The sequence below is a fragment of the Camelina sativa genome, chromosome 1 (assembly GCF_030686135.1).
Source record: "Camelina sativa cultivar CO46 ecotype springtype chromosome 1, ASM3068613v1".
NCBI classification, from domain to species: Eukaryota; Viridiplantae; Streptophyta; class Magnoliopsida; order Brassicales; family Brassicaceae; genus Camelina; species Camelina sativa.
The window spans coordinates 23352546-23424634 of NC_141880.1; the positions used below are offsets into that span (position 1 = coordinate 23352546).

A 72089-nucleotide genomic window follows, 5' to 3' on the forward strand; every position below is an offset into this window, starting at 1 on the left:
GCTGCTCTTGGCCGCGTGTGGCTCCTGTCTTCACTCTGGCTGTATATACGTTCACTCAAACAGGTATAACTCTTTACACGCACATCTGATTGACCTGAAATCACCTCCATTGCAAATCTTACTCAATTTCCAATAACGTAGATGAAGAACGCTGGAGCTAAATCCCAAGGAAAGGTCTTCATACGAGTCGATCTTTTAGGGACTGGAAACTGGTTCCGAATCATCAATCATCTTGTGTGCATCCAAATGTGTGTCTTCCATTATATTGCTAATTATTGACTTATTTGGCTCCAAAGCACACTTTCCTTGTACATCTCTACTCCATCATCTGAGATAACAAACTTGATGCAAAATGCAACCTAAAGAACCTAAATCCTCATGAATATGCACAAAACAATGAAGAATGAAGCTCTAAAATTACATAAAAACACAAGATATCACTCGCCGAATCCATTGAAGCCTTTGAAGACCACCATCTCTCTTTCTACTCTTTCTAGTTACTTCATACTATCTTTGCTTTGGGATTAAGTTACTTTTGTGACAAATAGAGAAGTTTACTTTGAACCCCCTTTTGTTTATTGATTCGTTTTTGATGCTGTTCTATATAATATCAATGTCGTTTCTTTGCATCATGAGCGAGTAGTTTACTTTGTTGGGTTCTATGGGGTGATTCAAGGGGAATTCATAGGTTCGCTTCAATTAGGTTGTTAGATCTTATTTTTGGTTTTATAATAGAGTTCTTTTTGGACATCTTTATCGTAATGCCTATGCTTGGATTGATCACCAAGTACTGATCTAGAGAACGGGAGCGCTAACCGCGTTATCCTACTTCTCCGAACTAGTGTTATACCGAAGCCTTGCTCGTAACCTGCGTAAGTTGAGTTGCAAAGTTTGGTGAATGTATCGAACTTGTTTAACTAGCTGGTTGACATGCGACGTTGCCTGCGAAAGTTGAGTAACGGAGTGTGAAGACTTTAGACTTTCATTCTATGAGAATAGCTTGTAGTTCATTAGTGTTTCGTAGTTGAGAACCTAAACCGAAAATTAGTATTTACTTGGTAGATGTTACACTTAATATTGCTTAGAACCATGAAAACCCTAAGATGACTCCCAGAACGCCCAACGCCTTAGTCTTATAGTTTTAAACCGTTTTATTTATTTGCAATAGTTATTAGGAAAATCAAAACACCAATCTCTTCTTTAGTTTTAGCCATAGTTCTTTCCCTTATAATTCAATTTGTGTTTGCTATTCCTCTCTATGGGATCGATCCTAAAATACTACAATTGATTAACTGTGCACTTTCAGTCGTCGTGTAGTATTTTCAGGTAAAAGATTTGGAGTGAAATTCTACACACATCAAAGCTTTTTGGCGCCGTTGCCGGGGAGTAACTAGCTGCCCATTGAATTTGATAAGAACTCTCTTCTATGATACTTTGAAATTTTGCTTTTGAATTTTTCAATTTTAGTTTTAATTTTCTTGTTTTTAGATAACCTCTATTTTCCCTTTTAGTTTCTATTTTTGGATTTTGTAGTGCATGACAAGGAGTCAACCCTCTGGAACCGTATCTCCAATTCAAGACATTGATCGACTAGAACGTGAAATTAGGAAACTTTGAAGACAACAACTCATGGCCGAAGAAAGGAACCAGGACCAAGGTTTCCTTAACCTCGACCAACCGCTGATAGCTCCTGCCCTCAACGAGCAAGGAGAACCGATTCTTGCACAAGGTGGTAACCCCAACCTTGTAGCCGCTGATCCGCAACTCGACCCAGAAGTTGGCCGAGACAACCTACAAGCTCCTCGTGATGCTAATCCTCTAGGCGTGGGAGACAACCTCGATGTTCCTCCTCACCAGCCTGCTCTCGTCGTTAATCCACCACTTCCTCAAGTTGGCGGAAGACAACCTGCTTATGTTCACCCTCTAAGACGTGCCGCACCCAACCGTACCATAGACGATTATGATGCTCCTGACCAATTCGTTCAAGATCGCGCTGCTATCCGTATCACTCATCCTCCACAACGTGATTACGAGATTAAACCTCAAATTATTGGTTTGGTGAAACAAAATCAGTTCCATGGCCTTACTACCGAACATCCGATGGACCACATTGATCTTTTTGAAGAAATCTGCTCAACAACAAGAACCAATGGAATTCTCGAAGACTACTTGAAGTGTAAGCTTTTTCCTTTCTCTCTAGCTGACAAGACTCATAGATGGTTAAAGTCTCAACCTCCTGGATCAATCACTAGCTGGGAAGGATGCAAGCAGCCTTTCTTAGCCACTTCTACACCAAGTCTAGATCCAACTCTCTTCGCAACAAGCTGCAAAGTTTCCAACAAGGACCGGTCGAAAATTTTTATGAAGCATGGGAATGTTTCAAGGACTATGAACGTGACTGCCCCCATCATGGTTTTGCTCAAGGTAACTTCTTAAGTACCTTCTATAGAGGATTACACCCTAAGTATCAACTTTCACTCGACACGGCCAGCAATGGAGATTTAACTACGAAGACCGTTCAAGAAGGACGAGCTCTCATCGACAACCTTGCCGCAAGTAGTAGCAACACTTGCACCGATTTTGATAGAACCATCCGTTCTAGCAATTCCGACTTTATGGAGATTGCCGACCTCAAGAACATGATGAACCAACTTCTAAGGAACCAACAACGTGGAGTAAACTCTTGTGAGACTATTGACAATGGAAACATGGAGCCTTTCCAAGAAGATTCTTATGAACAAGAAGAAGAAGTCAACTATGTTGGTGCTCAAGGATACTACCAAAACCGTGGGTACAACAACAACTTCAACAAGAAATTTAGAAATACTTCTAACCTTTCTTATAGGAACCCAAATGTGGAGAATTCCCAATATCAGAACTATCCTCTGCAAGCTAACCACTTTTAAGGAAATAACTTCGATGGAAACAACAACTTCCAGCCAAGAGACCAATTCAACAACAACAAGCCGCCTTTCCAATCCGGACCAGCCCAGGCACCTACCACTCAAGATGATGCTAATACCGACACAAAGATGCAAGAACTCCTTGTTGCTTTTCAAAAACAATCAAGAGATATCAACTCAAGGATGGATAACATCGATACTGAACTGAATGGGAAGTTTGAAAGCATTTCTATCCATGTGAAGAAGCTTGAAACTCAAGTTTCTCAAACTGCTAATGTCGTTCCACGCCAAGTTGGTGTACTTCCGGGTAAACCCAAAGAGAATCCTAAAGGATATTGCAATGCTATCTCAGCCGTACCAGCCCTCACCCACCATGAAGCCAAGCCTATGGTACCACTCTTTGACTCTTATGAAGATGTTATTCGTATGACATGTCCATTTGATGAAGAAACCGCAAGCCACTACCTCTTAAGGAGACTACCTAAAGCTGAAGACCCTGGACGTTTTGTTTGCTCATGCTCCATAACAGGCATTGAATTCTCTAACTCTCTTTGTGATTCTGGTGCTAATGTTAATGTTATGTCAAGAAGTGTAGCCGATACACTAGGATTGAGAGACATATCGCCATCCAACCTCAGTCTAGTCTTTGGAGACTCATCACAAAAAGTTCCCGACAAATTTGTTCGAGACCTAGAACTTGTAGTAGGAGACTGCATAGTTCCTACCAATTTTCACATCCTGGATATGGAAGACAAGACCTACAACTTGTAGTAGGAGACTGTTGGAGCTATCATCGACCACAAGTCAAAGAGGACAACCTTTGCTAACATCAACAAGAAGAAGTCATATCCGACTATCTCCAAACCGAAACCGTGGCCAACCTACTCATTACATGAAGAGTCGATGGATCCTAACATCGACAAGATGAAGCAATTTGACCAAGGAGCAACCACAATTGCCAAAAACCTGCTACCTAAGCCACCTAAACTGCCTAAGCCACCACAAATTTTCAAGATCAAGATCATAGTTCCTCCTGAGCTAAGCAACGAAAGCAAGGAACATATCCAAGAGATGATAAGGCAAACTAAAGAAGTTCTTCTTCATGCTAAAGTTTTTGAAACTTCTGCAAATTGACAACTTGTTATTCAAGCTGGAGCAGACTATCAAGATATCAAAGGATCCGAAGGAGCATTGATTCCTGAAGCTAACTCTTCTCAAGCCTAACTTGGCCGCCACCGTCGAGCCAACGACGTTAAACAAGTGCGCTTCTTGGGAGGCAACCCAAGCTAGTAAGTATTCATTTTTAGGATTTATTTTCTTTTACTTTTAATATTTTTTGCGTTTTAGTTTCAGGTTTATAATAAAAAACACAAAAAAAAATAGAAAATAGAAAAGCCAAAAAGAAGGAAGAAGAAAGTCTATGGATTGTCTACATACACCATGACTAGTGGCAAGTACCACCTACTGACCGGCCATGTTCAACCTGACCAAAGAATGCTGAAGGCGACGGATCATCACCATCCTTGAGTGATCGATGCCAAGAGTCCCCACTTGCCGTACCACTTGTAGCTGATGCCATGTCCTGCACCGTGTACCGCGTACCATTCTTACGTACCGCATACCACGCCCCACCGTACCTGCTGCTTATGTCTGCGACCATTCATCCTTGTGCCGCGAGACAACTCCAAACCATCACCATCTTCACCACCTACCATCACCATTCTTAGGTATGTTTTTAGCATTTTATTTTCTCATTATTATTGATGGTTTTAGGTTTTTGTTTCAAGGAGGATGCATTTAGAGATATATCAAATAGAATTCGATTGAACTTAGCCTAGTTCAAACTCGATATCAAGCAACCAAAGGAAGTTACATACGGTTAGTCACCACATTTTCATTCCACAGCCGACCTCTAAGACAATTTTTGGGCAACCATAAAATTTCTAAGAGTTGACACAACATCATTCCATCAAGGTGACATTGTTCTTAAACCCTACACTTTTCCTTATGATTTTTAATCCTCATCTCTTTCTTTTTTCCCACCGAGGATGGTGTGATTTATGTCTGGGGGGAAGGATGTTCCATCCTATACTAATGCTACTTTCTATTTTGTTGACTTGAAACCTTTTCCACTCTGTACATCAATAATCTTGACATTTTATCGAGTCACATTTTTTTTATTGAGTCAAAACTAGTAGGGGATTATGATCTTATTCTAACGGTTTATTTGATTTGGATTAACACTCTTATGACTCTTGATTATGCTTGACAACAGAACCAAAGTTTGGAAAGACTGTGAGCCGACTCAGCAATCTCCCAAGTCCCTATTCGATGGATATTCAGATGATCTAACGTTGTCTATAACTTTTATAGGACCTAAACCGGACTTAATTTTCAAGCCCTAGGAATTGGTATACATAGGACTAGATCTCTACATTCAAGCCACACAAGACATTGCACTTCTTAAGGCCACACAAGACATTGCACTTCTTCAAGAATAAAAAGCTAAGAAGGAAATGTTTCTGGAGACTATCCTTAAATAGTTAGGGCTCCTCTATGTGGAAACAAATCCTAAAGCTAAGGAACTTAGCAAAACCTTTCCTCTCTTGCATAATCGGTAACGGTAAAAATCCTGCTCCTTCTGGTTTGACAATTGGACTCCGTTTGGAGAACTATTCAAGTTTTTAGGGCCAAAAGAACACCAAAGAATGGGTCTCCCACTAGAATCCTCCGTGGCCAAGGCCAGAACCAACTCTGGATGGATATTCAGAGGTGCCCGTAACGACAATGCGGAGCTCCTCCTAACCCATCTCACTGAAATAGAAATTAACGAAGATGAAGAAGATACTTTTTTATGGGCCAGACCGAATGGAGATCCTCAGGATCGGTTTAGCTTCTCGAACACTTGGAACCTCTGCTCTCCTACCCTTCAGGAGATTTCGTGGCACAACCAGTTTGGTTCCTTGGATCTATCCCAAAATACTCGTTTATTATGTGGCTTTCCTAACTTGATAAATTGCCTACTCTAACAAGGTTAAGAAACTGGGGGATGGTGGAGGACGATACTTGTATCCTTTGCGAGATTTAACACGAGACAAGAGACCATTTCTTTCTAATATGCCCTTACAGTTATGAACTTTGGAGATGGTGTCGCGCAAAGATGAAGATCTCGTTTTTAGGTTTCAAACCTGGGACAGGTTCCTATTGTGGCTGCAGACTCCCTCAACTGAAGAAAAAATGACCACCCTCAAGCTCCTCGTCGCTCAAGCTTTGGTGTACATCCTAAGGCATGAACGGAATGCCCGCATCTTCACCAACACCCGCACCCTGGTCGAAGGTTTGTTCCACTCTCTGGACAGACGGATTTGAAACACATGCCTAGCTAGGAACCATATTCCAAAGCTCCAAGGTTTGCTTGCGTTGTGGTTTCGAAGTTACTCTCTTTAAATTCCTATTTGTTTTTCTTGTACCAGGTCTGTTCACCCCGGAGACCGTTGCTGCTTAGGCACCTTGCACTCTAAACTATGTTATGTTCGGAAGTAAGTATATCAAACAGAAAATTTTATCAAAAAAAATATACAAATCCCTGACCATTATATATATGTGTATCTCTCTCCCTCAAAATATATCATATAAAAACTAAAACTTTCTAATTCTTTTCTATTTGCTCTTTCTTTGCCATCTAAATCTTTTTTTTTCTGTGTTTAACAATGGAGTTTGATCTTTCACCGAGGTTACCTAAGAAGGTGTACGGAGGAGATGGTGGTTCGTACTTTGCATGGTGCCCTGAAGAGTTGCCAATGCTCCGAGATGGTAACATTGATGCCGCTAAGCTCGCTCTCTAGAAGTATGGCTTGGCTCTTCCTCGTTACTCTGATTCCCCCAAGGTCGCTTATGTTCTTCAAGGTTCGTGTCACACGATCTTCCTTTTGATCACTTCACTCTAGCTATTTTATCCATAAAATTATTTAGTCAGATCTGATATATCATAAATCAGTTTCTTAAAAGTATGATTTGACTACCTTAAGTTATAAAGTATGTGCTAATGTTTTACGTTTCAACTAGAGATATTCCGTGCTTTAAGTACGGATCAACATTTAAACAAAAATCTAATGTAATCATAAAAATTATTGTTATATAGTTTTCAAAGTTATTTTGTTTGAGATAATATTTATTTTAATTGTTCCGTATATTTATTAGTCTTTTCGAATTTTAGAATATGATATGTATACATTTTACCATATTTAACCATAGTTTATTCACATCTTTTACATGTTTTATTAGCTTATTTTGTCACTTTCATATAGTTTAAGGACTGTTTGTGCATTAGAGTAGGATTTGCATTGCATTTGCATTGTTTCATGTTTAAACAGGTGAATTGGACTCAAGAAGCATGGAAATAGCATCTCAGATGAGAGGAGTGCAATCAATGAAGCGGATAGGAGTTGAATCAAGGAGGAGTCCAACAAAGCATGAAGCATTTGACCCTCTACTCGACCATACACTCGACCGTCTGTAGCTGAAGCACTCGACCATATGACTCTTGTGGACTCGACTGTGTGGTACTCAGAACTTGACCGGTGGGAAGCAGAAGAAACCCACTCGACCGATTTTGGTCGAGTATATCGAGCCGCCTTCCTATTTTGTCTGATAGCCAAATCAGGGCTTCCTTCCCTCACTATTTATATGCTTTGTACCCCATGGCCGCCCAATATACTCTTTTAGGCAGAAAAGTCTCTGTAGCCACCAAAAAACCTAGTTCTTACCCCTTAAGGGTTTTTAGCATTTATTTACTGTTTTGCATCTTTTATTTACTACTTTTCTCATATTTCAATACTTTGTTTGTTCCATTACTTTCAGTGTATTCAGAATCTGAGTTTGTTTCTTTATATTAAGTTGTTGTTCATCATCTCATCTTGCTTATCATGTTTGTTTCATCATTTTATGGGTTTATGTTCATTATGATCATGATCTGTTTGTGTGAGTAGTGAGCTAGGATTCTGGAGATGGATTAGGATGATTTAGGGCTGTGGTTATTAGACTAGTTAAGCTTGTTTGATTATATAGCTCGTCTCGGTTAGGTGAACTCTATACTATTCTTATATCTGAGAGGGTAAGGGTAGATCTTAAGCTTCTTTGCATCGCACCAATGTTAGGGTTGTTAGATAAAGCTAATACTGGAGATTACTGTGCTTGTCCCAAGAGATTGGTTGCACAAGGTGGTTTCTGACAAATAACGGTCTGGTTCTTAATGCCTGTTCAGTATGGTTTCACCGATGAGAGTTGGGTTAGGATATTATTGTAACTTGATCACTTCTGTCATGAAAGTGGATTAGTGAGATATTAAGATCATTGTCTAGGTATAGCTCAAGTTTGTTTGAGGTTTGTTAACTAGTCTAGATAGTCACAATCCAAAAACAATTCCATGAATCCATCTGTAGAAGCCTACTTTGTTATTTGATTGTCTATTATTGCATTTAGTCTTGTTTAGTTGCATTTTGTTCTGTTTAAGTTCTTAAATTACTTATGTTCTTCGGAGAAACCCACTTGACCAGTCACACGGTCGAGTGCTTGATCGAGCACCTTTGGGTTGTTCAATTACTTTTGCTTTATTTTACTTCTTATCCTGTTATTTACTGTTATACTTTACTGCTTTTTTTGTCTCCATATTAACTTGTTCGTTGACTCTTTTTAGCCAAGGCAATGGGAAGACTGAACATGTCCGTTCCTGATGCGTCTGCCCGCTATCGTCGAATGTCTGAAACAAATTCATTGCCTCGTCCAGATAACCGATTGAACGCTTGTCTAGAGGTCCATATCGTCGATGCTGGCTCGTCTCGTAACGCTCCTCCTTCTCAAGGTCGTCATTCGGTTGAGATTCGCGTGGCAAAACAGCTCGCCAAGTAGAAGGTGCCCGTTGAGACGCTCCCCTCTAAACAGAAGGTCAATGAGACTTCTAGTCGTCAAGTCGAGGTGACCAAAAGTCCTCAGAAGAGGAAGGAGGGTACTGGTCAAGAACGGCCTGATCCTTTGAAGAAGCCGAAGACGACGAATTACCGTTGGGAGTTCTCTTACACCTTTGCTGCTCAGTCCTTCCCAAACGACTCCCAATCTTGTGCCGAGCTGTTTTGTAAGATCCATTTTGGCTCTGGTTGCTTGCTTCCCGTTGAATGGATGAAAGAAGAAGATGCGGTCACCGACATTGCCCAAACTGTCTTTGAGATTCGTTTATCCCATCTCCAGCTTATCCCCTTTTATTTCTTTTGGCTAACTTTTGTGTGTTTCACAACTTATTGCGCACACAAAATGTATGACTTTGCGCTACGAGCATCGTATTCGTGACTTGGAGGATTCCCGCTCGAATCCTCTGAACCCTTCAGAAAGGATTGAGCGTCTCGAAGCTCAGCTGGGGGAGGCCGTTCGTTCCAATCAAAGGCTGAGTGATGAGGTTTCGAAAATTGAGCACCACCGTCGTCGTTACTTTTTATCTTGCTTTTTTTTGGACTCTGTGTTTTTATTGGATCTTTTAATCTTTTGTTATCATATATTTTAACTTTATGACCGGTGTCAATCATTCAGTGGGTGTGGCTTTCGAGATCCATTGATTGGTCGCTATGCCTCGGGAAATCATGCGTTTTTCAGTATTAAATCAACCTTTCAAGCTACTTTGCTTCTCGTCGCATTACTCTCCTCTCCTTTTATTTTTTTAAGTTTTTCTTTCAAACAGGTGTGGTCATCGATATGCCTGTGACAGCGAGGTCGGCGTGGTTGAGGATAGCTCGGGAGCGGTTGACCGCAAGGAACATTCATTCTCCCGAAAGCCAAGTTGTGGAGATCGTCTCCATTGATGACGTAATTCGCGTGGAGATTGAGTCATACAATACTCGGATCCGGAAGCTGAGGGCCTACTTCATCGCCACCTGCCGCCAGTTCGAGCGTCACTTCCAATTCTGCCGTATTGACGGAACTGTAGAATACCTTGAGCATATGATTGCTTATGGGCTATTTGTTTCGAAGTGGAGGAGGGATCGGTTGCTAGAAGAGCGTTCGCGAGGCGTTCTTGGCCGAGGCGGAGATTCCCGATCTCGACGAGGGTGATCTTGAACCCCTTACAAGGAGACCCTTTGAAGATCACGCAGAGATCGCGATTCGTCAGGCTTGCATCGAAAAGTTGAGTCGTTACATTGATCAGTTGGAGAGTACGGACCACATGTTTTGTGAGAGCAGCCGCGTCGAAGGGATCTGCTCATATCTCGAGAGAATGGCCGCTAGGGGTGCGGAGGTTCCGATGAACATGCTTGAAGAGTTTCGAGGAGAGTGCCGGTTCTGGCGGGTGAAGCTCGACGAGTTGGAGTTCGACGAACCCTCCAATGCCAAACTGGGGTTAGAAGACTGAAATCGCCCTATGTGAAACGTTGTCTTGTTTTGTTTCTTTTTGTGCCGTATGGGAGTCGGCTCCCTTCGTAAACTATTGTCGAACTAGGGGTCGAGGCCTTTTTTAAATTTCAACGTACTTTTTTGTACCTTGTTATCAGAGTAATCGTCTCGACTAATTTCTTTCATCATTTAGGTACGATGTGTGGTGGTCGGCTTACCTTTTCCTTCTCGGAAATTTGCGATTTGCGACTTGGCATTAGAAGAGTCTACAACTTATAATTTTACTTTGTTGAATCGGAAGCATGGGTACAACGCAGGGTGGCCGGCTTCCCATTTTCCTCATAAGAGTTGCCTCTATGTCCCCTCCATCACTTTATAAGCACACAAAATCGCCTCTAAGCTCTCCACCCTCTCTCATTTGCATAAACATTTCAAATTCTTGTTAGAAATCTCTTTTAGAAGCTCAAGGCTCAGTTTTTTATATCTTGCTGGTTCACTAATCTATTGATTTTGAGCTTTGAGTTTATTCTTCCAAGTTACTAAGCTTGTAGCTGCAAATTTTCCTGAGTTTCAAAAGATGCCATATGTTCCAAGAGAAACAGGAGAAAGCACTCGACCAGGCACTCGACCATGCACACGGTCGAGTGGTCGGTCGAGTGGCTCGTCGAGTAGGAGAATGCGGCATAACCAACCTGAGGAAGAAGATTGGGTCATGAGTGAGGAGGAGGGCCAGTTGGTGTTCGATTTTTCTGAGCGTAGGAGGAACATTTCAAGAGGAAAGAGGCCAGCTCGGGAACCACCACAAGCTGAGGAGCCACATCAAGAAGAGAGTGATGAAGAGGAGGTAGAAGAAGATTCTGGGAAGTTTTCCACAACCCAACTCTATGAAGCCTTCATGAGCATGAAGTTCCAAGGGACAAGATATCCACACAAGGAGACTATGGTGGACCTTGGAGTAGCTGAGGATGTGGAGCTTCTTCTCAGCAAGTGCAACATAGCCAAAATCATGGAGATGCACATGGAAAATTACAAAGAGATGAGCTGTGAATTCTTAGCAACTATGCAAAAGCACATCTATCAAGACCAAATGGAGCAAGAAGAGGGGCCAGGATACATCACTTTCTCCATTAAGGGCATGAGTTATAAGATTTTTATTGCAAAGATTGCTGAACTTTTTGGATTTGACATGGGAGCTGGCAACCATATTTTCATCTCAAAAGAAGGACTGCAATCTGTATGGCAAACCATTAGAGAAGATAGGCCATATTCCTCCTCTAGCACCAAGAGTTCCAAGATTAGAAGCCCACTCCTAAGGTACTTCCACAAGGCTTTGGCAAATACTCTCTTTGCTAGAAAACAGATTGGCAATTTGAATGAGGGATAGCTGAAGATGATAGATGTACCACTTTACAGCATCATCACAACAGCAAGAGATGGGACCATCATTCTTGGGAATAATGTGGAAACAAACCTTGTTATGGTCCTCATTGACCAAATGACCTACTACAGAAGTTGGGTCAGCAAGCTACACAAGAGGGGCTCAACTGGAGTCCTAACCATTGGAGGCATCATTACACCAATCCTTAAAGCTGCAAATGTCCCACTTAGAGGTGAAAAGACCAAGTCAAGATGGATTGGCATCCCATATCTCACCTCCACTCTCATTCTTGCCAAGGAGAAGCATCATGGGAGGTAGCTGTTCAACTTTGACCATCCAATATTAGGCAAGGCTCAATTTGTGCTGCCAAACCAAGGAGCTACATCAATAAGTCAAGGGCTCAACATTGACTTTTGGCAAGCTGCTGAGCTACTGTTTGATGGATCAGCCCCTTGTGCTGAAGAACAAACTGGTGATGTTGATATGGATGATGGGGAAGAACAGTTCTACTTTGATGACTATGAGCCTCAACCAAGAGATAGCAGAGGAGTGAGAGAGACAAGCAAGAGGGTTACACTTCTCCAAAAGTGGAACAAGTGGCATGGTAAGACTAAGGAAAAGCTGAAGAAGAAGATGGTGAAGATGTCCAAGTCCATCAAAGGTATGAAGAGGGAAATTGCTGAATTGGAGAGTGAGAACACATCCCCAGCACCAGCTGAGCAATTGAGAAGGAGTAGCTCAACCAGGGTACTGCCTAGAGCTTGAAACACCTTGGAGCCTTCAAGATCATCGTTGTTTGAGCCATCACTGAGGAGAAGAGGTTCAGTTCGCACAGAACAGCCAAATTTGAGTCACTCGACCAGTGCACTCGAACCGACACTCAACTGAGTGCCTCCAATGCACTCGGCCGAGCACTTCTCCATGCCTCAATACGGTTTCCCAGCTCCTCAGGGTTATCCACCTTACCCTATGCCCAAGCTTATCCTCCCTACCCACCACAATACTTCATGGACCCTGCACTCATGCAGCAATATTTTTGGCAGCAAGGACAATACTTCCCAACTCGACCAAGCACTCGACCGAGTCACTCGACTGAGCACTCAATCGAGTGCATGTCTGGAGCCATAGTCGAGTACCTTCCATCTCCCTCAGCAAGTCAGAATCAAGCCCAAGGCTCAAGCTACACGTATGGCAGCATGACTGACACTATGAATAGCTTCTTCCACAACCCTTGAGGTACCAGTTTCACCTTATCCATTGTTTATACCATTTAGTTGCATGTTTGTTTGTTTTCAGTTCTTAAATTCTCTTTCAAATTTTTATTACACAAGGGACTGTGGAATTTAAGACAGCATTTAACATAGTTTGCTGTTTTCTTATTTTAATTCCACATTAATACTTGCATTTCATCTAAGGCATAGAAAAAACCAAAAAAATTGAAATTTTTTTTCACAAAAATCTTTTAAAAACAGAGTGTTCATGTAGTTTGCATTGCATATTAGGATCTTGTTAGCATGTTTCATATAGGACTGTTTCATAATCTGCATTAGGGATCAATGATGAGTTCATATTAGCCTTGTTAATACTGTTTGAATTCACTAAACTAGGATCAATGCCCAAGTTAATAGTACTTTGATGCTAGTTGAGTGGCTAGAAACATAAGATTGAACCAAGTATAGAATTCCTATATTGCATTCTGTCTAAACTGAAGCAAGTTGTGATTTGAAGTCATTTCCTATTTATAAGAACCTAATATTGATTTTTAAATATCAGTTTGTGCAATGTTTTAAACTCATGGAACTTTATACATATTTGGATCATCTTCCCATTTTTACCACTCTTGTTGATCCAAGTAGCAGATTTCATCATTGAATCAGTTTTCCCCACCCATAATCAACCTTTCTTTCAAGCCATGTTTATTCTTGAGTGTGTGAGGCCTATTTTGGGATTGAGCTTGGTAGAAAGTGTTAGGTTTGAACTGACAAGAATAAAACCTTGTGTAGTTCTAGTTTGCATTTTTCAAACTAGATAGGACTAGGTGGTTTAATTTCTGGGTTTGGGACTTGGTGTGTTTGAAAAAGAAAAGAAAAGAGTGAAAAGAGAAATAAAAGGGTAAAGTCCTTAGGAGGGAAGTGTTTTAAAGTTAATTCCAACTCTAAGTGAAAGAATGGGGTGTAGTAAAAGTTTCAAGTAAGGTTCTAGTCAAAGAAACGAAGAGTCTAGCAAAACGTTTATTGACTTGGGAAACAAGTAAGAAAGAGAACCTTAGCATTTAAGAAAGAAACCCCCATTCCACTAGAGAAATCAGTAAGAAACCTCTCATAGGACTGAAAAACAAAAGAGAAAAAGGGCAAAAGAGAAAAAATGAAGCCAAAGGGTAGAATTAGAACATTATGGGATTAGAATGTTAGGAACAAACACTTAGGGTACCTTTGGGTAGACAAGGTTCTGTTCTTGTATGTGTCTAAGTGATCTTACCATTGACGAGCTAATAATTCTGAATTCGTAGAAGTGCTTTGTCACGCTCTTCTTCGAGCTCGTCGAGTCGATCCATAAGCATGTTGTTATTGAGATTGGTGTCACTGAAGAGCATTGATCGTCAGAGGCTAGAACTGCCGACCTCGGCGGGCGTCGTTGCTTCCATCCCATAGGCTAGGGAGAACGGGGTTTGTCTTGTGGATTGTCGTGGGGTTGTTTGGTAGGACCAGAGCACCCCATCGAGTTTGTCGGCCCAAGCACCCTTTTGGCATCCATTCTTTTCTTTAGGCCATCAAGTATACTTTTATTCATCGCTTCGGCCTGCCCGTTTCCTTGTGGGTATCTTGGGGTTGACTTCCATAGTTTGATCCGCCACCTAACGCAGAAATCCTCGAACTGAAGGGAGATGAACTGTGAGCCGTTATCGGGACTATTTCGTATGGCAGCCCGTGTCGGCAGATGATAAATTTTCATACGAACAGCTGGACGTCCTTGGCTTTGATATTAGCGTAAGACTCGGCTTCCACCCAGTTCGTAAAGTAATTTGTCAGGACAAGAATGTAGCGCTTCTACCTCGACGTGGGTAGTGGGCCGATAATTTCCATCACAAAGCGCATGAATGGATACAAGGATATTTCGGCTCGGAGCAGCTTGGTTGGTTGGTGGATGATGAGTGCGTGACGCTGGCACTTCGGATACCATAGTTGGCCAGTAATGGCCGTGCTTCTTGATTCGTAGTGCCAAAGCTCGTCCTCCTGAATGTTTACCTCAAACTCCCTTGTGTGTTTCCATCATGACGCGTTCTGTATCGTCGTCGTGTTGACATATTAGTAAGGCGCCTGACGCGGTCCACCGGAGTAAATGCTCTTGCATCAAAGTGTAGTGGGCTACCCATGTGGTTCAACTCGCCAATCCGTCTTGTCGTCATTGTTTGGAGGCTCGAAGTCTTGCTTTCATTCGGCTGATGAAGTGTGAGGCAGGTCGCCGGTTGAGCTTCTTTAATACTTGGCGTATCGATGCTTTCAACTGGGATAACGCACCGGAGATCGAGGTCTGAAGTTGAGGCAAGTGCTGCCACAGCATCAGCTGGAGCATTATCGCCCCTAGGATTCTTGATCAATTTGAACTCATCAAAACGCTTAGAGAGGATTCTGACGACATCGAGGTAAGATGCCATTGGTTCGCTTTTAGCATCGTACTCGCCGCTAAACTGATTGGTGATGAGTTAAGAATCACAGGCTCGAATTCGCTTGATCCCTATTCCGTCAGCAAGCTTTAATCTGGCTATAAGTGCTTCGTACTCGATGACATTGTTTGTTGCCTGAAATAGTAGCCGAAATGATTACTCCAGAATTTCTCCAGTGGAGGATGTTAGACGGATCCCCACCCCGGAGCCGAGGTGCGAAGAGGCTCCATCATTGTGCAGGATCCCTCTCTCGTTGGAAGGATCAGTGTTGGTCAGTTCGGCGTTACCTAACAGTAGCTCGATCAGGAAATCTGCTAAAACCTGAGTCTTGGCGGCTGGGCGGGTGCGGTACTCGATGTCATATTCACTGAGCTCTATCGCCCATTTGGTCAGTCGTCCTTACTGGTTCGGACTGTGCAGGATGGTTCGCAGAGGATGGTTGGTCAGTACTGCAATGGTGTGCGACTGGAAGTACGGGCGAAGCTTTCTTGCCTAGGTGACAACCGCCAGGGTGACTGATATGTATATATTTTACCTTGTTTAACCACTGTTTATTTACATCTTTTACATGTTTTATTAGCTTAATTGGTCACTTTCATATAGTTTAAGGATTGTTTGTGCATTAGAGTAGGATTTGCATTGTATTTGCATTGGTTTTTGTTTAAACATGTGAATTGGACTCAAGAAGCATGGAAATAGCATCTGGGATGAGAAGACTGCAATCAATGGATCAGATAGGATATGAATCAAGGAGAAAACCAACAAAACATGAAGCACTCGACCACCTACTCGACCATGCACCCGACCGTCTGACTCTGAAGCACTTGACCATGTGCAACACGTGGACTCGACCGTGTGATACTCAGGACTCAACCGGTGGGAAGCAGAAGGATGACCACTCGACCACTTTTGGTCGAGTACATCGAGCCGCCTTGCTATTTTGTCTAGTAGCCAAATCAGAGCTTTCTTCCCTCACTATATATACTCTTTGTACCCCATGGCCGCCAATAACTCTCTCTTGAGCCAAAAAAAAGTCTCTATAGCCACCAAAAACCTAGTTTTTACCCCTTAAGGGTTTTTAGCATTTATTTACTGTTTTGCATCCTTTATTTACTGTTTCTCTCAGATTTCTATACTTTGTAAGTCTCCTAACTTTCTGGGTATTGAGAATCTGAGTTTGCTTCTTTATATTAAGTTGTTGTTCATCATCTCATCTATCTTATCATGCTAGTTTTATCATTTTCTTGTTTATGTTCATCAAGATCATGATTTGCTTGTCTGAGTAGTGAGTTAGGATTCTGGAGATGGATTAGGCTAGTTTAAGGTTGTGGTAGTCTGGAATGGTCAAGCTTGATTGTTTAAATATCTCTTCTGGGTTGGGTGTGCTCTAAGTTGTTCTTATATCTGAGAGGGTAAGAACATATCTTAAGCTTCCTAGCATCATACCAATGTCTAGGTTATTAGATAAAGCCAACACTGGAGATTATCATGCTTGTCCCAAGAGATTGGTTGCACAAGGTGGTTTTTGACAAGTAATGGTCTGGTTTTTAATGCATGTTCAGTATGGTTTCACCAATGAGAGTTGGGTTAGGATGTTACTGTAACTTGATCACCTCTGTCATGAGAGTGGATTAGTGAGTCATTAAGATCATTTTTTAAAGATAGCTCATGTTTGATTGAGGTTTGTTGACCAGTTTAGATAGGCACAGCCTGAGCACTAGCCGATGAATCCATCTCTGGAAGCCTTCTTTGTCATTTCATTGTTTACTTATCGCATATTATCCTGTTTCATTGCATTCGTTTCAGTTTAAGTTTGTCAAGATTGCATCTGTTCTTCGTAGAAACCCACTTGACCTAGTCACTCGACCAGTCACCCGGTCGAGTGCTTGATCGACTACCTTCGAGTTGTTCATTTATTTTATGTTCCATTTCAATTCTGCATCTTTACTGTTTTATCTACTGCTCTTACTTCTGTTGGTTTAATTTCCGCATTGCTTACATTTACTTGCATTTAGTTTCAGTTCCAAGCATTTTACTTTCTGCATTTACATTTGTTTCATCAAACTGTTTCACCAAAACCATTTTCATACTTGGCTTAACTTGGATTACTGTTCACACCCTGATTGCATGCACATCACACACTTTATGGATTGAGATCCTGTTCTCCTCGATCGTCTTTGACTAGTACTCCGCAGACAGCGAATGTTGATACGGCGATATAGAGGAATAAGGTTTCGCCGTGCTCCAGTTTAGCCAGGACCAGTGGAGTCGATAGGTATGCTTTCATCTTGGCAAATGCATCGTGATAGGCCTCATTCCACTCGAGTTTTCCTTTAGTCTTGAGGAGTTAATAGAAGGAGAGACACTTATTGGTCGTTCTCGAGATGAAGCGGTTCAGGGGCGGCTATCCGACCAGTTAGTTGTTGCACTTCCTTGGCATTTCTTGGTGTGGGTAAGTTGATTATTGCTTTTATCTGCTTCAGATTTGCCTCAATGCCTCGTCGAGTTACTAGGTAGCCAAGGAATTCACCGGACTTAACTGCGAAGGTACACTTCGCCGGGTTTAGTTTCATGCCATACTTGTTCAGGGTGACGAAACACTGTCAGAGATGGGTGATATGTTCGTTGGCTTTCCTCTACTTGATGAGCATGTCGTCAATGTACACCTCCATGGTTCAGCCGAGCTGCTCTGCGAACATCTTATTAACTAGCAGTTGGTAGGTCGCTCTGGCATTCTTCAATCCGAAGGGTATGACCTTATAACAATAGATCCCTCGATTGGTGATGAATGAAGTCTTTTCCCGATCGTCCTTATGCATTAGGATCTGATTGTACCCAGAGAAAGCGTCCATAAACGTTAGATGTTTGTTGCCGGCAGTAGCTTCGACGAGCTGGTCAATTCTCGGCAACGGGAAGCTGTCCTTTGGACAAGCTTAGTTCAGGTCGGTTGATACTTGGATTTTTGTGTGTCCTAGCAGGTTCAATTTACCTTATGTCTTGTATTACTTAAGGTGTCAATCCAAATGGGATGTTGTTAGCAATCAAGATGCAATCAAGAAATCAAAAGTCAAGCCAACTCAAGAGTGGTTTTATGTCTAAAGATCCTAGAGTGATCAGAATGCAAAATGGAAATGAGTCACATAACTAGAAACAAAAATGTATGACAAGAAGCAAACAAGAATAAGTGAAACCAAAAACGATTCTAAGCATGAACTAGATAACGAGAACCGAAACAGTCTCAGGAATGTAATATCAATCAAAAATATAGAAGTCCTAAGGATGGGAGTAATTGATATCGGTGGAGTATCCTAGTCTATAGAGTGTTTAACATGCTACAAGCAAACTGATGTTCATATATTTTACCTTGTTTTCCCTTAGTTTATTCACAACTTTTGCATCTTTTGCTATCCATTTAGGCTAATATTGTGTAGCTTTAGGGCTAATCATGCATTAGAGTATAGTTGCATTGCATTTGCATCTTTTCATGCATAAACAGGTGATTTTGGAGCTTAAGGAGCATGGAAGCAATGCTAAGGAGAAGTGAAGCAATCATGAGGAGAAAACAAGAGAGTTAAGGCTGAAGAATCAAGGTCCAGAGTCCAACTCGACCGCACACTCGACCAGACACTCGACCGTGTGCTGAGAAGGACTCGACCGAGTGGAGAATGCACGAGAGAAGCCAGCTCGACCAGCCACTCGACCGAGCACTGGTCGAGTTGACCGAGCACTGGTCGAGTTGACCGAGCCATTGACTGCTTTGACTTTTTGTATTTTTAGGGCTTCCACCTCATCTCCTATATAAGGCCCTTGTACCTGCAGCCACCAAAGAGTCCAGCTTTTTAGAGAGTCTAAAACCTAGTTTTTACCTTTTTTAGATTTATTCCTTTTGCACTTTCTTTTATTTTTAGATTTTGTACTTGTTTAAGAAAGAAAGACTAGATTCTTGTATTTTGTTGGTTTCATAACTTTCAAGATATTAAGATTTCGAGTTTCATTTCTTCATCAATATTGTAGATCTCTGTTTCATCTTTCTAATAATGCAAGTTTCAATTCTTTCTGGGTTTTTGACTTATTTCACCATGTGTTCTTGTGAGTAGTTTGCTTAGGACCTTGGGGATGGGTTAGGCTGGGTTGATCTTGTGGTTTATTTGATTTGGTCAAGCTTGATTGTTGTAGATCTTTTCTAGGCTAGATGTTCTTAATGCTGATCCTATATCTGAGAAGGTAGGGTTTGATTTCAAGCATCTTAGCATCACACCAATGTTTAAGGAGCATAGATAGGGCTAGATCTAGAGCTTACCATTAGGCTTGCTAAGAGATTAGAGGTCTTGTTTGGTTTGAGATGTATTGCTTAATGCCTGCTTGTGTAGATTCTTTACTTTGTGAGAACAAGTCTAGAAACGAATAGGTTTGTTTGTTTCTTGCCATGAGAGTGGATTAAACATGTCTTAGAATAGTATGTCTAGAGATTAGCTCAAAGTTTGCTTGAGATTTGTTGACCAAGTTAGATAACCACAATGATTAGTTCAGCCCATGAATCCCTCCTCAAGGCCTTCTTTGTTTATTAATATCTTAGTCTAAATATCATTGCTTGCTTGTTGTTTGATTCGTTTTTGCATTGCTTTGTTTTTATTGTGTTGCTCTGTTTTCACGTTTAGTCTAGCTCGACCCTGTATTCGACCTACACTCGGTCGAGTGCTTGCTCGAGTTCGTCCCCAGAATTTGTGTTTATGATTTGTGATTGTCCTGTTTAATTCCTGTTTTATTTCTGTTGCATTCATTTAGCTTTCTGTTCATTACTTGTCTTGCATTAGTTCTTCCTCAACATAGTTTCTATTTCTGTTCTTGCTATTATAATCATTCTGTTTCATTTGCATTTAGTTCTTAGTTCTTGTAGCTTGCTTTCTGCACTATGCATTTTCATTATAGGATTGTTAGTGACAAACAACCTTTACATCTGGTTTGACTTAGACTCATATGCACATCTTGATTGTTCACAAACACTCAGATTGGATTGACACCTCTTATACTGCAATTGCATAAGGGGAATTGAAACACCCTGACATCCATTCATTGATAAGTCATCATTCCATACATCATTCATTCGCCACCCACAAAAATAGTGAGTTTCACAAACTATCCCTAAACAATGAACATCACAACTTAGCTAATTCAATCTCTTGACACAAACTACTTAGACTCAACCACTTCCAAACATAGCTCTCGCTAGAGAAACATGATCAAGCAGGCATGACAAACAAGTTCATTCATGTCAACAAACATCCTAGACAACTAATCTCTTAGGCTAGGAATGTAAGTCTCTAGCACTAGTTGGTCAGACATTTCATCAAACACCTTATGGGTGCGGAAATGTCTAAGACCTAATTCCAATTGATCAAAGAGAAACTAGTGTTTCAAACTCTAGTCCAAAAGGGAATCATACGAATCTAAGCTTAAAAACCCTACATACTGGAATCCTCCACCTAATCTATCCCATCCACAAGAACTATCACACTACTCAGATCCAGAAATCATCATCAAGGATACAAACTCGGAAAACATTAAATTAAGCATAGTAAGATAGATAAAAATGAGATAAACAACTTTGTAGAAGAAATCAAATGCAAAAACTCAATGAATTAAAAGATATCTGGATACAAAAACTCAAAACGTTTTAGGTAGCTAGGTAAACCTTAATGAAAAACAAAAACAAAAAATAAAAGATGTCCTGGGCAAAGACTTAACAAAATGTATATATAGTTCAACCTGGAAAGCCCTAAAACATAAAACGACAAGGTAAAGAGTCGGTTTGCGAATCTCTTGAAGCGTGTGAGACGGAGGATCTTCCTTCTTGACATGTGCGATCCAGTCAGTGCGCGTTGATTGGAATGCAATCTCAGTGTGGTTCGACCCATGTGGCTCGAATGATGCGCGGGGAGGCTGGCTCGACTGATGTCTCGACTGGTGGCCTGACTGGTGGCTTGAATGGGTCTCGAACGGTGGCTTGAATGGTAGCTCGAACGGTGGCTCGAACGGGTGGCCCGAACGAAGTGGTGTTGGCTCGAGCTGGGTGGCTCGAACGAATTGGTTGCTCGATCTGGGTGTATACGCATCAACTAAAGCAATGATAACTCTTGCATCCCACCTTCGATTGGCTTGAAATAAACGGCATTGGAAAGATGACTCAATTCTTTAAAACTTTAAAGAAGACGTCGAAAGCTGAATCCCAAAGTAAAATCTTCACTCGACTCGATCAAAGAGGAGGAAGGAGTCGGATGTCTGGTGTGGTTGTTCGAGTGGGATGACATCCGTTACAGGCATGATGGATCGAGTGGGATGCTGGTGCTTCTTCCTGGGAGCGCATCCAAGTTGCATGTCGGTCGAGTCGCATTGCTTCTCTCCCGGGAGCGTCGATCGAGTCGTGTATCGTCAGTCTTAGGAGTGTGTCGGTCGACTCGCGTGTCTCAGTCTCCATTTGGTTCCAACAGTCTGGACATCTCTTAAACACCTGAAATACTCCAAAATTCACAATGTATACAAAGATGATGCAAGAACTACCTAAACATGCAAAGTTTATAGAAGAGACTAGAAAATGATTCAAAACAATGAGTTATCCTAGCTAAATGCATGAAGAATACATGCTAAAGAGAGACAAAATATAGACATATCAACTCCCCCAAACTTATTCTTTGCTTGCCCTCATGCAAACAATCAAGAACAAAGTATGAAAGAGAGGTGATAACTCTATATTTTACCATCTTTTAGCATGCATTTATCTCCTGTTTTGCATTGTTTAGAGTTAGTTTTAGGTAATTATGTCTCTTATTCTCAGTTTATGAATTAGGATAGAATTTGCATTGTATTTGCATATTTGTGTGCATAAACAGGTGATTAGGTAGTTTGGAATCACCAAGGAGAAGTTGTGATCACAAGGAGACATCTAGCAAGGGAATAAGGCTCAAAAGAGGAGGAAAGCAATCACTCGACTGATATCTTGTGTTTTTGTTAGGTCTTAAGCCTTGTTTTTGGTTAGTTTTGTTGCATAATCTTGTCATTCTAGGTTGTTTTAGGAGCATATGCATCTAGTGTCTTATCTCTCAGGTTCTTGGAGTAATCTAACTACATTTGGAGCATTTGGACTTGTTTTGGAGCAAAGAAGCAAAGAAGAGTGAAGTTGGAGAAGTGACTAGGAATCAGGGACCATGAGCGGCCGGACCAAGCGGCCAAACCATGGCTGTGTGTTCCGAACGGCCACCCCTTATCGGCCAAAGCACAACCGATGCCACATCTAGACGTCAAAGTCAGGAACCACACGCGGCCATGGCGATCGGCCAAACGATGGCCGAGTGAAGGAAGCGGTCCAGCACACGCGGCCAAACGATGGTCGATCGAGCTAAAGAAGATGAAGGACAGGAGAAGCAAGCGGCCACCTCACACAGCCAAAAGACAACCGATTATACTCACTTGGACCACAAACAGGAGACACCAGCGGCCAAGTGATAGCCGATTGAAGCCATCGGTCAAGGCCAGCGGCCTAGAGTCGGCCGATTGAACTCTCAAAGCCACAGACAGGAGCTACCAGCGGCCACCACCATCGGCCAAGTCATGGCTGATGGAGCCAAGCGGCCTCACCAATCGGCCGAGACCATCCCGCAGCCGCCTTAGTCCACACTTGTTTTCGCTTTGACCCGGGTTTGACCCGGTCTGCTTTGGGTTGACCCGGGTTCGATCCCCGGCAACGGCGCCAAATTGATGTAGTACTTTTACTTCAATTAAATTATCAATCCACAATCTGCATTAATCAACTCACTAAGAATGCACAAAGATGTTTAATCTAAACTTAAACAGGAATTGGTTTATTGTAACAATCTTAACTAACAAACTAATTCAAAAGGAGAGAACAAAACAAACTCAAGCAATGCAAACTTAAAACAAATAAGGACACAACTAAGAACAAACTTTAAATCAAGATTAAACAGGTGAACCGTGGGCAAGGTAATTGACTTGGGAGAGAGCTAACCAATCCTAGATGTCTAAGCAATAATCAAGAACAATCCTATGGCTAAGAACACTTATGCAAATCAATCCATTTCCATGATAAAGATCCTATGCTAATAAAGTGTTAATCAAAACTTTCCAAAGGCAATCACAAGGAAAGCATGCATTATAAACAAGTCTCAATACCACTAAGCCGATCGAGCACACACTCGACCGTTTGGCAAAGAACACTCAGTCGGATTCAAGACAAGTCCCTCAAAGATCGACCAAAATAAAGATATTTCGTTGGCATTCAGCTGCATAGTTCTTCATGAAAGTTGTATACAATCAAGTTAGCTTTCCAATTCCGGTAGTTTAAGACTGATCGGAGTTGTGTTTCAAGAGTTATAACTGTTTTATTGAACGGATATCATACCAGATCGACGACTCGAGCTACTTGACAAACCACTCGACCGTGCATGGTTGATCACTTATTTTGTCTCCTAGCTAACTAGGGCTTCCCTTGTTTCCTATATATAGGTCTCTCACCTCTGGCCACAGAAAAAGCTCGTTTTTTTAGGTTTAGCCACCAAAACTTGTAATCTTCATAACTTTTGATCCTTTAAATATTTTTATTTGATTTCTTTTACAAAGTTGCTTATTTCATCATTATCATTCTGATTATGTCTGTTTCATCATTTTCTGGGTTTGTGTTGTTAAATCTTATTTATTAGATCTGAGTAGAGATAGATTCTTAAGGATGGGTTAGGTTGGTAGAGAACTTAGTTTGTTTAGGATTGTTTAAGCTTGAATTATATAGAATCCTTTCCAGATTAGGTGTTCTCTAAGCTGTTCTTATATCTGAGAGGGTAAGAACAGATATTAAGCTTCCTTGCATCATACCAATGTTTAGGTTGTTAGATAAAGCTAATACTGGAGATTATTGTGCCTAGCCTAAGAGATTAGTTGTCTAGGATGGTTTTTGACAAATAATGAACCTGGATCTTAATGCCTGTTTAGTAAGGTTTCACCAATGAGAGTTGGGTTAGGATGTTCCTAAACTTGATTTTTTTTGCCATGAGAGTGAATTAGCAAGTTTATGAGGCCATTGTCTAAGGATTAGCTCACTGTTGATTGAGTTTTGTTAAGCAACCTAGATAGATTAAGTTTAATACCAACCAATAATTCCCATCCTTAGGATTTATTTGCTACTTGTTTGCTTATGTTTATTGCATTTAATTAGTTGTCATTTTTTGCTTTATAGTTTATGCACTTTAGTTCTGCATTTAATCTTCTGTTCTGCATCACTCGACCATGCACTCGACCTTGGTTCATACCATGCTCGACCGAGTGCTAGGTCGAGATCCAGTTTACTTTCTTATTTATGCATTGTTTTGTTCTAGTTTGCTCTTGTTTACCTCTGCTTATTAGTTAATTCTACTTAGTCTTGTTTATTGCACTTGTTTAGTAGCTTAATTTCTGCTTAGTACTTCTTTAAGTTGTTTACTTTATTCCATTTCATTTCTGCTTCATTAGGTTGTTAGAATCACCCCCCCCCCCCCCATCTTTTAATTGGCTTAACTTGTTCTATCTTGATTGCATCTTTTGTGATTAGTATCATCCCATTTGGATTGACACCTTAAGTACTACAACTCATAAGGTTAATTGAACCTGATAGGAAGGAGACATAAAAATCCTAGTATCAATTTGGCGTCGTTGCCAATTGGGATATGTTTTGCTACATTTAAGATTTCAAGATGTTCAAGATTAAGTTATGTTACTCTCTACTTTGCTCTATGAGAAGAGAAGGGACCTCATCACCTCTCTATGACCTCTCATAGCATTAGAGTATGTCAAGTCAAGCTTAGAGACTTTAAACAAGCTCACTAGGGAGGAAGTCCCTAAGGTATCCTTGTATACACTTTCTTAAGTTTTTGTTATTTTGATTATGTTTTCTTTAGTGTTTTGGTGGTCAGGAAAGCATGAGAGTCTAATCAGAGGAAGAACGGAAGGATCAGGACCTTACCCGACCAGTCACTCGACCGAGCGCTTGTCCAGGTATGAGATCGAATTCCCCCCCCCCCCCCCATTTTCCAGCAGCCTTGAGGTACCACTTTCACCTAATCATTGTCTATACCATTGCATTCCATGTTTTTATCTTGTTTCTGGATTCTTAAATCCTCTTTCAAATTTCTCTTACAAAAAGGACTGTGTAATTTAAGTTTGGGGAAGGGTTTGAGATGACATTTGATGTTGTTTTCTGTTTTCTTATTTCAAAGTTTGAGGGTTTTCTTATAATAATACTAGCTTCTGCATTGCATCTAAGACATAGAAAAACCATAAAAATTTGAATAATTTGAAAAAAATGTTTACAAAAACAGAGTGTTCATGTAGTTGCATTGCATTCTAGGATTGTGTTTCATATATTGCACATAGGACAGTTCATATGCATTGGGGAACAATGATTAAATCTACCATGTTAGAAGTAGATTCTTAGGATTGAACCCACAGCCCTGATTTATAGTTCATTGTTGCTAGTTCAGTCTTCGGAAAAAATGAAGAATATATGTTTAAAGCATTGTGTCATTTGAAAGTATTTTGCATCTCTATAATATTGGACTTCAATCTGATCATTAAATATCTTGCTTATGGACTATAAATGCTAGCTCATGGAACTTTGAATTGGGTTAACATTCTCTTTTTACCACTATATTCATTTAACCCAATCTCTTGCCATACCTTGAAACCCCAACCTTTTCTTTCAAGCCTTGTACTGATTTTTTTTTTAGTGAGGCCTCTTTGTTGATAATTCTATAGGATGTGGAATCTTGAGAGTATTGAGAACGACAAAGAACTGGCTTTTGCTTTAGCTAGGTTTGAAATCATTAGAACTAGCTAATAGGACTGGTTTTGTAAGAAGTAGGTGTTTAGAATATTGATTTGGGTTCAAAATATGGAACAAGAGAGATGATAACTCTCTAAGTTACATGTTTTAAGCATCCTTTTTTGTCCATATTCTGCATAATATTTACCCTAACCTTAGCATTTTTAGGACATTTACTGTAGGAATCCACATTTAGGCCATTTAAGGTGTTGCATTCTTGCATTTGCACTTTTGGGATGAAAACAGGTGCTTTAGAGCCTAAAATGGGAAGAAACAAGGTCAAATCCGAGCATGTACCTGAATGAGCTATGGAGCAGGAAGAACAGTCCGAACCTCAACCCGATCGAAGAGGTTGCAAGGGCAGGAAGAACAACACGAGGACCTATCCGAGTAGTTACCCGACCACATCCTCGAGCACCGCTTCGAGCACACCCTCGGGCAGGACTGGGCTGCTAGGGTTAAAGGGTTTCAATATATAAACCCCCTCTTCTTCCTCTCGCCCTAGCACGCCGCAGACCCTCAAACCAGAGAGCGAGAGCTTGTGAGAGAGATCTTGAGCGACTCAACCACTTTTTCCACTTTGTTAGGATTCATTTTCTTATTTTCCTTTGGATTTTCGATTCTACACTCTTCCTCTTTACTCTATTTTCAATACAATGCAATTTTCGTTTAGCTATGCTTTTATGTTTTCTGCAATGAGATCTGAGTAGTGTAACAAAGTTTCTAGGGATGGGATAGACATTTTTGTGTTCTTGATCGGTTAGGATGTCTTAGCTTGGTCGTTTATATTTTATAAATCCCTTCTAGATTGGTGTTCTTAATGTTACCAACAAACCGAGAGGTTGAGATTAGATCTAGGGTGTTTTACCATCGAGAGGTGTAGATGAAATGCTTGAATCAACCAATGCTAGAGATTTACTCACTTAGCCTAAGAGATTAGATGTGTAAGTAGTCTATTGACAATAATGAATCGGTTTGTATTGCCTGCTTGGTCATGTTTCTCTAACAAGAGTTGGGTAGGGGAGTGATCAAGGTTGATTGTTTCTATCATGAGAGTGTTTTAACAAGATTTTAGAGATTCATTGTCTAGGGAATATTTGCTTGAGGCATGTAGGACATTCATACTGGTGAGGAACGCTTAGGAGTTGATTACCTCATCCTTAGGAGCTTTCGCAATTTGATTGTTTACTGTTTTTATATCAATCTGATCACCAACCCGGTCTAGTACTTGATCACCTGCTTCGTGTGGTACTTCGAGTTGTTCTTGATTTTTGTTCTTTCTGTTTTCTTATTTGTGTTCACCTTAGGTTGATAGTTAAAACTCCCATTATTATTTGGCTTGACTTGCTTGTTACTGATTGCATTCATTTTGCTAGCATAACAACCATTTGGATTGATAACCCTTTGTACTACAACTGCATGGGGAATTGATACCCTGGGTGAAAATCCTGCTATCAATTTGGCGGCGTTGCCATTTGGTTGTTTCTTGTTACATTTAGGATTTCAGCATTTGCTAGATCAAGTTCTTTTTATCATATCTCGGTACTGAGTGTTTGCTTGTCTGTTTTGGATATCAGGTGAACTAACGCGACCCCGTATCCGATCCACCACCCTAACCCTTACCCGATCCACCACCCGAACCCCTACCTGAACCTGTCTACTCGAGCACCTGCTCCTCTGACCATTCGGATTCTTGATCGGGTACTTGTATACACCAACCGTTTGCCAAGAGAATTGGGACATCACAGGACACTACCATAGTAGAACAAGAAGAAGTAGGAATGGAAATCCACATAATCAAACTGAACCTCAAAGGAGAAGGAAGATTGGTGATAGTGATGCTCCCACTACTCATACTCAGAGGTATGGGATAGTGCCTCCTGCTGTCCACAGCACAACCTTCACAATCAAGAGTAGTCTAATCTCAATGGTTCAGAGCAACATATTTCATGGACTGCCTACTGAAGACCCACTTTCACATCTTGATGAGTTTGATAGGCTCTGTAGTCTCACCAATATAAATGGAGTTAGTGAGGATGCCTTGAAGCTGAGATTGTTTCCATTTTCTCTAGGAGATAAAGCCCATCAGTGGGAGAAGACTTTACCTTCTGGGAAAATCACCTCTTGGATTGATTGTAAGAAGGTCTTCCTTGCAAAGTTCTTCTCTAGTTCAAGGACTGCACGTTTGAGGAACAAAATTTCAGGATTTCTCCAACAGAATGGCGAGTCTTTCACTGAAGCATGGGAGCGCTTCAAAGGCTACCAGAGACAATGCCCACATCATGGATTCAACAATGCATCTTTGTTGAGTACTTTGTATAGAGGTGTTATTCCCAGTATCAGAATACTTCTAGACACAGCCTCCAATGGAAGTTTCATGAATAGAGATGGCGCTGAAGGTTGGGAATTAGTAGAGAATCTTGCTCAATGCAATGGAAGTTACAGTGAGGAATATGATCGTAGCTTAAGGGGAGGTGTTGATTTTGACGAAGGGCATAAAAAGGAACTAAAAGCCTTAAATGAGAAGCTTGAGAGGCTGGATAAACTCCTTCTAATCCAGCGGAAGCAAGTACATGTTGTTTGTGAAGATGAGCAGTTTATGGTCCCAAACTATCCTCCACAACCCAAGCAGGCTCCTTCTCAAGATCAGGAGATGAAGAGTATGCTTCAGCAAATCCTACAAGGTCAAGCTATAGGAGCTGTGGAAACAAGTAAAAAGCTCATAGAGATGAATAACAAGATAGACTGCGCATATGGTGCCCTTAATATCAAGATTGAAGCTTTAACCTGCAGAATGCTTCACCTAGAGAGCCGGAGTGCATCTCCTTCTTCTGGAGTACTCAATGGGACTGCAATTAACAATCTCAAAGATTTTGCCACTGCCCAAGCTATATCTCTCAAAGAACTACCTACAAAGCTCACAGTGGACAGTGATAACCAAGATGGGGAGGATTTTCTCCAACCATACGTGCAGAATGAGAAGAGAACTGAGCTTGAGACACCACTCAACCATACACATGGTCGAGCACATGGTCGAGTGCTTGATCGAGTCATTGCTCCAGATAATGAAAATCCAGTTCGGTTCATTCCTCCTCCCTATCAGCCACCTTTGCCATTTCCAAGACGGTTTAAAGAGCAAATGCTGCAAAAGAACAAGGCTTATATTGATAAGCAAACAATGATGGTCTTGAGTCATGAACCTTTGTTAGAACATGTTGAAATGAAGGATAAGCCACAAGTTAAAGACCTTGAGCAGAAGAAGCCAACTATTTATGGGCAGACTTTCTGGATTAAAGAGAAAGGTCATGAAACTGAGTCTGTAATCTTTGAGGGTGTAAATTGGCCAAAAGCAGAGATTCTCACAGCATGTGAGGAAGCTTCATGGAGAGGACGACCCAACAAAGCGACCCCATGGTCGAGTTCATGTTTGGCTTCATGGTCGGGTCATACTCCAGCTCTCATAGAATGCCCAGATTCAATCTCCAACCTTCCTGAACAGCGAGAGTGAAGAAATTTCTCATCTGATAAATTGTCTGCACTTCAAACTACTAACATTTGCAAGGATTCTGTGAGAAATTTAACAGCTACAATGAACAAGATGAGTGGGCAAATCAAGAAACTCCAAGGAATAGTGTTTGATCTTTGTGTAATCACAATAAGAGATTGTAGATTCAGAGATTTTTAAAGAGAAATTGCTATTAAAACTGGAAAATCAACCAAGGATTCAACAAACCAAGAGTATACAAGCTTAAGATAAGAGATAAGAGAGAGAGATCATCCCCTTAATAGGGTTAGAGTATTTATAGGAAAATAGAAACTAAACCGGAACAAATCGGATTGCAATTAAACAAATCAGAGATAACCGGAACAAACCGAGTTCTAGTTCCAAAAATAGTGCTTGATTGACCGCAATATCGACCATTTGGTCGATTGTTCCTCCGTCATGATCGAGCATTTGGTCGATTCCTTGCTCGATCAGTCAAGTCTCGGAAGTCTTGGCTCGCGTCACGATCGACCATTTCGTCGATTGCTCAGTCGATCGGTCAGGTCTCGAAAGTCTCGGCTTGCATCACGATCGACCATTTCGTCGATTGCTCGGTCGATCGGTCAAGTCTCGGAAGTCTCGGCTTGCGTCACGATCGACCATTTGATCGATTGAGTGGTCGGTCGTTTTCTCCAGTGGCCAGTCCGAGAAATCCGATAGTGCTTTGATCGACCAAATGGTCGATCGGTTGGTTGATCGTTTGGCCTTCTTGCCTTCTCTTCCATTTTCTCGCAAATTCTTGACTTATTTGGCTCCAAAGCACACTTTACTTGTATATCCCTACTCCAACACCTGAGATACCAAACTTGATGCAAAATGCACCCTAAACAACCTAAATGCTCATGAATATGTACAAAACAATGAAGAATAAGCTCTAAAAACACATAAAAAACACAAGATATCAGTGTAGATGAAATTCTTTAATCAATCTATGCTAGAGATTTACTCACTTAGCCTAAGAGATTAGATGTGTAAGGAGTTTATTGACAATAATGAATCGGTTTGTATTGCCTGCTTGGTCATGTTTCTCCAACAAGAGTTGGGTAGGGGAGTGATCAAGGTTGATTGTTTCTATCAGGAGAGTGTTTTAACAAGATTTTAGATATTCATTGTCTAGGGAATATTTGCTTGAGGCATGTAGGACATTCATACTGGTCAGGAACGCTTAGGAGTCGATTACTTTATCCTTAGGAGCTTTCGCATTTTGATTGTTTACTGTTTTATATAAACCCGATCACCAAACCAATCTGGTACTTGATCACCTACTTCGTGTGGTAGTTCGAGTTGTTCTTTTATTTTTGTTCTTTCTGTTTTCTTATTTTTGTTCTCCTTAGGTTGATAGTTAAAACCCCCATTATTATTTGCCTTGACTTGCTTGTTTCTGATTGCATTCTATTTGCTAGCATAACAACCATTTGGATTGATAACCCTTTGTACTACAACTGCATAGGGAATTGATACCCTGGGTGAAAATCCTGCTATCAAGAGAATAAGAAGGGAAAGAAAGGCTTACTTGGTCAAAAGAAAAGAAAAGAAAGGTTTGTAAGGTTAAGTTTGGTTATAAGCTCTAAGTCTCAAAGAAAAGGGATCGAAAGTATTGTTATAGTCTCCTAGAATCAAAAAGAAAAGAGTAAAGAAAAGTCAAATAAGATTGGGAGTATAGCAAAGAATAAGACTAGAAGTTATAAAAAGGGGTTTAAGAGATCAAAGTCTGAGTTTTTGGGTTGAAAAGAAAGAAAAGAAAGATGAGAAAATGGTAGAAAAGCTTTTAGGTGGGTATAACATCAAGAACTAAGATTTGTATGCCTGAATTGTTCTCAGTCTTAGATTGTTTTCACAACTGTCTAGTATTCCTTCTTGTTTGAGAGTTAACCACCCTAAAAACCCCGTTATGAGCCTACCTTCAAAAGCTTTACACTTAAACAAATTGAGCTTGATTCATGTTCCATTTGCAAGGTTACACCAAACACTTTAATGAATGTGAAAGAGATGTTCAATGGGATTGCAAGTCTTTACTAATAGATAGGAGCTGAACTAGAATGGTGCATTGTGATAAGCTTAGAAAAATATTTGTAAACATTTTAACTGATTCTTTGGACCATTGAATTGCATTTAAGGACTGTGGTTTGAATCATTTGTTAGTGGTCTTTGTTTATGAGTTCCCATCTTCAAACTTCTCTTTCTTCTAATGTCTTGATTGTTTGCTTGAGGGCAAGCAAAGACTAAGTTTGGGGGAGTTGATAACTCTATATTTTACCATCTTTTAGCATGCATTTATCTCCTGTTTTGCATTGTTTAGAGTTAGTTTTAGCACATTTATGTCTCTTATTCTCAGTTTATGCATTAGGATAGAATTTGCATTGCATTTGCATATTTGTGTGCATAAACAGGTGAATTAGGTAGTTTAGAAACACCAAGGAGAAGTTGTGATCACAAGGAGACATCTAGCAAGGGAATAAGGCTCAAAAGAGGAGGAAAGCAATCACTCGACCATGGAGTCGAGCACACACTCGACCGTTTGCCAAAGAACACTTAGTCGGATTCAAGACAAGTCCCTCAAATATCGACCAAAATAAAGATCTTCCGTTGGCATTCAGCTTCCGAGTTATTCATGAAAGTTGTATACACTCAAGTAAGCTTTCCAATGTCGGTAGTCTAAGGCCGATCAGAGTTGTGGTTCAAGAGTTCTCACTGTTTTATTGAACGGATATCATACCAGATCGACGACTGGAGCTACTTGACAAACCACTCGACCATGGCACTCGACCGTGCATGGTCGAGCACTTACCACCGGCTCTCTATTTTGTCTCCTAGCTAACTAGGGCTTCCCTTGTTTCCTATAAATAGATCTCTTACCTCTGGCCACAGAACATGCTCGTTTTTTTAGGTTTAGCCACCAAAACTTGTAATCTTCATAACTTTTGATCCTTTAAATATATTTATTTGATTTATTCTACAAAGTTGCTTATTTCATCGTTATCTTTCTGATTATGTCTGTTTCATCATTTTCTGGGTTTGTGTTGTTAAATCTTATTTATTAGATCTGAGTAGAGATAGATTCTTAAGGATTGGTTAGGTTGGTAGAGAACTTAGTTTGTTTAGGATTGTTTAAGCTTGAATTCTATAGAATCCTTTCAAGATTAGGTGTTCTCTAAGCTGTTCATATATCTGAGAGGGTAAGAACAGATCTTAAGCTACCTTGCATCATACCAACGTTTAGGTTGTTAGATAAAGCTAATACTGGAAATTATTGTGCCTAGCCTAAGAGATTAGTAGTCTAGGATGGTTTTTGCCAAATAATGAACCTGGATCTTAATGCCTGCTTAGTATGGTTTCACCAATGAGAGTTGGGTTAGGATGTTACTAAACTTGATTGTTATTGCCATGAGAGTGGATTAGCAAGTTTATGAGGTCATTGTCTAAGGATTAGCTCAGTGTTGATTGAGTTTTGTTAAGCAACCTAGATAGTTTAAGTTTAATACCAACCAATAATTCCCATCCTTAGAATCTATTTGATACTTGTTTGCTTTTATTATTGCATTTAATTACTTGTCCTTTTCTGCTTTATATATATTCTGCACTTTAGTTTTGCATTTAATCTTTTGTTATGTATCACTCGACCATGCACTCGACCTGGGTTCATACCATGCTCGACCGAGTGCTAGGTCGAGCTCCAGTTTACTTTCTTATTTATGCATTGTTATGTTCTAGTTTGCTCTTGTTTACTTCTGCTTATTGGTTAATTCTACTTAGTCTTGTTTATTGCACTTGTTTAGTAGCTTAATTTCTGCTTAGTACTTCTTTAAGTTGTTTACTGCATTTCATTTCTGCTTCATTAGGTTGTTAGAATCACCCCCCATCTTTTAGTTGACTTAACTTGTTCTATCTTGATTGCATCTTTTGTGATTAGCATCATCCCATTTGAATTGACACCTTAAGTACTACAATGCATAAGGTTAATTGAACCTGCTAGGATAGAGACACAAAGATCCTAGTATCAAGAGGTGCAAAGATGGGATCTCAGAACCTAAAACATGCTGAATAGAATAGTTAGAATCAAGGTCCTTGTTTTTAGTTCTATGATACATGGTGAAGGAACTGTATGTGTTTATTCTACACATGCTATCCTATCAATCACTCTCTTTGACATTCATTAACAGAGAATAGTGAATCAAGCTATGCAATATCGTCAAACTCATTTGGCTAATGTAAAAGGTTAGAGACAAATGTGGTCTCCTTCTCAAGTGGTTCCATCAATACATAACAAGGTTCTCTCATGAAAAGAAGTTGAGCTTAAGAGAAGGCTAAAGGTTGAAACCAACTGATATATACAAAAGTAGTACCTTATCTACCCAAAGGTCCCAAGGAAACTTAGCTCTAACAATCTAACCCCGGAGTTAGTCCTATCTCTACCCTTCATCAATATCTCTTCTCAAACCCATTCTCTTATTCTTTGCATTTAGTCTTAGGAGGAGGTCACTTATTATTATTCTAGCGGATTGTGAAATCTTTTCTTTTCTAAAGTCTAGACATCTTCAGCGTTTTATTTTCTCTTCTTTGTCTAATCTTTTCATTTTATGCCCAGAACCAATAACTCTTTTTTGTTTTTTTTTTACTTTACTCAACCCAAATCCTATACTAGACTTGTAAACCTTGAAAGCACATTCCCCTCTTAAAGTCTTTTTACTCTTTTGCTTTCTCTTTTACTCTTCACTTTCCTTCACAAATCCAATCCCAATACCCAAAATCGTGTTCTCACCTAGTCCTACTAGTCCGGGTCATGCGAACTTGAACTACACAGGATCCTACTCTTGTCGGTTAAAACCTAATACTTTCTAACAAGCTCAACTCGGAAAAGGACTGACACTCAAGAATACAATTGGCTTGAAAGAAAGGTTGGTTAAGGGTGCATGAAACTGTTCCAAAGATGGAAATCACCTACATGGATTGACAAGGGTGGTAAAAATGTGAAAGACAATCCAAGTATGTATATGGTATCCATGAGTTCAACTTCAATGCATAACAAGATAATTGCAAGTCAGGATTAGGTTCAGGTATATAAGGAATGACGTCAATTCAAAACATGCTTCAATATAACATTTCAAGTTCTATCAACATGCATCAAAGAACTAATAACAAGGGTCTTGATCCTATCCTATTGAATTCAGCATGCTAACAAGGTTAAAATCATCATCAACCCTTATGCGAAATGCAACAACCCAATATGAATAACCTAGACTTAATCCTAATATGCAAGTGCAAACTACATGTACACTCTGTTTTTGTGGAAATTTTCGAATTTTTTTTTTCAAATTTTGTTTTGGTTTTTCTATGCAAATAGATGGATGCAGACTAAAACATAATATGATGCAAGAATTTGAAATAAGAATCACAAAATAAACAACATTAGAAACATCATCTCAAACCCTCCCCCAAAATTTGCAGAAAGATCTGAGAATCACAACAAAAAACAATGCATGAATGAAATGGTATATACAAAGGAAAGGTAGGAGTACCTCAGTAGTAGAAGGAGTCGGTGCTCGCCCAAGGAGGAGCGTGATACTGACTATGTCGCTCACCTTGTGCTGGATCCGCAGGAGTGACCTTGGCTGGTTGGTCAACTTGCTGCTCAACCGCTTGCGTTTTACGATAAGTGTTCGACTGCTCGTCACACTGCATGTCGTCAACTCTGGACTCACCATGGTTCGAGACTAGCACAACAACCTCTGTAGGTTGATAATCACTCTGATGCTCGATTTTCTGCTCAACCTCCTGCATGTCCTGATAATCACCTTGAGCTTCATCTTGCTGCTCAACCTCATGCGCATCTTGAGCTGCAGAATGATGCGCTGATCGACGACTTGAGGATGCGCTAGAACCTCGTGAACCTCGTCACCTTCTCTCCCTAGACTCATGAGACGAGTGGCATTGGTAAGATGGTGATGACTCGCGTGCGTTGAGTGGAAGCTGATCGAGTTGAATAGGGGTAGCTCGAGGTATGCTACACGGTGTCGGTTGAGTCAACAGGTTGAAAACTCGAGTTCAGAATTACGCTGGTTGAGACTTCGCGAAATTGAGCAACGCGTGAGGACTTATCAATTAACCTAGTGACAGGAGAGGGGGATCGACTCGACCACGCATGAAGACAATGGTCGGGCGGCTTCGTGTGTGGCTCGAGCGGGTGACTTCGGGGAGCTTGAGCAAGATAGTCGTTGGTTGGCTCGAGTGGATGGATCAAGTGGAATTTGATTGATGCAACAGACGTCGGTTTGAGTTAAGTTTAACAGAGGCGGCTCGAGCGAGATGGTCATCAGAGTAGAATTGCCTTAAGCGGGATGTTTCAAAAAAGAGTATCGAGTGGCGTCGGTCGAGTCATGTTGCAAGCTGAGATTTCTGGATGGGTCGAGTTGCACTGTGCCGACACGAGTGGTGGTGAATGATGGGGACGAGAACGACGGGACGAGGTGAGTGAGACTTGTCTTGAGCTCACCGGTCGAGTAGAGGAGGTCGACTCGAGTGACAAGTGAAAATGGTGCTCAAGTGAGCAGGTCACGGTGAAATGAGTTGACTGTCGAGTCTAGTTCCGCACGTGTTGAGCGTCCTGGTCGAGTAGGATGGATATAACTTGAACGATTCAAGCAAGATGCAACACCGGCGGTCATCGAGGTCGAGCAAAGAAATTGAAATGTGATGAAGAGAGATTTGTTTTGTGGAAATGAAGAGGGCTCACTCTTTTGACTGCTACTTTCACTTTTCCTTTTGTATTGCTCATACTCCCTTCTGTAGATTCCAGAACACCAGAATACTAAAAGCAAAAATCAAAAACACAAGGATTCTAAAAAATATTTACAGTGATACCTTTGGGACTTCCTCTCAAGTGAGCTTGTTTAAAGTCTCTAAGCTTGACTTTGCATACTCCTTATGCTTTGGGAGGGTCATAGAGAGATGTTGTAGACCCCTCAAGAATGTCTTGTCTAGCCATATACACTCTTTAATATTCTGCCCAGGTTCAATAAGAAAAGATTTTCTCTTCTTCATTACCCCCAACCGTTGCCTTGCTTTTTTTGGAGAAATTTTTTTAACTTTCCCCTGAAACTGCATGATTTGCCCTCTCATCTCCTTCAACATGGCTGTTAACTCTGTCATTGTATCCTTTAGAATCTTGGTTGTTTGGAGTTCAGACAAACTGTCAAGCGCGGGAGGACTTGTCTCTTGCGGTTGGTGATCAAGAAGCAGGTCTCGAGGATTAGGGAGGGTAATGATTAGAATCGAGTTGGAATGGTCGAGTGACACTTTGAGTTTTCTCTTTGGTTACGAAACCCTTTGTTTCTGCCTCATTCACACCCTCAAAGATGTCAAACCCAGCTTTCTGATCTTTCTCTTCAATCACGAAGGTCTGTCTATCAATAGTTGGTTTCTTCTTAGAATCCTTGATATCAAACTTCATCTTGAAGTTTTTACCCAGATAGAGATCAATCATCCCCTTCTTGACATCAATGACTTCTCTAGCTTTATCTAAGAAAGGTCTTCCCAGGATTAGTGGATCTTTAGGCTCTTCATCCATTCCCAGCACCACAAAGTCAGTAGGAATCTCAGCTTCTCCAATTTTAATGGGCAGGTTCTCTAGAAGACCATGAGGCAATCTAGTAGTCCTATTAGCCAATATTAAGCGGAGGTGGCATGACTTGTATATGTTGAATCTTAGCCTCTGAGCTACAGAGAGTTGCATGAGGCTTACTGAAGCACCAAGGTCACATAGGCACTTTTTGAAGGCCAATGGACCTAGAGAACAAGGCAAGGTGAAAGAACCAGGGTCCTCTAGCTTTTTTGGGATAATCATCTTCTCAATAACAACCTTGCATTCATGAATAACCCCACCTATGACATGTACTACCCTCTCATCTTCTAAAGCCTTAGCTTGAGCTCCTTTAGCTATCTCCTCCTTCTCTTTGGTCCTTTCTGTTACCAAATCAGTTAAAAACTTTTGATATTGAGACACAAGTGAAAATGCATCAAGCAAAGGCATCCTTAGTTCAATATCCTTGACTTGTTTTTTGAACAAAGCTTTATTCTCAGTAAGCTGCTTCTTAAACCTCACTGGAAATGGTAGAGGTGGCTTGTATGGTGGAGGAAAGAATCTCACAGGTTTATCCTTGGGAGCAGCGGGTTCTTTAGTAGGTTTAGGATCATATTTCTTGGCTGACTTAGTTGGATCCTTGAGCACCTCGACAAGATCCTTTATCTGAACTGAATCTTGAAGAAGTTGTTGCATCATGTGCTTTATTTCTTGATCCGGAGCTTGAGTAGGTTGAACTTGTTGAGGTGAAAATCCTGGTGGAGGTCCGGAAGGAGCGTGATAACCTTGCTGGAACTGTTGTTTAGGCATGAATCCTTGATTGTAAGGCACAAAAGCTTTTTGGTGGCCTTGTTGTTGATGCTGAGGAGGGTACACTTGATCCTGTCGATTTGCAACATTGGTGCTCCGGTGAGAAAAATTGGGGTTCGTCTTGTAGGGGTTGTAACCCTTGTTGTATCCACCTTGATTCTAAACGTAACTGATTTCTTTAGACTGCTCACCTTCCCCATCCTGAACGTGAAAAGGGTCGTCCTCAAAGACAAAGTGGAGGGTTTGTTGATGACTGAGCAAGAGGTTGTGAAGCTTTTCATTGACATACTTAAGGTCCCTCTTGTACTTCTCCTCAGAACCAGACTCTCCTCTAACTGTGCGGTCATAATCCTCGTTAAGGTCCCTCTTGTACTTCCTCCATCGACGTCCTTGTTCAGGAAGTTGTCGTTTGAAGCAGTGTCAAGCAGCATACATATCTTTGGTAGCACCCCACGGTAGAGAGTGCTCAGCAATGACTCGTTTCTGAATCCGTGATTTGGACACTAGCTTTGGTAACCCTTGAAACGCTCCCAGGCTTCACAGAATGATTCTGAGTTCCTCTGAGCAAAACCAGAGATGTCATTCCTGAGACGTGCTGTTCTGGCGTTGGAGAAGAACTTGGCCAAAAAGGCTTTCCTGCAATCGTCCCAAGTGGTGATTGATCCTTTGAGAATGTTTTTCTCCCATTGATGAGCTTTGTCTCCGAGGGAGAATGGGAAGAGTCGCAACTTGTAACCATCCTCACTCACTCGTTGATCTTGGTGAGACTGCATAGACGGTCGAACTTGTCTAAGTGGTCGAGTGGATCCTTTTGACAACCCGTCCCATGGACCCCACTAGCCTCACAGCTAGCCGCCCCAACGGACCCCAAGCTGGCCCTGTAGGGCATCGATCCTAACCCATCAATGTGGATATCCCAATCCACCAGTAGGTTATTGGTGCGCCAGGCGTTCCTTGAACCCTGGTCCCCACCTTTTAACAACCTTCCCACAGGACAAGCTGTAACCAATTGACGGCCAGCTTGGAGTCCGTTGAGACAGCTAGCGGTAGGCTAGCTGGGTCCATGGACGGTCCGTTGGGGCGGCTAGCGGTAGGCTAGCTGGGACCACGGACGGTCCGTTGGGGCGGCTAGCGGTGGGCTAATAGGGTCCGTGGGACGGGTTATCACATAAAAATCGATTTTTATTGTAACAACCCATTCTGTGGACCCCACTAGCCTCACTGCTACCCGCCCAAACAGACCCTAAGCTAGCCCGGCAGGGAAGGTTGACAGCTTGTCCGTTGATCTACAGCTCAATTGGTGACAGCTTGTCCTGTGGGAAGGTTGTTAAAGGGTGAGGACCAGGGTTCGAGGAATGCCTGGCGCACCAATAACCTACTGGTGGATTGGGATATCCACAGTGATGGGTTAGGATCGATGCCCTGCATGGCCAGCTTGGGGCCTATTGGGCCAGCTAGCGGTGGGCTAGTGGGGTCCACAGACGGTCTGTTGGGGCGGCTAGCAGTGGGCTAGTGGGGTCTGCGAGACGGGTTGTCACAATTTACATCATCAGCCACTTTTAAGCTTTTTCCTTAGATTTTCATACTTTGTTGCTTCTGTAACTTTCTGGGTATTGAGAATCTAAGTTTATTTCTTTGAACAAATTTGTAGATCTTCATCTTATCTTTCTAATTATGCAAGTTTCATTGATTTCTGGGTTAATGATTTTGTTCGTCATGTTTTGTTCATCTGAGTAGTGTGTTAGGATCTTTGGGATGGATTAGGCTGGATGAGAGTTATGGTAGTTTAGACTGATCAAGCTTGATTGTTTAAATATCTCTTCTAGATTAGGCATGCTCTATGCTGTTCTTATATCTAAGAGGGTTGCTTAGCATCATACCAATGTTTAAGTTTTTGGATAATACTAATGCTAGAGATTATTGTGCCTATCCCAAGAGATTGGTTGTATAGGGTGGTTTTTGACATGTGATGATCTGGATCTTTATGTCTGCATTTATATGCAATAGCTAGTGAGAACTAGGTCTAGGAGTATCGAAGCTTGATTGTTATTGTCATGAGAAAGGATTAACAAGTATAAGAGGATCATTGTCTACAGATAGCTCACTGTTGATTGTTAGTATAGCTCAAGTCCAGCCCATGAATCAATCCCTAGGACCTTCTGTGTTTATTGATTTCTCTATTTGATTACTCACATCCGTTTTCTGTTTGATTTATTTTCAACCTGCTCTGTTTGATTATTAAGTTTGGGTTATTTTCTTCGTAGCTTCCCACTCGACCATGTACTCGATCGACCATACGATCGAGTGCTTGCTCAAGTCCGCTTCTAAGTTCTTGCTTTATGTCCTGCATATTTCTAGTTTCATTCCTCTTTCATTGCACATCTTAGTTTCAGTTATTATCTTGCATTTATTATGTTATCTTAGTAGTTTTACATTCTGCATTTACATTTCTGTCTTCAAACTGTTACATCAAAACCATTTTCATATTTGGCTTAACTTAGATAAGTGTTCACATCCTGACTGCTTGCATCATCTCCAACCCCACTCTATTTTAGAGTCAAAACTCTATTATAGAGCAATATTTGCTCCAGATTGCTCTATATATAGAGCAACTCTATTCTCACCTCTATTTTTTTACACTAACTCTTGCTCTATTATAGAGTTACTCTATTTTAGAGGAAAAAATAGAAATATACATTCGAGATGGTCTTATATTGGAATTGTATAAGAGTAATTGAAACCTCTTGCATTCCACCTGATCATATATCTTTGGTCTTAGCTTGTGTCTGTTGTTTGATTGCATCATTCATACATTCATAAGTATTCAAAACCATAGAAAAAGACATGTTTCAATTTGGCGCCGTTGCCATTTGAGTAGTTGTTTCTGACAATCAGAATTTACACAAGTTTAAGATTAAGTTCTATTGTTACACTTGATCATTGCTGACTTGAATCTTCATCTGCTTGGTTGTTTTGAATTTTATGTACCAACTTGACCCAACACTCGACCGTCTACACGATCGAGTGATCGATCGAGTGACCAAGCCGGATTCAGTCAGTCATCCAGTTTCAGTCAGTTCGGTCTTCAACTCGAGCCAGTGCTCGACCAAGTGTCAATTCGATTGGTTGATCGAGTCACCAACCAAGATCAAATCGAGCCAGTGCTCGACCGAGTGGCTGTTCGCATAGGTGATCGAGTCAGTTCATGCAAACCAGATCGAAAGGAAACAAGGACCTTGAGAGATACATTGAGCACATCAACCGTTTACCAAGAGATTTGAGGCAACAGAGAACCAGAATCCTTCAGGAACAGGAACAACATCTGATGATGGATCCACCAATGCAGAGGCCAAGGCAAATAGGAGCAGGAGATGCTCCAAACACCCATACACAAAGAGCTGGAATAGTCCCACCTGTAGTAGCAAACATTAACTTTGAAATAAAAAGTGGGCTGATTACAATGATCCAGTCAAACAAATTTCATGGTCTGCCTATGGAGGATCCCTTAGATCATCTTGATGAGTTTGATAGGCTATGTGGCCTGACCAAGATTAATGGTGTAAGTGAAGACAATTTCAAGCTCAGACTCTTCCCATTTTTACTTGGAGACCAGGCTCACTTGTGGCAGAAGACTTTACCAACAGGAGCTATCACAACCTGGAATGGCTGCAAGAAGGCTTTCCTGGACAAGTTCTTCTCTAATGCAAGGACTGCTAGATTGAGGAATGATATATATGGTTTTGCACAGAAGAATAATGAAACTTTCTGTGAAGCATGGGAAAGGTTTAAAGGCTACCAAACCCAATGTCCTCATCATGGGTTTAGTAATGAGTCTCTACTTAGCACACTATACAGAGGAGTTCTACCAAAGATCAGAATGTTGTTGGACACTGCATCAAATGGGAACTTTCTCAACAAACATGTGGATGAAGGATGAGAATTGGTAGAAAACTTGGCCCAATCAGATGGGAATTACAATGAAGACTATGATAGGACTGCTAGATTTGTTGATTCTGCCCAGGATGAGAAGTACAAGAAAGATTTGAAGACTGTCCATGACAAGTTAGACAAGATTCTGCTCAGTCAACAGAAAAACACTCACTTTCTTGCTGAAGAAGATACAACAATTCAAGATGGGGAGAATGAAATGCCTGAGTTGTGTTATGTACAGAATCAGGGTGGTTTCAAGCCTTACAACCAGTTCAAGAACAACAATCTGTCTTACAGAAGTACTAATGTGGCAAACCCACAAGACCAAGTCTATCCACCTCAACAGCCCCAACAACATAACAATTATGTACCCAGGCAGCAATCAAAAGGTTTCCTGGCTCCAACCAAAGCCAGGAACCAGATTTAAGAGCTATGATGCAGCAGATGCTACTTGGACAAGCAAATGGGCAGCTTGAGACAGCAAAGAAGTTAATTGAGCTGAACCACAGGCTGGATTCTTCTTATAATGATTTGCATCTCAAGTTTAACACCCTACAATCAAAGATGATGACCATTGAAAGTCAGATGAAGGGAAAAGCAGTTGAACAAACCACTGAGTTTGTTAATGCCATTAATCTTCCCAGTTGCAGACAACTACCGGAACGAATTGGTGTGTTGCCAATCACTGGGACAGTGATATTCAAGATGGGGAGGAGTTTCAACAAGAAACTACTCAGAATGAAAAACAGGTGGAGTTCGAGCAACCACTCGACCAACCACTCGAGCAGTCACACGATCGAGTATCTGATCGAGCAGGAAGTCGAGTACCTACCCAGGAAAAGCTCAACCCAGCTGCTACCAAGGAAAAGGAAGTCTGGTTCATTCCACCCCCTTACAAGCCTCCATTACCTTTCCGAGGAAGATTTAAGAAGCAGATGGTTGAAAAGTATAAGGCACTGTTTGACAAACAAGTTAGAGAAATTGAGCTTAGGATGCCTTTAATAGATGCCTATGCTTTGATTCCTCCCTATCAGAAATTCGTGAAAGATGTTGTAATGGAAAGGATCAAAAAGAAGTTCAAGGAATTGTGGTTCTTAGCCATGAGTGTAGTGCTATATTCCAAAAACAAGTAAACCCACAAAACTTAAGAGATCCAGGTTCTTTCACACTACCTTGCTCCATTGGTCCTTTGACTTTCAACAGATGCCTTTGTGATTTGGAAGCTTCAGTCAGCCTAATGCCTCTGTCAGTTGCTAAGCGTCTAGGGTTCATAGACGGTCAAGCTAGCCCTGGGCATATAATCCAAAACCGACTAACCCGATCCGAACCGATCCGAATAAACCGAATTTGATTGGTTTCGGTTTATCTGTTAAAACCGATCGGTTTCTATACTGATTGTGAATCGGATTTCGGTTTTAAACCAATCCGAACCAAAATCCGATCGGTTATCCGCTAAACCGAATATACTGTTATTTTCAATACATTTGGGTTTATTTATTTTCGGGCCTTGTTTGAACTTTGAAGCCCAATAACTATAAATGGATCGATTTTAAAAATTTTAGGTTAAATCACCATAATGGGGACTCGAACCTCCGACATTAGGGTGATGGGACACACGTTGTAGCCATCTAAGCTATTCAAACTTATTGACTATACTTTCCAAATGATATAAATAACCGATTAGGTTTTAGTTCGGATTTTTAAAAAAATTGAAAACCGATCTGAATCCGAACGAATCCGATCCGATCCAATCCAAAAAACAGTCGGATTCTATTTCCCCCAATCCGAAAAATCCGAAATCCAAAAAAACCGATCCGATCCGATCCGAAAATCCTAACGCCCAGGGCTAGTACAAGCCATGCAATATATCTCTGATCTTCGCTGATAGATCAGTAAGATTGCCACATGGTGTTTTGGAAGACTTACCAGTCAGAGTTGGAACAATAGAAGTCCCAACAGACTTTGTAGTTCTGGAAATGGATGAGGAACCTAAAGATCCTTTGATCCTAGGAAGACCATTTCTAGCCACAACAGGAGCTATAATTGATGTGAGAAAGGATAAAATAGATCTCAACTTGGGAGAAGACCTCAGAATGACATTTGACATTTTAGAGACCATGAAGAAGCCAACAATTGGAGGACAAATCTGTTGGGTTGAAGAAATAGACAAATTAGCATGGGAGCTGATGGAAGAATTATCAGAACAAGATCACCTTAAAACTGCTTTGACCAAAAGTGGGGAAGAAGGGTTCCTATATAGAGAAACCAAGGCTTATGAAGAGATGTTAGACTCTTATAGAGAATGTGATATTCTAGAAGCTTTTGAGGGGTTACTAGCATCAAGATAGGAAGTCTGGTTAGTTCAGATAGCAGACACAGAGAGCTCGACCATGCACTCGAGTATGTACTCGATCGAGCAGCAACAACACTCGAGCATGTACTCGATCGAGCAGCAACAACACTCGACCGAGCACTCAGCCAAAACTCTCACTGATGACTGGTCTGAGCTAAAAGCACCAAAAGTGGAACTCAAATCACTCCCATTTGGGCTAAGGTACGTATTTTTGGGAATTAACTCTACTTATCCAGTAATAGTAAATTCTAGTTTGAGTAATGAAGAGCTTGATTTGCTAGTTGTTGAACTTAGAAAGTTTAGAAGAGCTATAGTCTTGGATGATATCAAGGGAATTTCACCTAGTCTTTGCATGCATAGAATTCATCTTGAAAATGAATCTTACTCTAACATAGAACCCCAAAGAAGACTTAACCCAAACTTTAAAGAAGTAGTAAAGAAAGAGATTCTTAAACTGCTTGGTGCTGGTGTGATCTTCCCTATCTCTGATAGTACTTGGGTCTCACCAGTGCATTATGTGCCCAAAAAAGGTGGAATTATTGTAGTTAAGAATGATCAAGATGAATTAATCCCAACTAGGACCATAACATGACATAGGATGTTCATTGACTACAGAAAACTTAACTCAGTGATGTTCATATATTTTACCATGTTTTCCCTTAGTTTATTCACATCTTTTGCATCTTTTGCTAGCCATTTTCATCATTATTGTGTAGCTTTAGGACTAATCATGCATTAGAGTTTAGTTGCATTGCATTTGCATCTTTTCATGCATAAACAGGTGATTTTGGAGCTTAAGGAGCATGGAAACAATCCTGAGGAGAAGTGAAGCAATCTTGAAGGGACAGCAAGAGAGTTAAGGCTGAAGAACCAAGGTCCAGAGTCCAACTCGACCAAGCACTCGACCGAGTGGGTAGATGGACTCGACCGAGTGGGTAGATGGACTCGACCGAGTGGAGTGTGCACGAGAGAAGCCAGCTCGACCATGGACTCGACCGAGCACTGGTCGAGTTGACCGAGCCGTTGACTACTTTGACTTTTTCTATTTTTAGGGCTTCCACCTCCTCACCTATATAAGGCCTTGTACCTGCAGCCACCAAAGTGTGCAACTTTTTAGATATTCCCTAAACCTAGTTTTTACTTTTTTTAGTTTTATTCCTTTTGCATTTTTATTTTTAAGATCTTGTACTTCCTTAAAAAAGAAGACTAGATTCTTATATTTTGTTGGTTCTATAACTTTCAAGATATTGAGAATTTGAGTTTCATCCTTTCATCAATATTAAAGATCTTTGTTTAATCTTTCTAATAATGCAAGTTTCAATATTTTCTGGGTTTTTGACTTTGATCATCATGTATTGTTGTGAGTAGTTTCCTTAGGATCTTGAGGATGGGTTAGGATGGATTGATCTTGTGGTTTGTGTGACTTGGTCAAGCTTGATTGTTGTAGATCTCTTCTAGGGTAGATGATCTTAATGCTGATTCTATATCTGAGAGGGTAGAGTCTGATTTCAAGCTTCTTAGCATCACACCAATGTTTAGGAAGCATAGATAAGGCTAGATCTAGAGCTTACCATTAGGCTTGCTAAGAGATTAGAGGTCTTGTTTGGTTTGAGATGTATTGCTTAATGCCTGCTTGTGTAGATTCTTTACTGTGTGAGAACAAGTCTAGAGTTGCATAGGTTTGATTGTTTCTTGACCATGAGAGTGGGAGAAACTTGTCTTAGATTAATATGTCTAGAGGTTAGCTCAAAGTTTGCTTGAGATTTGTTGACCAAGTTAGATAACCACAATGATTAGTCCATCCCATGAATCCATCCTCAGGACCTTCTTTGTTTATTGAAATCTTAGTCTTAATCCTGATGCTTGCTTGTTGTTTGATTGGATTTAGCATTACTCTGTTTTTATTGCATTGCTCTGTTTCTGCATCTAGTCTAGCTCTACCACCCACTCGACCTACACTCGGTCGAGTGCTGCTCGAGTTCATCCCCAGAACTCTGTGTCTATGATTTGTGTTTGTCTTGTTTCATTCCTGTTTCATTCCAGTTGCATACATTTAGTTTTCAGTTCATTAATTATCTTGCATTAGTTCATTAGTAGTAGTCTCTGTTTCTGTTCTTGCTTTATCACTGTTTCAATCATTCAGTTTCATCTGCATCTAGTTGTTAGCTCTTGTAGTTTATTTTCTGCATTTTACATTTTCTTCCTAGGATTGTTAGTGGCAAACAATCTTTACATTTGTCTTAACTTAGATTCATATGCATATCTTAATTGTTCACAAACACTCATTTAGGATTGATACCTCTTGTACTGCAATAGCATAAGGGGAATTGAAACACCCATCCATCATTCCATTCATATCTCACCATTGCATACATCATCATTCACACCACAATATAAATCTTGTTTCACTCAGCTTCTAGAAAAGATCATTTCCCTCTCCCATTTATTGATCAAATGCTTGAAAGGCTAGCTAATCATACTCATTACTGTTTCTTGGATGGATATTCTGGATTTTTCCAAATACCAATTCATCCTATTGATCAAGAAAAAACCACATTCACATGCCCATATGGTACTTTTGCTTATAGAAGAATGCCATTTGGACTATGTAATGCACCAACTACCTTTCAAAGATGCATGATGTCTATCTTTTCTGATCTTATTGAGGATGTTGTTGAAGTTTTCATGGATGACTTCTCTGTCTATGCAGACTCTTTCTTTTCTTGTCTAGCTAACCTATGCAGGGTTTTAAAAAGGTGTGAACAGACAAATCTGGTTCTGAACTGGGAAAAATATCACTTCATGGTTCAAGAGGGGTTAGTTCTTGGACATAAGAATTCAAAGAAGGGCATTGAGGTTGATAAGGCTAAAATTGAAGTCATGTTCCAACTTCAACCACCAAAGACAGTAAAAGACATAGGAAGTTTCCTGGGACATGCTGGGTTTTACAGGAGGTTTATCAAGGATTTTTCCAAGATTGCTAGGCCCTTAACAAGATTTCTGTGCAAGGAAACTGTGTTCAACTTTGATGAAAAAGCTGCATGTTATACATTAGGCAAGCAGAACTTTAGGTGAAACCCAAGGGAGATATTCAACCACAGAAAATGAACTTTTGGTAGTAGTATTTGCATTTGAGAACTTCAGAAGCTACCTAGTGGGTTCCAAGGTGATTGTGTATACTGATCATGCTGCTTTAATGCACATTTACTCAAAGAAAGACACCAAACCTAGGTTGTTAAGGTGTATCTTGCTTCTACAAGAATTTGATATGAAGATAGTAGATAAGAAGGGTATAGAGAATGGAGTAGCTGATCATTTGTCCAGAATGTGGATAGAAGAGGCTATACCAATTGATGATTCAATGCCTGAAGAAAAGCTGATGCAGCTGGAAAATACTCGACCGACCACTAGAGCATGCACTCGATCGAGTGTGTTCGGACATCCGATCGAGCAGGACCAGATGGAGGAATGGATGGCAGTTGACAGTGAAGATTTGTCCTGGTATGCTGACATAGTGAACCATAAAGTTTGTGAAGAATTTCCAGAAGGCATAGATCCTTATTAAAAGAAGAAACTGCTCAAGGATGTCAACAATTACTATTGGGATGAACCTTATCTATATAAGAAGGGGTCAGATGGCCTGTTTAGGAGATGCATAGCAGAAAATGAAGTGGAAGGAGTTCTGAAGCACTGTCATGGTTCAACTTATGGAGGCCATTTTGCAACATTCAAGACTGCCCAAAAGGTTTTACAACCAGGATTATGGTGCCCAACCATGTTCAAAGACACTCAAAAGTTCATTACAAGTTGTGATGCTTGCCAAGAAGGAATGAGATGCCTCAAAACACAATTCTGGAAGTTGAGATATTTGATGTTTGTGGAATTGACTTCATGGGTCCTTTCAACCCACCATCAAATGGCAATGTTTATATATTGGTAGCTGTGGACTATGTGTCCAAATGGGTAGAAGCTATTGCAAGCCCCACCAATGATCAAAAGGTGGTTATTAAACTTTTGAAAACCATTATCTTCCCAAGATATGGGATTCCAAGAGCTGTGATCAGTGATGGAGGTACACATTTCATAAACAAGATCTTTGAGGGAATGTTGAAGAAGTATGAATTTAAACACAAGGTATCTACAGCTTATCATCCTCAAACAAGTGGGCAAGTAGAGGTCTCAAACAAGCAAATAAAGGTAATTCTACCAAGAATAGTGGGAGCAATAAGGAAAGATTGGTCTAGCAAACTTGATGAAACACTTTAGGCCTATAGAACAGCTTTTAAGACTCCAATAGGAAGAACCCCATTTCAGCTTCTTTATGGAAAATCTTGCCATCTTCCTGTTGAAGTTGAATATAAGGCTCTATGGGCAATCAAACTGTTGAATCTGGATTTAGAGACAGCCCAGGCCAAGAGAAGCCTTGATCTGCATGAACTTGAAGAGATAAGACTAGAAGCTTATGAAAGCTCCATAATCTATAAGGAGAGAACAAAAGCCTTTCATGACAAGAAAATTTTGATTAAGGACCTCAAGGCTGGGGATCAAGTTCTAATCTTCAACTCAAGGCTTAAGCTGTTCCCAGGAAAATTGAAGAGCAGATGGGGAGGCCCTTTTGAGTAAAAGAAGTCTTACCATTTGGAGCTGTAACACTTCTTAACAAGGATGGTAGTGAGTTCACAGTTAATGGTTAAAGAGTTAAAAAGTACTGGGGAGAAATGGAGAAACAAGAGAAGTCAACAATGTTTCTCCAAGATGCTCCTCAAGCTTAAAAAGGCATTAAAAGTCAAGCTTAGTGACTTTAAACAAGCTCACTAGGGAGGAAGTCCCTAAGGTATCATTGTACATAAGTTTGATTTTCCTTGTAGTTTTGATATTTTTCTTTCATGATTGTGTTGGGCAGGCCTTTATTAGAGAGTATAGATAGGTTTGAGAAGGATTGAACTTAAGTAAATGGATTTTTGAGGCCACTCGAACAGCCCACTAGAGGTACTCGATCGAGTGACTACAACCCCAAGCCCACTCGGTTCAAATTCTCTTTTGCTCGATCAAGTGGAGAGAGAGATAACTTCAAAATTCAAATTTTGACAAGGCACTCGACCAAGTGGGATCGAGTGGTGGGGTCGAGCATGTGCCAAAGTGAGTCAAAGATTCCAATTTCAAATTCAAATAGTAAAAACGCCCCATCTTGTTCCCTTGTCCCCTCCACTCCTTTATAAGAGCATGAATTCGAGCATAAGCACCACACAATCTCTCATTTGCATAAACATTTCATATTCTTGATGGAAACCTCTTTTAAAAGCTCAAAGTTCAGTTCTTTCAATCCTTTTGGTTTACTAACCTATTAATTCGAGTTTTGAGTTTGTTCTTCCAAGTTTTTCTTTTGAAATGACTTCACAAGAGAGAGCTGCTGCTCGCCGTGAAGCTGCTAAGCTTGTAGCTGCTAGTTTCCCTGAGCTAAAAAAGGTGCCATATAATCCAAGAGAAACTGGGGAAGGCACTCGACCTAGAACTCGACCACGCACACGGTCGGGTGGCAGATCGAGTCGTAGAGCACGACAGAACCAAATTGAGGAAGAAGATTGGGTCATCAGTGAGAGTGAGGGCGAGTTGGTGTTTGATTTCTCTAAGCATAGAAGAAACAAGGCAAAAGGGAAGAGGCCAGCTAAAGAACCCCAAGAAGAAGAGAATGAAAGTGAAGAAGAAGAAGAGGTGGAAGAAGAATCTGGTTCCCAAACCCGAAGCCAACTCTATGAAGCTTTCATGAAGATGAGCTTCCAAGGAACAAGATATCCACATAAAGAAACCATGAAGAAGCTGGGTATTGCTGAAGATGTTGAGTTTCTCTTTGAGAATTGCAACCTAAGAAAATTCTTGGGTTTGTGCTTGGAGGGGTATAGGGAAGAGAGCTATGAATTTATATCCACCTTCAAGTTGCATCTCTTCACAAGTATGGACCAAGACATGGGAGCTGGTTACATTGACTTCACCATCAAGGGCAAGAAGTATGAGCTGTCACTCAAACAGCTAGCCACAGTCTATGGGTTTGAAGCTGGAAGTGAAGAGGACATGGTTATACCTAAGGAAGAACTCTTTGCTGTTTGGGAAACAATTGGAGACAACAAGCTTTATTCTTCTTCCAAGACCAAGAGTTCAAAGATAAGGAGTCCAGTCCTAAGGTACTTTCACAAGGCTTTAGCAAACACATTCTTTGCTAGGAAGGAAACTGGAAACTTGAATGAGGGAGAGCTTAAGATGATTGATGTAGCACTCTATGGGATCATCACACAAGCAAGAGATGGGAGTATTATCCTTGGGAGTAGTATGGATACAGATTTTGCTATGGTCCTCATTGACCAATTCATCTATTATAGAAGCTGGGTGAGCAACCTACACAAGAGGAACTCAACTGGAGTTCTAACCATTGGAGGCATCATCACTCCAATCCTTGTAGCTGTAAATGTACCACTTCAAGGAGAGAAAGCAAAACCAAGATGGATAGACACCCAATATCTCACTTCCACCCTCATTCTAGCAAAGGAGTTGCACCATGGGAAGCACCTCTTCAACTTTGAGCATCCAACAGTGGGGAAGACTCAGCTTGTTCTACATAATCAAGCACTCACCACCATAAGAGAAGGGCTAATCATTGACTTTTGGCCAGCTGCTGAATTCTTGTTTGATGTACAGCCCAAGTAAGAGAAGATCAAGCTAGAGATGTGGAGATGGCTGATGGGGAAGAACAGTTTTATTTTGAAGAGTATGAACCAAGCCCAAGAGATAGTAGAGGGGTTAGAGAGACAAGTAAAAGGGTAACACTTTTACAAAAGTGGAACAAGTGGCATGGGAAGACTGTGGATAAATTGAAGAAGAAGATGGGTAAGATGGCTAAGTCCATAAAGGGTTTAAAGAAGGAAATTGCTGAGCTAAAGAGTGGAGATTCATCATTAGCACCATCAAGACCTTTGAGGAGGAGCTGCTCAACTAGAGCATTGTCCAGAGCTGAAAACCTGGTGATACCAGCTAGAGCTTCACTGCATGAGTCGATTCAGAGGGAGAGAGGTTCAGGTCGCACAGAACAACAGTTTCCGTGGCACCCGACCGGTGTACTCGAGCCCACTCGACCGAGCACCTCCGATGTACTCGGCCGGGTACCTACCCAGACCTCCCTATGGTTTTCTAGCTCCAACAAGTTATCCACCCTATCCCTATGGTCAATCTTATCAACCGTTTCCACCTCAATACTTCATGGACCCAGCCCTTTTGCAACAATACTATGAGCAACAAGGTCAGCCATTCTACCCACAACAGGCTACTCGACCAGCCAGCTCGACTCAGCACTCGACCGGGCACTCGATCGAGTCGCAACCGGTAGCCATAGTCGAGTACCCTGTTTCTCCATCTCCAAGTAAGAGGCAAGATCCCAACTACACCTATGACAACATGAGTGATTCTGTAGAGAAATTCTTCCATAACCCATAAGGTACCACAGTCACCATCTCATTATAAATACCATTGCATTTCCTATTTTATTTTATTTTAAGTCTTGAATCCTCTTTCAAATTTCTCTTACACAAGGGAATATGTAATTTAAGTTTGGGGAGGGTTTGAGATGACACTTGAAATTGTTTTCTATTTTCCTATTTCAAATTTTTAGCTTAATCATGTTAGTACTTGCATTTCATTTATGACATAGAAAACCCCTAAAAATTTGAAATTTTTTCACAAAAATCATTCTTTTTTAAAAAAAGAGTGTTCATGTAGTTTGCATTGCATTTTAGGATTTTATTAGTATGTTTCATATTTGCATTAGGGATCTATGATGAGTTTAGACTTGTTAACTTGCTTGAATTCACCAAACTAGGATCAATGCCCAAGTTAATAGTACTTTGATGCTAGTTGAGTGGTTAGAAACAAAAGATTGAACCAAGTCTAGAATTCCTATATTGCATTCTGGTTAAAACTGAAGTATGTTGTGAATTGAAGTCATTTCCTACTTATAAGAACCTAATATTGACATTTAAATATCAGTTTGTGCATTGCTTTAAACTCATGGATACTTTACACATATTTGGATCATCTTTCCCATTTTTACCACTCTTGTTGATCCAAGTAGCTGATTTCATTATTGAATCAGTTTCCCCTACCCTTAACCAACCTTTCTTTCAAGCCATGTTTATTCTTGTGTGTGAGGCCTATTTTGGGATTGAGCTTGTTAGAAAGTGTTAGATTTGAACTGACAAGAATAAAACCTTGTGTAGTTCTAGTTTGCATTTTTCAAACTAGATAGGATTAGGTGGTTTAAATTCTGGGTTTGGGACTTGGTTTGTTCAAAAAGAAAGGAAAAGAGGGAAAAAGAGAAAGAAAAGGGTAAAGTCCTTAGGAGGGAAATGTTTTAGAGAAAATTCAAACTCTAAGTGAAAGAATGGGAGTAATAAAAGTTCTAAGTAAGGTTCTGGTCAAAGAAAAGAAAGAAAGAAAACAAGAGTCTAGTGAAAAGCTTTATGACTTGGGAGACAAGTAAGAGTAAGAACCTTAGCAAATAAGAAAGAAACCCCATTCCACTAGATAAATCAAGTAAGAAATCCCTCATAGGACTGAAAAACAAAGAGAAAAGGGCAAAAGAGAAAATATGAAGTTAAAGGGTAGAAATAGGACATCAAGGGTTTAGAATGATTAGAACAAACACTTTGGGTACCTTTGGGTAGACAAGGTTCTGTTCATGTATGTGTCTAAGTGATCTTAGCTTTAGCCTTCTTCTAAACTCAATCCACTTTTTGTGAGAGAACCCTTGTTATTGATAAGCCCCACTCAAAAGAGAGACCATTTTTGTCTCTAAACCTTTATTACCAAGCCAAATGAGTTTAAGCATTGCATAATCTGATTCATATTCTTGTTTAATGAATGTTAAAGGAAATAATTGATTTGAATGCATATGGAAGTCTAAGGCTTGAATCAGTTAAGGTTGTTAAAGGCTTGTCTAAAAATTTTAAGTACAACTCATTCACCTTGCATCCTAGTACTAGTAACTTGAACATTGATTCTAGCTAGTCTATTAGCATGTTTAAGGTTCTGAGATCCCACTTTTAAACCTCACTTCCCTACTCATGTCTTGTTGGTTTGCTTTAGGGCAAGCAAAGACTAAGTTTGGGGGTGTTAATGTTCATATATTTTACCTTGTCTTACCTTAGTTTATTTACACATTTTGCATGATTTACTAGCTTTAGGTCATCATTTGAGTAGTTTTAGGGCTGTTTATGCATTAGAGTAGATTTTGCATTGCATTGCATTGCATTGTTTCTTGCATAAACATGTGATTTAGGACCCAATGGAGCATGGAGAAGTGCTGAAGGAGAGTGGAGCATTCAAGAGAAGTAGACAAATGAGCTAGAGCAGAAGAGAACCAAGGTCCGGAAGTCCACTCGACCAGGCACTCGACCGTGTGAGGAGGAGGACTCGACCGACTGAAAGGAGTAGAAGAGGACCTGACTCGACCATGCACTCGACCGAGCACATGGTCGAGTTGACCGAACCACCTTCCTATTTTATCCTGTAGCCATTTTAGGGCTTTCCTACCTTCCTATATAAACTCTTTGTACTCTATGGCCGCTGACAAGCCACTTTACAGAGGAAAAATATCACAAAAACCTAGTTTTTACCCTTTTGGGATTTTAGCTTTTGTGTTTACATCATCAGCCACTTTTAAGCTTTTTCCTTAGATTTTCATACTTTGTTGCTTTTGTAACTTTCTGGGTATTGAGAATCTAAGTTTATTTCTTTGAACAAATTTGTAGATCTTCATCTTATCTTTCTAATTATGCAAGTTTCATTGATTTCTGGGTTTATGATTTTGTTCGTCATGTTTTGTTCATCTGAGTAGTGTGTTAGGATCTTTGGGATGGATTAGGCTGGATGAGAGTTATGGTAGTTTAGACTGATCAAGCTTGATTGTTTAAATATCTCTTCTAGATTAGGGATGCTCTATGCTGTTCTTATATCTGAGAGGGTAAGAACAGATCCTAGGTTGATTAGCATCATACCAATGTTTAAGTTTCTGGATAATACTAATGCTAGAGATTATTGAGCCTATCCCAAGAGATTGGTTGTATAGGGTGGTTTTTGACATGTGATGATTTGGATCTTTATGCCTGCTTTTATATGCAATAGGTAGTTAGAACTAGGTCTAGGAGTATCTAAGCTTGATTGTTATTGTCATGAGAATGGATTAACAAGTATTAGAGGATCATTGTCTAGAGATAGCTCACTGTTGATTGAGGTTTGTTGATCAGTTTAGATTAGTATAGCTCAAGTCCAGCCCATGAATCCATCCCTAGGACCTTCTGTGATTATTCATTTCTCTATTTGATTACAGTCATCCGCTTTCTGTTTGATTTACTTTCAACCTGCTTTGTATGATTATTAATTTTGGGTTCTATTCTTCGTAGCTTCCCACTCGACCCTGTACTCGATCGAGCATACGATCGAGTGCTTGCTCGAGTCCGCTTCCAAGTTCTTGCTTTATGTCCTGCATCTTTCTTAGTTTCAGTTATTATCTTGCATTTAGTATGTTATCTTAGTAGTTTTACGTTCTGCATTTACATTTCTGTCATCAAACTGTTACATCAAAACAATTTTCATATTTGGCTTAACTTAGATAAGTGTTCACATCCTGACTGCTTGCATCATACTCATTGTGGATTGACATCTCTTATATTGCAACTGCATAAGAGTAATTGAAATCTCTTGCATTCCACCTGATCAAATATCTTTGGTCTTAGCTTGTTTCTATTGTTTGATTGCATCATTCATACATTCATAAGTATTCAAAACCATAGAAAAAGACATGTTTCAGACTTGTTGTTGACGGAGTAGCCTCGGTCTGTCGATGTTGTCTATGAAAGGACTCAAGTGTTGGCTACCCTTGGATCGTGTTTTCATGCACAATCAGTTAACTGAGTGAGTACACGAAGGTCTATCCAATCCAGGTGACCGATTGATGGGTCGGGTGGGTACTCGGGTTGTACCTAAAATGCAAAACAAACAAACACGAAAGTAAACAAGTCAGTTCCAAAACAAAAGGAATTTATATAAAGTAAACACTCAAGCTAAGACATCTGACGTTCATATATTTTACCTTGTTTTCCCTTAGTTTATTCACAACTTTTGCATCTTTTGCTATCCATTTAGGCCATTATTGTGTAGCTTTAGGACTAATCATGCATTAGAGTATAGTTGCATTGCATTTGCATCTTTTCATGCATAAACAGGTGATTTTGGAGTTTAAGGAGCATGGAAGCAATGCTGAGGAGAAGTGAAGCAATCCTGAGGAGAAAACAAGAGAGTTAAGGCTGTAGAATCAAGGTCCGGAGTCCAACTCGACCGCACAGTCGACCAGGCACTCGACCGTGTGCTGAGAAGGACTCAACCGAGTGGAGAATGCACGAGAGAAGCCAGCTCGACCAGCCACTCGACCGAGCACTGGTCGAGTTGACCGAGCCGTTGACTGCTTTGACTTTTTGTATTTTTAGGGCTTCCACCTCATCTCCTATATAAGGCCCTTGTACCTGCAGCCACCAAAGAGTCCAGCTTTTTAGAGAGTCTAAAACCTAGTTTTTACCTTTTTTAGATTTATTCCTTTTGCACTTTCTTTTATTTTAGATTTTGTACTTGTTTAAGAAAGAAAGACTAGATTATTGTATTTTGTTTGTTTCATAACTTTCAAAATATTAAGATCTCGAGTTTTATTTCTTCATCAATATTGTAGATCTCTGTTTCATCTTTCTAATGATGCAAGTTTCAATATTTTCTGGGTTTTTGACTTATTTTCACCATGTGTTCTTGTGAGTAGTTTGCTTAGGACCTTGAGGATGGGTTAGGCTGGGTTGATCTTGTGGTTTATTTGATTTGGTCAAGCTTGATTGTTGTAGATCTCTTCTAGGCTAGATGTTCTTAATGCTGATCCTATATCCGAGAAGGTAGGGTTTGATTTAAAGCATCTTAGCATCACACCAATGTCTAAGGAGCATAGATAAGGCTAGATCTAGAGCTTACCATTAGGCTTGCTAAGAGATTAGAGGTCTTGTTTGGTTTGAGATGTATTGCTTAATGCCTGCTTGTGTAGATTCTTTACTTTGTGAGAACAAGTCTAGAAATGCATAGGTTTGATTGTTTCTTGCCATGAGAGTGGATTAAACATGTCTTAGAATAGTATGTCTAGAGATCAGCTCAAAGTTTGCTTGAGATTTGTTGACCAAGTTAGATAACCACAATGATTAGTTCAGCCCATGAATCCCTCCTCAAGGCCTTCTTTGTTTATTAATATCTTAGTCTAAATATCATTGCTTGCTTGTTGTTTGATTAGTTTTTGCATTGCTCTGTTTTTCTTGTGTTGCTCTGTTTTCACGTTTAGTCTAGCTTGACCATGTACTCGACCTACACTCGGTCGAGTGGTGCTCGAGTTCGTCCCCAGAACTTGTGTTTATGATTTGTGATTGTCTTGTTTCATTCCTGTTTCATTTCCATTGCATTCACTTAGTTTCATGTTCATTACTTGTCTTGCATTAGTTCATCAGCATAGTGTCTACTTCTATTCTAGTTTCATTATAGCTTTAATTTGTCTGTTCTGTTTGCATTTAGTATCTTGTTCTAGTTGGTTTTACTTTCTGCATTTCATATCTCATTATAGGATTGTTAGTGACAAACAATCTTTACAATTGGCTTGACTTAGACTCATATGCACATCTTGATTGTTCACAAGCACTCAGATTGGATTGACACCTCTTATACTACAATTGCATAAGGGAAATTGAAACACCCTGACATCTATTCATTTCATACATCATCATTCCATACATCATTCACCCAACCACAGAAAGAGTCAGTTTCAACATCCTAACCGATCAAGAACACATATTTGTCTATCTCATCCTTAGAAACTTTGATTCACTACTCAGATCTCATGGGAAAAGCATAAAAACACAAATGAATGAAAATTGCATTGTGTTGAAAATAAGATAAAAGTAATAGAGTATGATGTAGCACTTTTACTTCAATTAAATTATCAATCCACAATCTGCATTAATCAACTCACTAAGAATACACAAAGATGCTTAATCTAAACTTAAACAGGAAATTGTTTATTGTAACAGTCTTAACTAACAAAAAGGATAAAAGAAAGAAATCAAAACAAACTCAAAGCAATGCAAACTCAAAACAAACAAGGACACAACTAAGAACATACTTTAAATCAAATTTAAAGAAGTGAACCTTGGGCAAGGTAATTGACTTGAGAGATAGCTAACCAATCCTAGATGTCTAAGTAACAATCAAGATAAATCCTATGGCTAAGAACACTTATGCAAATCAATCCATATCCATGATAGAGATCCTATGCTAATCAAGTGATAATCAACAATTTCCAAAGGCAATCACAAGGTAAGCATGCATTTTAAACAAGTCTAAATACCACTAAGTATCCTAATCATCAATTTCCATTGGCTCGGAATGCAAACCTCTTGAATAGTTTGGTTCAGGAATTTCATCAAACATATTATGGGCATGGAAATCCTAATGCCTAGATTCAAACTTGATCAAGGCTATCTAGCATTATTAACACTAAATAAGATAGGAAACACATAAATAAAGCCTTAGACATCAAAGATCAATCATCTATCTCCCTAATCTACCTAGCCTAAAGTTCTGTAGATCTACTCACTCATCATCATGATCACATAAAGGAAAGGGTTAGATCTTTGTGAAATCATAATAAGAGATTATAGATTAGGATAAATAAAGAAGAACTTGATATTAAAAACTTAGAAGTACTCAATCATTCAACAAACCAAGAGTAGAAAAGCTTAAGAACCCTAAAAAGCTGCTAAACAAGAGATAAAATAAAGGATAAACAAAAGATAAGTCTCCCCTTAATAGGGTTGATGTATTTATAGGAAAATAGAAGGGAATCGGGTCAACCCAAAACAAAATGGTTCAAACTCGGATCAAAACTAAAACAAGTGTGGACTTAGGCGGTGAATTGGGCAAGCTTTGGCTGATTGAGGTGGTCGATGGTGCCAATCGGTCGAGCTTTGGCCGCGTGTGCTGGCTGCATGTGGCTCCTGGTCGTCGTCTAGGTGGATTCAATCAGGCAGGGTTTGGCCGCGTGTGCTGGCTGATGGCTTCACGTGGGCAAGGTTTGGCCGCGTGTGCTGGCCGATGGCTTCACGCGGGCAAGGTTTGGCCGCGTGTGGTGGCCGCGTGTTGCTCCTGTTCTTGACACTTCTCCAACTTCACTCCTCTTTGCTTCTTTGCACCAAAACAGGTCCAAATGCTCCAAATGTGATGAGAATACTCCAAGAACCTGAGAGGTAACCCACTAGATGCAAATGCTTCTAAAACAACCTAGAATGACAAGATTATGCAACAAAACTATGCAAAAACAAGTCCTAAAACTCAACAAAAACACAATATATTAGAGTACATAATTGAAACTAAAAAGAATAGCAAAAGAAACAAAATTGAATCCTAACAAACTGGAAAAAGTGTTTGAGTCGCTCAAATCTCTCTCTTAGAAGATCTCGTCTCTGTTCTGAGTGTCTGCGGCGTGCTTGGGCGAGAGGAAGAAGAGGGGGGGGTTTATATATGGAAAACCTTTTAACCTAGCTGTTCGGTTCTGCCCAAGGGTCTGCTCGAGGTGGTGCACGAGGATCCAGTCGGGTAGTTCCTCGGGTAGGGATTTGGGTTGTTCTTCTTGATCTTAGATCCTCTTTGATCGGGTTTAGGTTCGGACTGTTCTTCTCACCCGATCACTCCTTCGGGTACATGTTTGGGTTTTACCACATTCTTCCCCATTTTTGGCTCCAAAGCACCTGTTTTCATCCAAAATGCACAAATGCAACAATGCAGCACCCTAAAAATGCTAAGGTTAGGGTGAATATGATGCAAAATATGGACAAAAAAGGTTGTCTAAAACATGTAAATTAGAGAGTTATCACACCCCCAAACTTATCTCTTGCTAGTCCTCTAGCAAGGAAGTTAGAGGATGAGGTTTGAAAATGGGGAATCATAAACTTTTCGTAAAAAGCGAAGGATTCAAGCTATAGTCCTTAAAGTTAGTTTAACAGTGCTAAGATCAATCATTATACTTACAAATGAAAAAGTAGTACATGTCATAGGTGGGGTTATTCATGAATGCAAGGCTGTTATTCAGAAGATGATTATCCCAAAGAAGCTAGAGGACCCTGGTTCTTTCACCTTGGTTTGTTCTCTAGGTCCATTGGACTTCAAAAAGTGCCTATGTCACCTTGGTGCTTCAGTCAGCCTCATGCCACTCTCTGTAGCTCAGAGGCTAGGATTCAACCAGATGAAGGATGGAAACTGGTTGAAAATCTCGCTCAGTCTGACGACAACTACAATGAAGACTACGACCGAATAGTTAGAGGCGATGCTGGTTCTGAGGAGAAGTACAAGAGGGATCTCAAGAACGTCAATGAGAAGCTTGACCGCCTCTTGCTCAATCAACAGAAGAGCGTCCACTTCGTACTTGAGGATGAACCTTTTCAAGTTCAAGATGGGGAGGGTGAGCAGTCTGAAGAAATCAGTTACGTCCATGATCAGGGTGGATACAACAAGGGTTAAAACCCCTATAAGACAAACCCAAATTTGTCTTACCGGAGTACCAACGTTGCAAATCCACAAGAACAAGTGTACTCTCCTCAGCAGCAACAACAAGGTCAACAACAACCTTTTGTGCCTTACAATCAAGGATTTGTGCCTAAACAACACTTTCAGCACGGTTATCAGGCTACCTAAGGACCACTGTCAGGATTTCACCCTCAACAGGTTCAGGCTACTCAAACTCCTGATCAAGAAATGAAGCACATTATGCAACTAATTCTTCAAGGTCAAGCTAGTGGTTATATGGAAACTGCCAAGAAGCTTGTTGAACTCGGTCAGCGAATGGAGTGTTCATACAATGATCTGAGTGTCAAGTTTGAAGCTCTCATCTCCAAGATGAAGTATATGGTAGGCAAGAATGCTTCTACTTCTACCCTAACACCTGTCCAACTACCTGGAAAAGCAGTTCAAAACCCCAAAGGCTATGCTACTATCCATGCCATCACCACCCAAGCTGTAGATGTACGGCTTACTGAGGACAATGAGGGTTTAGATGGGGAGGATTTTCTTCAAGATGAAGGATCCCGTCGAGGTGTTTCAGGATCCAATTGAGTCAGCCAAGCAACCTAATCCTCAAGCTGCTAAAACACATGTTGCTACCCAGGACAGACATGTAAGATTCATCCCACCTCCATACAAGCCGCCTTTACCATTTCCAGTGAGATTCAAAAAGGAGCTTACTGAGAAGTATATAGCTGTGTTTGAAAAACAACTTAAGGAGATTGAGTTGAGAATGTCATTGCTAGATGCCTTCGCACTTGTTCCTCACTACCAAAAATTCGTTAAAGATTTTGTAATGGAGAGATCAAAGGAAGTTGAGGGCATGGTGGTGTTGAGTCATGAGTGCAATGCCATCATTCAAAGGGAAGATTTAACCCAGAAAGAAGAATCTGTACAAGACAGCAAACAGCTTGATGAGTCGCCCGATGAGACACACAATCACCTGGATCTTGTAACCTTTAATGTTGACACTCTTATAGCATCTTTTCATCGGGCGAGGGTCTGCTCGAAGTGGAAACCCTTTAACCCTAGCAGCCCATTCCTGTCCGAGGGTCTGCTCGAGGCGGTGCTCGAGGATGTGGTCGGGTAACTCCTTGGATAGGCCCTCGGGTTGTTAATCCTGCCCTTGGGTCCTCTTCGATCGGGTTGAGGTACAGACTGTTCTTCCTGCTCCATAGCTCATTCGGGTACATGCTCAGATTTGACCTTGTTTCTTCCCATTTTAGGCTCTAAAGCACCTGTTTTCATCCAAAAAGTGCAAATGCAAGAATGCAACACCCTAAATGGCCTAAATGTGGATTTCTACAGTAAATGACCTAAAAATGCTAAGGTTAGGATAAATATTATTCAGAAGCTGAGAAGGTAGCAGAGAGAGAGGCGGAAGCTGGTCTCTTCCCCCTCGCAACCATGACTCTGGTTCTCAACCGGGAGGTTTGATTTTCCTCCGGTTTTCCTCCTTTGTCGTTTGAATCGACCTCCATCGGATCAGTGACGGTTCTCTCGGACGTACAGAGTTCGCTACGTCGAGGAGATCTGCGGACTACACTCGCTACTGAGCTTGGAGAGCGAACTCGGGTGTCTACACGATCGGGTGCTCGAGTGCCTCCTCGGGTGACGGATAGGGTTGAGCATCAGGTAGGGGATTCGAAACGTCCACTCAGCGGTTGGGAATGTGAAGCGTCTCTTCCTCGGGAATCGCAAGCATGGATGTCGTCTCCTCCTGTTATGGCAGGAGCAGAGGTTGAGGTGGTTTCCTTCTTCTTGTAGGTTCTTATCATTGGTGTCATAGGTGATTCCATGAGAAGAAGAAAAAGCTAAACTTGAGATCAATAGGGTTAGTCCACGAAGATTGAAAAACTCGATTTCTAGAGAGAAAGAAGAAGTTAGGAAGACAAAGAGTTTTACGGTTTAGAGAAAACTTATGGATTTATGATGTTGGGGAGTAGAGGCTCGAGGCTCCTTAAATAGAGAGGGTCAGCTACTAGGGTTTCACCGAGGGTGGGTTAGGGTTTTGTTGAATTCAGACTCCACTCGCCACCCGAGTGGGAACACGATCAGGCGCGTCGTGTACGTATTCAGGTAAAGCCTCGGGTTCCCCAAAATTTCCATTGTTTATATATATATATAAAAACTTATAGAAATATAAAGTATTGTAAATTCTAAATTAAACAAAACCAAATAAATAAGATTAAATTGAAAGAGATAAAAAGATACCTTTGGGACTTCCTCCCAAGTGAGCTTGATTTAAGTCACTAAGCTTGACTTTTCATGCTCTTCAAGAATTGAATTTGTGAGGGCAAGGTTTTGGAATCCTCTCCACTGTAAGAGACTGATTCAACGGATTTTCCGGTTCTTTTCCTGGTTCTACTGCAAATGTAGCATAAAAGTTTTGGCGATGCTTGATTGTCCTTGGCATCGTTTGAATGGAGAAGACCTAATTGATGGTTGGCCTTTTTATTCCATTCTAGATGTCAAATCTCATCTTGATGTGCTCTCCAAGCTCAATGCTGATATGTCCTTTTTTCACATCGATCACTGCACCTACTGCTGCTAAGAATGGTCTTCCTAGGATTAGTGGATGATAACTCTCTAATTTACATGTTTTAGACATCCCTTTTTGCCCATATTTTGCATTATATATACCCTAACCTTAGCATATTTAGGTCATTAACTGTAAGAATCCACATTTAGGCCATTTACGGTGTTGCATTCTTGCATTTGCACATTTTGGATGAAAACAGGTGCTTTAGAGCCTAAAATGGGGAGAAACAAGGTCAAATCCGAGCATGTACCCAAAGGAGCTATCGAGCAAGAAGAACAATCTGAACCTCAACCCGATCGAGGAAGATCCGAGAGAAGGAAGAACAACCCAAAGACTTGTCCGAGGAGTAACCCAACTTCATCGTCATGCACCTTATCGAGCAGACCCTCGGGCAGGACTAGGAAGCTAGGTTTAATGGGTTTCCATATATAAACCCCCCCTCTTCTTCCTCTCTCCCTAGCACGCCGCAAACCCCAAAAACTCGAGAGCGAGAGCTTCTGAGAGAGATCTTGACCGACTCAAACACTTTTACCACTTTGTTAGGATTTATTTTACATTTCTTTTGCTATACTTTTAAATTTCTACTCTGTACTCTTAACTTCTATTTTATTTTCAATAAAATGCAATTTTCGTTTATCGATATTTTTATGTTTTCTGCAATGAGATCTGAGTAGTGAAACAAAGTTTCTAGGGATGGGATAGACAATTTTGTGTTCTTGATCGGTTAGGATGTTTTAGCTTGGTTGTTTATGTTTTATAAATTGCTTTCTAGATTGGTGTTCTTAATGCTATCAATAGACCGAGAGGTTGAGATTAGATCTATGGTGTTTTACCATCGATGCTAGAGATTTACTCATTTAGACTAAGAGATTAGATGTGTAAGAAGATTATTGACAATAATGAATTGGTTTGTATTGCCTGCTTGGTCATGTTTCTCCAACGAGAGTTGGGTAGGGGAGTGATCAAGGTTGATTGTTTCTATCACGAGAGTGTTTTAACAAGATTTTAGGGATTCATTGTCTAGAAAATATTTGCTTGAGGCATGTAGGACATCTATACTGGTCAGGAACACTTACCCCATCCTTAGGAGCTTTCGCATTTTGATTGTTTACATTTTTATTCATAACTCGACCCTATACTTGAACTGGTACACGATCACCAGCTTCGAGTACACCTTCGAGCTGATCCTGATTTTCTTCTTTACTCGATTGATGTTCATATATTTTACCTTGTTTTCCCTTAGTTTATTCACAACTTTTTCATCTTTTGCTATCCATTTAGGCCATTATTGTGTATCTTTAGGACTAATTATGCAATAGAGTATAGTTGCATTGCATTTGCATCATTTCATGCATAAACAGGTGATTTTGGAGCTTAAGGAGCATAGAAGCAATGCTGAGGAGAAGTGAAGCTGTCCTGAGGAGAAAACAAGAGAGTCAAAGCTGTAGAATCAAGGTCCGGAGTCCAACTCGACCGCACCACTCGACCACCACTCGACCGTGTGCTGAGGAGGACTCGACCGAGTGGAGAATGCACGAGAGAAGCCAGCTCGACCAGCCACTCGACCGAGCACTGGTCGAGTTGACCGAGCCGTTGACCACTTTGACTTTTTGCATTTTTTAGGGCTTCCACCTCACCTCCTATATAAGGCCCTTGTACTTGCAGCCACAAAAAGAATCCAGCTTTTTAGAGAGTCTAAAACCTATTTTTTACCTTTTTTAGATATTATTCCTTTTGCACTTTTATTTTATTTTTAGATCTTGTACTTGTTTGAGAGAGAAAGACTAGATTCTTATATTTTGTTTGTTTCATAACTTTCAAAGTATTAAGATTTCGAGTTTCTTTCCTTCATCAATATTGTAGACCTCTGTTTCATCTTTCTAATGATGCAAGTTTCATTATTTTCTGGGTTTTTGACATATTTCACCATGTGTTCTTGTGAGTAGTTTGCTTAGGACCTTGAGGATGGGTTAGGCTGGGTTGATCTTGTGGTTTGTTTGATTTGGTCAAGCTTGATTGTTGTAGATCTCTTCTAGGCTAGATGATCTTAATGCTGATCCTATATCTGAGAGGGTAGGGTTTGATTTCAAGCATCTTAGCATCACACCAATGTCTAAGGAGCATAGATAAGGCTATATCTAGAGCTTACCATTAGGCTTGCTAAGAGATTAGGAGTCTTGTTTGGTTTGAGATGTATTGCTTAATGCCTGCTTGTGTAGATTCTTTTCTTTGTGAGAACAAGTCTAGAATTGCATAGGTTTGATTGTTTCTTGCCATGAGAGTGGATTAAACATGTATTAGAATAGTATGTCTAGAGATCAGCTCAATGTTTGCTTGAGATTTGTTGACCAAGTTAGATAACCACAATGATTAGCTCAGCCCATGAATCCCTCCTCAAGGCCTTCTTTGTTTATTGAAATCTTAGTCTAAATATCATTGCTTGCTTGTTGTTTGATTGGTTTTAGCATTACTCTGTTTTTCTTGTGTTGCTCTGTTTTCACGTTTAAGTCTAGCTCGACCACCCACTCGACCTACACTCGGTCGAGTGCTGCTCGAGTTCATCCCCAGAACTTGTGTTTTTGATTTGTAATTGTCTTGTTTCATTCCTGTTTCATTTCCATTGCATTCACGTAGTTTCCTGTTCATTACTTGTCTTGCATTAGTTCATTAGCATAGTTTCTATCTTTGTTCTAGTTTCATTATAGCTTCAAGTTGTTTGTTCTGTTTGCATTTAGTATCCTGTTCTAGTTGTTTTTACCTTCTGCATTTCATATCTCATTTTAGGATTGTTAGTGACAAACAATCTTTACAATTGGCTTGACTTAGACTCATATGCACATCTTAATTGTTCACAATCACTCAGATAGGATTGACACCTCTTATACTGCAACTGCATAAGGGGAATTGAAACACCCTGACTTCTATTCATTCCATACATCATCATTCCATACATCATTAATTCATACACCACAAAGAAAAAGTCAGTTTCAGTTTGGCGATGTTGCCCATGTGAGTGTGTTTTGTGACATTTAGGATCCCTATTAGTCTAAGATTAAGTTCGTTTTACACACTTGTGCAGTTACTGAACTCGAATCTTCCTTTGCTTGGCTGTTTTGTGTTTCAGGTACCCACTCGACCACCTACTCGACCACCACTCGACCGAGCTGTGATCGAGCACTTGATCGAGCCAGAAGCCGGATCCAAATAGCCATTACTTCCCAGTCGACTCGACCACCCACTCGAGCCTGCGCTCGACCGAGTACCTGTTCGAGTCAGTAATGATGTACCACAACAGTATGTTCAATTACATACCCATGCAACATCAACCAGTCTACCAGACTGAATTGTATCCCTCTCCATGGTTCCAGACCTCACAAGCTCAAGAACCTGACTTAAGAGCTATGATGCAACAACTGTTGCTTGGGCAAGCCACTAAGCAGATTGAGGAAGCAAGGCAGTTTGCTGAGCTGCACCAAACGTTGAATTCTTATTCTACTGGACTGAGTAACCAGTTGGAGAGCCTGAGCTCTACAATCACGAACATGGAAAGTTGCATGGCTTCTACTTCCGCTCCTACACCAAACCAACTTCAACACCCAAGGGAATGCACTGCTAAGGCCATTCATCTCAATGAGGCAGTTGTCACTGAGGACAGTGAAGTCCAAGTTTGGGGGAATTCATCAGTTACTGAAGCCTCAAGTGACATTTGTGCAAAGCAAAAGGAGGTCGACATTGCACTCGACCAGGAACTCGAGCAGCCACTCGACCGGGTGCATGCTCGAGTGGTCGGTCGAGCAGGAGAATCCGAAGGTGTCAAACCTGTTAAGTACATTCCTCCTGCTTACAAGCCTCCACTACCATTCCCAGGACGTTTCAAAGCACAAAAGCTGAAAGAACTCAGAGAAATTATTGAGAAAAGGGAACAGTTGGCTTTGCAACAAGAGAAGGAGTTAGCTTTACAACAAGGGGAAGTCATTGAGAAGGAAGAAGTCATGGCTTTGAAGGAAGAGGTTGTGATTGAAAAGAAGGAAGTGAGGGCCATTCAACAGGAGGTTGTCATTGAAGAGAAGGAAGCAGAGAGAGGACCAGCTTTGGAACAATATGCCCCATATCCTCTCTACAAAGGCATGTCACTTGACATATCCAAGCAGAAAGCTCATAATCAAAACATGAGAGATCAAGAAGAGATTGGGACAGCTATTGTACCAACAAAACTTGAAGATCCAGGTCCATTCAATCTACCTTGCTCCATCAGCTACCTTCACTTCAACAAATGCTTGTGTGATCTTGGAGCATCTGTTAGTGTCATGCCCTACTCTATAGCAGAAAAGCTTGGACACACTGAATTCAAGCCAAACAATCTCTATATAAGTCTAGCTGATGGTTCACACAAAGATGTAGTTGGTAAATTGGAGAGCCTCCTAGTCAAGATAGGCAAGGCAAGAATTCCCACTGATTTCATCATAATAAAGATGGATAAGGAGGTAGAGGATCCAATCTTGCTTGGGAGACCATTCCTTGCCACAGCAGGAGAAATCATTGATGTTAAGGAGGGGCTGATAAGGTTGAACATATCTGAAGGTTTTACTATGGACTTTGATATTACAAATCCATCTAACCTACCAACCATTGGAGGTCAACCATTTAAGATTGAAGATAAGGCTGATTTTGGGGTTTTGAGAGAAGAAGAGACTTCAACAGCTAAGGTCACATCTCATGAGGAATCAGTTCAAGGTCTTCAAGTTCAGCTCACCAAGAGTTCTTTGAAGAAGGCCAGACCAAGACTCAAGTTTAAGAAGAAACATGGTTCAAGTGCTAAAGAAGTAGTGATCAAGAAGGAACACCAAGGTTACCAAGTAGAACCCGGGGGATTTCATCACCTCCTTGGTCTCTAAAACAAGCCTGAAAAGGCATCAAAAGTCAAGCTTAGTGACTTTAAACAAGCTCACTAGGGAGGAAGTCCCTAAGGTATCATTGTACATATGCTTTATTTTCCTTGTAGTTTTGATATTTTTGTTTTATGTTTGTGTTGGGCAGGCTGTTTAATGAGAGTGTAGATAGGTTTGGAGAGAATTGGACTTGGAAAAATAGACTCGCAGTCCAGCTCGACCCCCCCACTCGAGTACGTACTCGACCGAGTCCCGGTCGATTCCCATCGTCGAGCTGCCCCAATCTCCACCTCCAAGTCACCAGCAAGACCCCAACTACTCCTATGACAGCATGCAGATGGATGTGGACAACTACTTCCACAATCCCTAAGGTACCACTATCACCTTCCCTTGTAGATATCATTGCATTTGACATTGTGTTTTGTTTTTTGTTTTTCATCTTAAATCCTCGATCAAATTTCTTTCACACAAGGACTGTGTGATTTAAGTTTGGGGGAGGGTTTGAGATAGCATTTGACATTGTGTTTTGTGATTCTTATTTCAAATTTTTAGCATCATCATGTTAATACTTGCATAGCATCTAAGGCATAGAAAAACCCTAAAAATTTGAAATTTTTTGCAAAAATCTTTATAAAAAGAAAGAGTGTTCATGTAGTTTGCACTGCACATTAGGATCTTGTTTAGCATGTTTCATGTAGGATTGTATAGTATTTGCATTAGGGATCTATGATGAGTATTCCCTTATTAGCTTGTTTATTCACTAGACTAGGATCAATGCCCAAGTTAACAGTACTTTGATGCTAGTTGAGTGGTTAGAATAAGATTGAACCAGGCCTTGAATTCCTACATTGCATTTGGTCTAAATTAAAGCATGTTGAGATTATCAATGTGTGCAATGCTTTAAACTCATGGATACCACATACATATTTGGATCATCTTCTTCCTTTTTACCACTCTTGTTGATCCAAGTAGCTGATTTCCTCATTAAGAATCAGTTCCCCTACCCCTAAACCAAACCTTCTTTCAAGCCATGTTTGTTCTTGTGTGTGTGAGGCCTATTTTTGGGATTGAGCTTGGTAGAAAGTGTTAGGTTTGAACTGACAAGAGTAAAGCCTTGTGTAGTTCTAGTTTGCATTTTTCAAACTAGATAGGACTAGGTGGTTCACTTGTTGGGTTTGGGACTTGGCTATTATGAAAAGAAAAGAGGAAAAGGAGAAAGAAAAGGTTAGAGTCTTTAGGAGGGGAATGTGTTTAAGAAAATTTAAAGTCTAATGAAAGAATGGGAAGAATAAGGTGGTTTAAAGATGGTTCTAGTTAAAGAAAAGAAAGAAAGAAAAGAGAAGTCTAGCAAAATGCTTATATGTCTTAAGAATAAGAAAAAAAGAGAACCATAGCAAATAAGTAAGAATCCCCCATTCCACTAGAAAGATCAAATAAGAAACCTCTCCTAAGACTTTAAAACCAAAAAGAGAAAAGGGTGAAAAAGAAGAAAAGAAGTTAAAGGGTAGCACTAGGACCAATTGGGTTTAGATTGATAGGATAAACACTTTGGGTGCCTTTGGGTAGACAAGGTTTTGTTCTTGTATGTGTCTAAGTGTTCTTACCTTTAGCATTCTTCTAAAGCTCAATCCATTTTTTATGAGAGAACCTTGATATTGATAAGCCCTACTCTAAAAAGAGACCATCATTGTCTCTAAACCTTTTACTGCCAAGCCAAATGAGTTTAAGCATTGCATAGAATTGATTCATGATCTTGATTAATGAATGTTAAAGGAAATGGTTGATTTGAATGCATGTGGATGTCTAAGGCTCAAATCAGTGAAGGTTGTGACATGCTTGTCTAAAGTCTTTAAGTATAGCTCATTCAACTTGCATCATAGTACTAGTAACTTGGACATTGATTCTAGATAGTCTATTTGCAAGCTTTAGGAGCTGAGATCCCACTTTCAAACCTCACCTACCTTCTTGTGTCTTGATTATTTGCTTGAGGGCAAGCAAAGACTAAGTTTGGGGGTGTTGATGTTCATATATTTTACCTTGTTTTCCCTTAGTTTATTCATAACTTTTTCATCTTTTGCTATCCATTTAGGCCATTATTGTGTAGCTTTAGGACTAATCATGCATTAGAGTATAGTTGCATTGCATTTGCATCTTTTCATGCATAAACAGGTGATTTTGGAGCTTAAGGAGCATAGAAGCAATGCTGAGGAGAAGTGAAGCTGTCCTGAGGAGAAAACAAGAGAATCAAGGCTGTAGAATCAAGGTCCGGAGTCCAACTCGACCACCACTCGACCGTGTGCTGAGGAGGACTCGACCGAGTGGAGAATGCACGAGAGAAGCCAGCTCGACCAGCCACTCGACCGAGCACTGGTCGAGTTGACCGAGCCGTTGACCACTTTGACTTTTTGCATTTTTTAGGGCTTCCACCTCACCTCCTATATAAGGCCCTTGTACTTGTAGCCACAAAAAGAATCCAGCTTTTTAGAGAGTCTAAAACCTAGTTTTTACCTTTTTTAGATATTATTCCTTTTGCACTTTTATTTTATTTTTAGATCTTGTACTTGTTTGAGAGAGAAAGACTAGATTCTTATATTTTGTTTGTTTCATAACTTTCAAAGTATTAAGATTTCGAGTTTATTTCCTTCATCAATATTGTAGATCTCTGTTTCATCTTTCTAATGATGCAAGTTTCATTATTTTCTGGGTTTTTGACATATTTCACCATGTGTTCTTGTGAGTAGTTTGCTTAGGACCTTGAGGATGGGTTAGGCTGGGTTGATCTTGTGGTTTGTTTGATTTGGTCAAGCTTGATTGTTGTAGATCTCTTCTAGGCTAGATGATCTTAATGCTGATCCTATATCTGAGAGGGTAGAGTTTGATTTCAAGCATCTTAGCATCACACCAATGTCTAAGGAGCATAGATAAGGCTAGATCTAGAGCTTACCATTAGGCTTGCTAAGAGATTAGGAGTCTTGTTTGGTTTGAGATGTATTGCTTAATGCCTGCTTGTGTAGATTCTTTTCTTTGTGAGAACAAGTCTAGAATTGCATAGGTTTGATTGTTTCTTGCCATGAGAGTGGATTAAACATGTATTAGAATAGTATGGCTAGAGATCAGCTCAATGTTTGCTTGAGATTTGTTGACCAAGTTAGATAACCACAATGATTAGCTCAGCCCATGAATCCCTCCTCAAGGCCTTCTTTGTTTATTGAAATCTTAGTCTAAATATCATTGCTTGCTTGTTGTTTGATTGGTTTTAGCATTGCTCTGTTTTTCTTGTGTTGCTCTGTTTTCACGTTTAAGTCTAGCTCTACCACCCACTCGACCTACACTCGGTCGAGTGCTGCTCGAGTTCATCCCCAGAACTTGTGTTTTTGATTTGTAATTGTCTTGTTTCATTCCTGTTTCATTTCCATTGCATTCACGTAGTTTCCTGTTCATTACTTGTCTTGCATTAGTTCATTAGCATAGTTTCTATCTTTGTTCTAGTTTCATTATAGCTTCAAGTTGTTTGTTCTGTTTGCATTTAGTATCCTGTTCTAGTTGTTTTTACCTTCTGCATTTCATATCTCATTTTAGGATTGTTAGTGACAAACAATCTTTACAATTGGCTTGACTTAGACTCATATGCACATCTTAATTGTTCACAATCACTCAGATAGGATTGACACCTCTTATACTGCAACTGCATAAGGGGAATTGAAACACCCTGACTTCTATTCATTCCATACATCATCATTCCATACATCATTCATTCATACACCACAAAGAAAAAGTCAGTTTCATCGATCACTCCACCCGATCCTTTACTTGAATGCTTGCATCGAGTACTTAGGTCGTGTGGTTCTTGTTTATTTAGTTTCTTTTAATTATTCTAGGATTGTTAGATCAAACCCCAACTATTTCTTGGCTTAACTTGCTTGTTTCTGATTGCATCTTATCTGGTAGCATAACAACCATTTGGATTGATAACCCTTTGTACTACAACTACATAGGGAATTGATACCCTGGGTGAAAGTCCTGTTATCAGTGGATCTTCTGGCTCCTTATCCATGTCGAGGATCATAAAATCGGTAGAAATCTCCACTCTTACAACCCTGAGAGGCAAGTTTTCCATGATACCAATGGGATGCCTAACTGTCGTATCAACTAGGACCAAATATTGGCTACTTGGTTTAAATATGCAGAAACCCATCTTGTTGGCAACTGAAAGTGGCATGATACTGACCGAAGCTCCCAAATCACACAAGCAATTGGTGAAGACCCGAAGGCCTATTGAACATGGTAAGGTGAAAGAGCCGGGGTCCTCCAGTTTCTCATTGATCCTTAGTTCAAGTTCTAAACACACTCCACTCGTCAGGATCATATCCCAATTTCTTTATCAGCTTCCTTTACTTCCATCTCCAGCTAAGCTATCTCTTTAATGATATCCTCTCGAAGAGTGTGTGGTGGCAATAGCTTAGGAGCGGGGGCTTTTTTTTTTAGACATACGCTCTACAAGCGCCTCTAATTGGATATCAAGAGCTGCTCTAAATCTTTCCTCTAATTCCCCTTCCTCAGCTGTAGGAGCTTGAGTTTGATTCGTCATCT

General features: G+C 40.4%; 1 protein-coding gene and 4 non-coding genes across 5 annotated transcripts; 2 read left to right on the forward strand and 3 right to left on the reverse strand.

Annotated features, from left to right (window-relative positions):
* The first annotated feature begins 1629 nt into the window (after positions 1-1629).
* LOC147950242 (uncharacterized) lies at positions 1630-3674 on the forward strand. The gene is made up of 3 exons (XM_087512588.1): positions 1630-2424; positions 2466-2787; positions 2908-3674. Exons 1-3 carry the CDS (start codon positions 1630-1632, stop codon positions 3672-3674), a joined length of 1884 nt encoding a protein of 627 aa, XP_087368714.1.
* On the reverse strand, positions 2308-2416 carry LOC147950243 (small nucleolar RNA R71). Its single transcript, XR_015565536.1, has one exon. It is a non-coding gene; the product is annotated as a small nucleolar RNA R71 (small nucleolar RNA).
* Positions 3675-28365: 24691 nt separating the features above from the next.
* LOC147950244 (small nucleolar RNA R71) lies at positions 28366-28472 on the reverse strand. Its single transcript, XR_015565480.1, has one exon. It is a non-coding gene; the product is annotated as a small nucleolar RNA R71 (small nucleolar RNA).
* A 10127-nt stretch (positions 28473-38599) lies between these two features.
* Positions 38600-38706, forward strand: LOC147950245 (small nucleolar RNA R71). Its single transcript, XR_015565426.1, has one exon. It is a non-coding gene; the product is annotated as a small nucleolar RNA R71 (small nucleolar RNA).
* Positions 38707-41828: 3122 nt separating this feature from the next.
* On the reverse strand, positions 41829-41935 carry LOC147950246 (small nucleolar RNA R71). The gene has a single exon (XR_015565117.1). It is a non-coding gene; the product is annotated as a small nucleolar RNA R71 (small nucleolar RNA).
* Between the last annotated feature and the right edge of the window lie 30154 nt (positions 41936-72089).

What these genes read in the sequence shown, in the direction of transcription:
- LOC147950242 (XM_087512588.1), top strand. Translation starts at nt 1,630, where the DNA reads ATGGCCGAAGAAAGGAACCAGGACCAAGGTTTCCTTAACCTCGACCAA. An exon ending in CCATCATGGTTTTGCTCAAG is followed by an intron (nt 2,425 to 2,465) that starts GTAACTTCTTAA and finishes TTACACCCTAAG; the next exon opens with TATCAACTTTCACTCGACAC. An exon ending in TCAAGGATACTACCAAAACC is followed by an intron (nt 2,788 to 2,907) that starts GTGGGTACAACA and finishes ACCACTTTTAAG; the next exon opens with GAAATAACTTCGATGGAAAC.